The 72089-nt window shown below is 39.4% G+C and overlaps 1 long non-coding RNA gene across 2 annotated transcripts; it reads right to left on the bottom strand.

Moving 5' to 3' along the window:
* Window positions 1-15585: 15585 nt before the first annotated feature.
* Window positions 15586-45590, bottom strand: LOC142166559 (uncharacterized). Of its 2 annotated transcripts, XR_012696970.1 has the most exons (6): window positions 44939-45590; window positions 26725-26834; window positions 24834-24903; window positions 23842-23903; window positions 16839-16908; window positions 15586-15860 (listed from the first exon to the last, which is right to left on the bottom strand). It is a non-coding gene; the product is annotated as an uncharacterized LOC142166559 (long non-coding RNA). The 2 variants fall into 2 exon arrangements; XR_012696971.1 differs by lacking the exons at window positions 16839-16908; window positions 23842-23903.
* Window positions 45591-72089: the final 26499 nt, after the last annotated feature.

Raw genomic sequence — 72089 nt, 5'->3', positions numbered from 1 at the left:
ATTGATAATCATCATATTAATACTCATTTAATGCATGCATAACTGATTCAAATTTGTGGGGTGTTACATTATCTCCCCCTTGGGATCATTCGTCGTCGAATGATTGTCCTGGTTGTATCTTTGGTGAATTCCGGATCTTAAATGGGTCTGGGAACATGAACTTTCATTGACACTTGCATACTAAACTAAATGAATACAAGATTACTGAACTAATGAGGTACTAGACAAATGGCTACTAAACTGACTAAATACTGAAATACATGGAGATTGTAATTTAAGGTCTGAATGAGAAGGTTAGATACCTTTGACATTTATCCAAAATACCTACCAACTAACAGAGCATAATACTAGCTTCATCGGGCATAATAATATGCATAACATGATACATATACATGAACACTTGTCTGTTATGGATACGTGAATTCTAAAGTAACGTGGATATATGAATACTGAACTGGCACAAATAAGTGAGTGCTGAACTGGCGTGAATATCTGATCACTGAAATGACATCAATATTTGAGTATTAAGCTGGCATGAATATCTGAGTACTTGGACTAACATGAGTATCTGAGTACTGAACTGACTTGAATGTTCTAATCATGAGATCTGAATACTGGAAACACAAATGTCGTGACATGAGATTTGAATACTAGAAACTTGAATGTTATTACATGATACGTGAAATACGGGTGTACAACCACCAATTCTGGTAAAAACTCTAACTCGCTACTTGCCCGATCCTTCATAGGATCCTATATGACCCGATATATCTGGGATTGAGCTTTCCTTTCTTCCCTAATCTTATAACACCTTTCATAGGCAAGACTTTCTGAAACACTGAATCATCAACTTGAAACTCTAAGTCTCTATGTTGCACATCCGAATACGACTTTTGGTAACTCTGAGCCGTCTACGAATTCTCTTGAATCAACTTGATTTTCTTCATAGACTGATTGACCAAATCTGGTCCCAACAATTTCCACTTCTCCAACCTCGAACCAACTAATTGGTAATCTACTCCTTCGCCCATAAAAATTATGCTTTCAAAATGAGCGAGATAATCCTATTATAAGGTCCATATTTACCATCTCCACTAAAGAATATGTGTATTCTGAGATAAACACTTGGTTTCCTACTGCTCGACTTTCACTTGCTGGCAATTCATATACTTAGGCACAAATTTTGTGATGTTCTTTTTCATGTCGTTCCACCAATAAGTCTCCTTGAGATTATGATACATATTTTGGGAACCTGGGTGGATAGAATACCTGTAGTTGTGGGCTTCTGACATAATCCGCTCTCTAATCCCGTCTACATCTGGAACGCATAGTCTGTCTCTGTATCAAGTACCATCATCTCCCCCTTTTTCAAAAGCCATCGTCTTATGCATGTGAATCACCTCTTTCAGCTACACTAAGTAGGGATCATCAAACCATTTCTCCTTCACGTCGGCTTCTAAGGAGGAACAAGTCTTGTTCTGCACAACAACTCTGCTATCTTTGGTGTCCAAAAGTCGAACTCTTACCTTGGCTAAGAAGTGGACTTCTTTCAACATAGTTCTCTTGTCTACCTTTTTCAGGAGCTATACTTCCCACTTGATTTTCCTTTTTAAGCACTTCATGAAAACACTTACAGTATTGTTGTGAGCTAAGTCACTAACCACTACTCGGAATATTAGTGTCTCGTGCAATGGCACTGCCCTCGTAATACATATCCGTGCATGATTTTATAGCTTATCTATGATCACTTTATCATCAATAACTAAGCTCGGTGGTCATTATACTCACTTTGTGTTTCTTACACATGCTAGACATATTCCTTGTGGTAATTATACAATTTTCCCTCATTACCGAACTAATTTTCTTTTTCATATCCATGCTAACTATTCGGGTTTCAAATCTCTAACTGGACTTATTGAAAATTTTTGATTCACCCCTTAGACCAAAGGTCTTATACTTGCGGATCCTTCTTTTTGTGTTGGGATCCAAATAACCTTCCATATTTTCTGCAATTCTTTCCACTCTACGTCAATGACGACTCATTACTTCTGAGCTAGGAAAACTAAATTATTCACATAACGAAAAGCTAATGTATTCACACCTATCATACACAATCTTAATAATTTAACTCTGCTCACACTGTCAATCTTGGGGAAACCCCTTTTCTATAATACTTAAAGGGTATTCTTCTATAGTTTGCTCTCTCACTGCTAGCTGATATTTTTTCCACTTCCACTGTACTTCGGGTTTAACCTAAACTCTTTGGGTTCTAACATGTGTTTGGTGTTTCAAACTATTACCCACTCACTAGAGATAACCTGGTTAAGTGAATCAAATCTTACCTCTACTAGCTCTGCTAAAATTGCTAATTCACTATATTTACTCAAAACTTATTTACTATTCTTTTACTAACCACCTGCTAGCATCATATTTTCTTGCTCTACTTTGAATAACTAAGTGAAGCATAAGGTTTATCCTAACTTTCCTCATAATCTGACCATATTCTTTTGTCGTACACTATCATTCTTTTTGAACTATGCATATGGATCACACTTAGGAAAATTTCATCTGTCTTAAACAAAATTGGAATATCTAACCCCAAACTTTCTATACACTTCAAATTCATTAAAGACTATAAACCTCCAGCCTAACACATAGTCACATCATGTGAAGGGGAACTGTCATATATATCTGATAAATCACTTTATGCACCATCCAGTGAGTCTTGGGTCTTAATCCTTAAAACATGCGAAGATTTTGCTATAATCACTGTTACTTACATTTTCTTTGAGAACCCATATGCATCACTGCATACTCGCAAGTCACATGGAATTTTGATACACTGAAAATTGGATATTTGGTAAACATATAACTGAATACTGGCGAACTAAATAACCATAAACTTGCTAACTGAAAGACTGTATAACTAGTAACTGAGGTAAACTGATAACCATAAGACATAATAACTGCTTTTGTACTTTCTGATAAGGTTATGCTCTAATTTGTACTATTATCCATTGCATCCAAATTTTAACATCCTCTAAAGTCTCATATTTACCAACCTGTACTCCATAATTATACCCCAATGGACAATTATCTTCTCTAGGACCTTACGTTTCTCCTGAGCATCGCTTGGGAATCCAATACGTTTGGAATTCGATAGGAAGAGAAGGTTAACTATTGCTCTAAGCTTCATGGCACGATCTAGAGTAGAAAGAAATCAGACAATCCTGGATGTCTTGGTAGTTAACCATTTATATGAGTGGTCGGCACACACATATAAAGGAAACTCCACTGGACACGACTTCATAGACTCCCTAGGATACTTGAACATAGGGCTCTGATACCAAGCTTTGTAACGCCCCGAACCTGGGCCTGGACGTAACACGGCACTCGATGCCTAACTACATATGACCGAGCGAACTAACTGGCTGGCTGAATCAACATGTGGTATCATAACATACTGAATGCGGAAGATAAACTAACACATGTTGATATACTGAAAGTCTGGATGATATAAATCAAAGTGCGGAAATACTAATACAATTCTGAAACATATTTGTAGCCAACATGGCTTAACATGAAAAGTCTGAGACTCTGTCAAACTGTTACTCTAGTCTATGAAGCCTCTAATGAAGTACTGAAAACACTGACTATCTAAAAAAATACTGAAGACTGTAAGGTAATGATAATTCCCCAAAAGAACTGGGATCACCAAATAGCTGGTACGAGAATCCTAGCGCTTGGAATCATCAACCTGTAATTCATTGCCTGCATTGTGAGATGCAGGACCCGGGAAAAAGGGACGTCAGTACATTTGAATTGCATTGGTAAGTAAAGCAACTGAAACAAAGAATTATAAATGCTAAAACTGAAACTGAAATGATAATTGATAACTGAACTGATAATTCGTAATTGAACTGATAACTGATAACTGATAACTAAACTGATAACTAGTAATTGAACTGATAACTGAACGGTAGCTAATAATTGAACTGAAAAGAAGTATGGATATGAATACTCCCTCTTCTGAATGATGAACAACCTGTTTATCTGAATATTAAACTACAGCCTCGGGCCCAAGTATACGTATACATAACTGCAACCTCAGGTCCAAAATGCATAAAGCATAAACTGCGGCTTCAGGCCCAAAGATGCATAAAGCATAAACTGCGGCCTCAGGCCCAAATACAAGTGTTCAACATTCAGGGATTTAAAATCAGGAATTGAGAATCATACTGCAATATATGATAGTGAAATAATGAATCACATTGAGTTACATAATACTGGAATATTGGATCACGTTGAGTCACATAATACTGGAATACTGAATAGGACTAGACTAAGACATGTATTCTTGAACTGATTATGAACACTGAAACTTCAACTGTTTATGGCATACTGAGTAATCTATACTAAGACTGGGGGCATCAAACCCAAGTCTATATTGAATACGCACAGAGCTCACAACATTCAGAATGAAAGTCATGAACGAGTTATGAAGCTAGAGAATAGAAGTTCTACAACTATTCAAGGAACTGAGCTTAACTATATTTCTAAGGCAATTAGTAACGTCATAAAAGGAACGTAGTGTAGGGAGAATCATTAACATTCCCAAACATAGAGAGTTAGCCTCACATACCTTAATTTCACCACTTATTGATACTATAATGATCCACAATACTAAGAACCTTCAATCTACAATAGCAACATCCAATGGAACCCAATATTAGTAACAAATTCCATAACTTAAGTCATTTAGGTATATTATCAAACACTTGGTGAGTATGAAGCTTCGTAATCCCTATTAATGGTGTTCCTACACCCAATAACCCATTCTATTGCTCTTGGATAAATTCTAAAGTCTCAAATGGTTATTATCAATATTATTCTTTATCACCCATAAGGTAAACAACACCCTTAACCAATAGAGTTCCATTAAATAAACATCTTTCACTCTCTATAATAGTTGGGTAATTAAATTGGGAACTTATGATTTTCAATCACCATACCAAGAGTTCCAATACTTATTCATACTCATATTCTCTTAATAAATCCATATATGTAAGTCTAAGGGTGTAGGATTACCTTTTTGGAAGAATCATGCAAAACGGTCCTTTGAGTTCTTGAAGAAATCCCTTGAAGATCTAAGTATTTTATGTGTAGATTTCTCAATACTAGTGTATAAATGATGAAATTCACACCAAGATAATGGAGATTACATACCTTGACGATGGGAGGGGTTGGAGGTCTTGAGAGGGTGGAGGAAGACCCTAAAATTCGTCCAAATAAAGTGGGGAAAATTACCCCCGAAGTCTTTATATCAAAATAGGGTCGGGTTGACAAAAAAACGCAGATTTGCACAGCCGCGGCGCATGGGGCGGCGTGGTAATGCAAAATGTGTTTAGAAACGAAATTTGGAGGTGCTCTGTTAATTTACACAGCCGCGCCGCATGGGGCGGCGCGGTAGTGTAAAATTCTGCGTTGTTTTGGTAATTTGGTCATAACTTCTGGTAGGAGTGTCCAAATGACGAACGGTTTGAAGCGTTAGAAACTAGACTCAAATATATTTCATTTGATAGGTTTTGTATCACATAAAACCTTATATAAATGTAAATATTCTCGTGCAAAGTTTGGTCTTGTGCGTACTCATTTGGAATTTTTGTCTATCATGTAATTTTCCAACTTGGCTTAGACTTAGATCTCTCCTTGGACCTTAAATCACCTATGATATCCTCGTACACTTATTATCAAATCCAATTGATAATCATCATATTAATACTCATTTAATGCATGCATAACTGATTCAAATTTGTGGGGTGTTACATTATCTCCCCCTTGGGATCATTCGTCGTCGAATGATTGTCCTGGTTGTATCTTTGGTGAATTCCGGATCTTAAATGGGTCTGGGAACATGAACTTTCATTGACACTTGCATACTAAACTAAATGAATACAAGATTACTGAACTAATGAGGTACTAGACAAATGGCTACTAAACTGACTAAATACTGAAATACATGGAGATTGTAATTTAAGGTCTGAATGAGAAGGTTAGATACCTTTGACATTTATCCAAAATACCTACCAACTAACAGAGCATAATACTAGCTTCATCGGGCATAATAATATGCATAACATGATACATATACATGAACACTTGTCTGTTATGGATACGTGAATTCTAAAGTAACGTGGATATATGAATACTGAACTGGCACAAATAAGTGAGTGCTGAACTGGCGTGAATATCTGATCACTGAACTGACATCAATATTTGAGTATTAAGCTGGCATGAATATCTGAGTACTTGGACTAACATGAGTATCTGAGTACTGAACTGACTTGAATGTTCTAATCATGAGATCTGAATACTGGAAACACAAATGTCGTGACATGAGATTTGAATACTAGAAACTTGAATGTTATTACATGATACGTGAAATACGGGTGTACAACCACCAATTCTGGTAAAAACTCTAACTCGCTACTTGCCCGATCCTTCATAGGATCCTATATGACCCGATATATCTGGGATTGAGCTTTCCTTTCTTCCCTAATCTTATAACACCTTTCATAGGCAAGACTTTCTGAAACACTGAATCATCAACTTGAAACTCTAAGTCTCTATGTTGCACATCTGAATACGACTTTTGGTAACTCTGAGCCGTCTACGAATTCTCTTGAATCAACTTGATTTTCTTCATAGACTGATTGACCAAATCTGGTCCCAACAATTTCCACTTCTCCAACCTCGAACCAACTAATTGGTAATCTACTCCTTCGCCCATAAAAATTATGCTTTCAAAATGAGCGAGATAATCCTATTATAAGGTCCATATTTACCATCTCCACTAAAGAATATGTGTATTCTGAGATAAACACTTGGTTTCCTACTGCTCGACTTTCACTTGCTGGCAATTCATATACTTAGGCACAAATTTTGTGATGTTCTTTTTCATGTCGTTCCACCAATAAGTCTCCTTGAGATTATGATACATATTTTGGGAACCTGGGTGGATAGAATACCTGTAGTTGTGGGCTTCTGACATAATCCGCTCTCTAATCCCGTCTACATCTGGAACGCATAGTCTGTCTCTGTATCAAGTACCATCATCTCCCCCTTTTTCAAAAGCCATCGTCTTATGCATGTGAATCACCTCTTTCAGCTACACTAAGTAGGGATCATCAAACCATTTCTCCTTCACGTCGGCTTCTAAGGAGGAACAGGTCTTGTTTTGCACAACAACTCTGCTATCTTTGGTGTCCAAAAGTCGAACTCTTACCTTGGCTAAGAAGTGGACTTCTTTCAACATAGTTCTCTTGTCTACCTTTTTCAGGAGCTATACTTCCCACTTGATTTTCCTTTTTAAGCACTTCATGAAAACACTTACAGTATTGTTGTAAGCTAAGTCACTGACCACTACTCGGAATATTAGTGTCTCGTGCAATGGCACTGCCCTCGTAATACATATCCAGGCATGATTTTATAGGTTATCTATGATCACTTTATCAATACTCCCTCTTCTGAATGATGAACAACCTGTTTATCTGAATATTAAACTATGGCCTCGGGCCCAAGTATACGTATACATAACTGCGACCTCAGGTCCAAAATGCATAAAGCATAAACTGCGGCTTCAGGCCCAAAGATGCATAAAGCATAAACTGCGGCCTCAGGCCCAAATACAAGTGTTCAACATTCAGGGATTTAAAATCAGGAACTGAGAATCATACTGCAATATATGATAGTGAAATATTGAATCACATTGAGTTACATAATACTGGAATACTGGATCACGCTGAGTCACATAATACTAGAATACTAAATAGGACTAGACTGAGACATGTATTCTTGAACTGATTATGAACACTGAAACTTCAACTGTTTATGGCATACTGAGTAATCTATACTAAGACTGGGGGCATCAAACCCAAGTCTATATTGAATACGCACTGAGCTCACAATGTTCAGAATGAAAGTCATGAACGAGTTATGAAGCTAGAGAATAGAAGTTCTATAACTATTCAAGGAACTGGGCGTAACTATATTTCTAAGGCAATTAGTAACGTCATAAAAGAAACGTAGTGTAGGGAGAATCATTAACATTCCCAAACATAGAGAGTTAGTCTCACATACCTTAATTTCGCCACTTATTGATACTACAATGATCCACAATACTAAGAACTTTCAATCTACAATAGCAACATCCAATGGAACCCAATATTAGTAACAAATTCCATAACTTAAGTCATTTAGGCATATTATCAAACACTTGGTGAGTATAAAGCTTCGTAATCCCTATTAATGGTGTTCCTACACCCAATAACCCATTCTCTTGTTCTTGGATAAATTCTAAAGTCTCAAATGGTTATAATCAATATTATTCTTTATCACCCATAAGGTAAACAACACCCTTAACCAATAGAGTTCCATTAAATAAACATCTTTCACTCTCTATAATAGTTGGGTAATTAAATTGGGAACTTATGATTTCCAATCACCATACCAAGAGTTCCAATACTTATTCATACTCATATTCCCTTAATAAATCCATATATGTAAGTCTAAGGGTGTAGGATTACCTTTTTGGAAGAATCTTGCAAAACCCTCCTTTGAGTTCTTGAAGAAATCCCTTGAAGATCTAAGTATTTTTTGTGTAGATTTCATCAATACTAGTGTATAAATGATGAAATTCACACCAAGATAATGGAGATTATTTACCTTGACGATGGGAGGGGTTGGAGGTCTTGAGAGGGTGGAGGAAGACCCTAAAATTCGTCCAAATAAAGTGGGGAAAATAACCCCCGAAGGCTTTATATCAAAATAGGGTCGGGTTGACAAAAAAAACGCAGATTTGCACAGTCGCGGCACATGGGGCGATGCATGGGGTGGCGTGGTAATGCAAAATGTGTTTAGAAACGAAATTTGGAGGTGCTCTGTTAATTTACACAGCCGCGCCGCATGGGGCGGCGCGGTAGTGTAAAATTTTGCGTTGTTTTGGTAATTTGGTAATAACATCTGGTAGGAGTGTCCAAATGACGAACGGTTTGAAACGTTAGAAACTAGACTCAAAGATATTTCATTTGATAGGTTGTGTATCACATAAAACCTTATATAAATGTAAATATGCTCGTGCAAAGTTTGGTCTTGTGCGTACTCATTTGGAATTTTAGTCTATCATGTAATTTTCCAACTTGGCTTAGACTTAGATCTCTCCTTGGACCCCAAATCACCTATGATATTCCTCGTACACTTATTATCACATCCAATTGATAATCATCATATTAATACTCATTTAATGCATCCAAAACTGATTCAAATTTGCGGGGTGTTACATCCATGTCAATTCTTGTTTCGCTCGTGCCAATGCTTGTATTTTACTTCACGTAGTCGTGCCTTAGTTATTGAAAGCCTTTGCCATCATCCCGCATTGCTTGCCTTAGCTTAGTCCACACTTGGCATTTCCACAACCCAAAGTGTCTGTGCCCCTGACATTGGTGTGCATGCTATGCCATGCCGCTCCAACTTTGCTCACACTGCTTTGACAAGCCTTTGCCAAGCATCTCTTGCCTCTTTCAAGACCTTGGACAATACTTTCCCATAACAGCTCACACAGTAATGTCTTGCCCTTTGTCCACATGATCGTTTTTCCCGCACATAGGCCAATGGCAAGGCCATCACGTCCAATCTTTGCCACAGTCGCGCCACGCTCGATGTCAAAGAGTCAGGCCCCTAACAGTTAGTATAATACATATGAGAGTTATTTTGAGGCTTTGGGGGGTCAAACGAGTGTTTTTTAAAACTAGGGAGTTGAAAAGAATAAAAATGCCAGACTTGGATTGCGGCAAATTCCAACTTTAGAGAAGTAAATCTCTTAATCTAGGAAGAATTTCATCAAGACTAGCGAAAGAATGTTTAGTTGTTGCATACATATGATCACAAAACTTGGGAATAATTAAAAAAACTTTTGGCACTTTTTTATTTTACTTAACTAAAGAAAAGATGATCACAAAAAGAAACAGAAACATACATCAAAAAATAAATGTTTTTGTTTATAATTAAACTTTTTATTAATAACCAGATAGAAATACAAAATTGCAGCTTTATTGACACAACAAGCTGCCCCATAACAAAAACACTACAGGCTAATTCACAGTACACATCTTAAAATAATGAAAGCTCACCTCATAGAGATGGTCTACTTCATTAACTTAGACATGAGATTGAGATTACAAGAAACCTCACCACCTATCAGCACAAAAGACTAATAAACTAAAATAAAAGAGATTGGATTAGACTCCTAATTCTTCCGGAAGCTCTAGCAATACATACGCAAGTAATTCTTTGCCAATTAATTTCCTCCACTCGGTTGCTGCTTTTCTCTACCCATATAGCATGAGTCACCTCTGTGTAAATCATTTTGAACATCTGGGCTATCTGTGTTTTTCCTTTAGCATTCTTCAATATAAAAAAAATTATAACCTTTCAAAAGGTCAAACTTAAATTTTGGAGATATCTAGTTTATGAGTGTTCTCTATTAACTTTAAATTTATAGCTTAGGGGTACATTTCTCATTTTTCAGTCGCATTATGGGGTGATCTATACGCAGTCATGATAATACTTTCTATGAATTACGATATCACCTCTAACACACTATCTAACTCTTAATATTAGTTACAATCAGTATTTTATAAATTAAAAAATTAACAATCTATCGTAGATAGAAACTAAGAGTCCACCAAACAATATAAAAAATCAGGTTCTCTATATATTCCCACAGTAAATGAGCAGAAAGTAAATGACACGATATTTATGAAAAAACCCCTTGTACAAGGGATTAAAATCACAACTTACCCGAGTAGGATTTCAACTCCACTAAACTAAGCAATTTCAAATTACAACCTATTGCAATTTAGGAATTAAACTCTTAATCTCTCATCCCTTGCAATAACTTTATTGCAAGCTCTTTTCAATAACTCTATTATAAAGCAACAAACCCTGACTAACTCTAGTCAAGAAATTAAACCAAACGATAGATGAAATCTCTCTTACAAAGACACTTCTTGAAAGTAGTGTAGGATTACAAGTGAAGAACAAAATGACAAAGACTCAACAAACCTAAGGACTTAAGATATCTTCAATATCGGGATATGATCCTTGAGGTTGTAGCAGCTTTGTTCTTGAGAGAGCCTTGAAGGCAATGACAGCGAGACTTGAGAGAATATGATTTTAAAATTTTCAAGTTTTAGGTCAAACCTTGTATCATGTTCTCTCTCTCTTATATGATTTGGAATTACAAGAAATTATATATATCTCTTTTTTATTAATGTTATTGTAGATTTTATGAACTCTGGGCATCATCATTGCGTTCATCCTCATGCTAATGGGGTACTAAATTCGTAGCTTTTTTATTTTTATTTCTTATACTTATATTACTATTCTATTTTAATCACAACACCTATGGATAATTTTTTTAAAAGCTTTTTAACTGTTTTTTCCGCGAATGATTCACGTAATAGAAATTAGTTGTAATTACACATAGCCACAGTAAATGAACAGATTCAAGAGGAATATTCAATAATTGAAGTCCTTAAAAACTCAACAATATTGGAAGTACCTGTTCAAATGGTCTTAGTTTCGACTGAAGGTACAGTAATAAACTATGTCAAAATTGGTGTTGACAAAAGTAGAAACTAAAGCAAACAGGGAGAAGAATACAATAGGAGATTATATGCGTGTATGCATGTGTGTTTGGTTTTATTTTCTTTTTATTTATAAATTCTTCTAAACCAAACAATAGTACTTTCAAATTAGAAAATAGAGTTTCTAAACCCAAATTATTCGTATAAAATTGGAATTGGAAGCATCCAAACTTTATATTATATTTTCATAACATAATAACAAAACTTAGATGTTCTTTAATACCAGATCTTTATCTCTACGTATAAATAAAACTTAATTATGATAGATGAGATATCTTTCAATTCTATGTATGCTTGCTTGATGTGTCGTTGAAGGACGGTTTGTTTTCAACATAGTTTTTTTTCCTACAATGTCCTTTCTTTCCACCAATTAAAAATCAAAGATTAGATTCAAAATATACCATCAACGTTTAATTAGCATAAATTATGTATGTCCTAATAATATCTCTTGAAATTATTTAAATTTAATTAATATGTGGAGATAAAATCAATAATTGGAGAGTGGCATCTTCTTTTGACATGGTTGGTTTACTCTTTCTTTTTCTTGTTCGAAATCTTTAAAGAAACCTCCAACAATAACAATAACGAAGATTTCTTGCTAGAAGAAACCAAAAGGCGATGTATTTTCGATGTTTTATTTTTTTTCTCGTTCAAACGTCTTTCTTTATATATATTTCTCGTGGGCAAACGGAAAACTTTAGGTGATTTCAACTATCAAGTGAAAGTCATAAAATTACTACTATCATATTATCTGATGTGTAATTATGTCTTTGAGAAACAATAAGATTCAAACACAAAATATAGTAGATTATATAAGTTTTGCTAAAAACCATCTTTTGTTAAAACTAAGAAGATAAAAATACTGTTCTACAAATAATTAAACAACCTTTAGACTTACAAAAGGAATTAAAACAACCTAGCTAATCAAAATATGTGACCAAAATAACATTACCTCCGGAGAGACTCATATCCTGGGCGTGCAGCAATATAATGACTGATAATTATAGAATGCAATTGAAAGCAATGTAATCAAGATTTGGATTTGGAGGGAGTATATTCTACTTATAATTATATATAACTAAAGCAAGACTACATGCTAGCATGGTTTATTATCCATTGAGATATACACATGGAATAATTTTTTGATAGAGAATTCATGTGATTAAGGAAATTAATTACCTTTAAAAAGTTTAGTGTGTACAGCAATGGCACTTCAGATAAATACATGTAACTAAAACTTGATGAAAGAAACGAAAGTAATCTCATAAAGAAGAACATTAAAACAATATATCAGTTAAAACTATGCCAACATTAAACTGGTCAAAGAAATTATTTTTGAAGATGAGCATAGTTGTCCCAGAATAAGAGGATTAATACTAATAATAATAAGAAACAGATTACACGTGCTTTCAGTACCAGTTCTATATCCACGATAATACACAATAATATGGAGGTTGATTACACGTGCTTTCGGTATTACCTATAAGCTTAATTAATTCTTTGATGAACTTTAATTTGTACGACAGATATTCACATAAAGCTTATCCATGTCCCTAGCTTCAGTTGTATAATCAACAAAGCCCTTCATGTATTGGTAATTGATAAGAAATGGTTCAATATGTTCGTATCCTTGTAAAATTGGTATGGATTTGAACCCAAAATCCGAAGGACATAAAGTTAGAACTTGATTGGGACTAGATCAATCCCATGCAAATTCGTATTAGTGTTACAAAACTGATGAGCAAGTGAATGCATCAGTATTATCGATTCTCTTATGAATAGATGTGCTTTTCTAATTTCAAGAGGATTGTTTTTGTTAAGGCACAAAAATCCAGAGGCGATATTTATTTAGAACTCTATTTAAAGTGCTTTTTTTTTACCAAAATAACCTATATTAAGTTAATATTTTAGGGCTATTTTGGTCACTTAACTTTGTATTCATGCTTTCATATTATTATTATTATTATTATTATGAGAGAGAGCATATGAGAAGAGATAAAGATATTTCATCTTATAGTTTGGCCTCTAGCAAGCGGCAGCTTTGCTGCTGCACTGCTGCCAATCGGTATAATGCAGCAGATTTTCTCGCTGTAGATTTGACTATACGACGACCAAGGAAACTGGTCACATTCGGTCCCTATCTGGTTCCTCGAGAACGTTTGACCAGCATCAAAACATGAAGTAACATATCATATCAAGGCCAAAGAAACTGATCACAATTGGTTCTTATCTGGTTCCTCAAGATTATTCGACAAATCATTAAAACACGAAATAATATAACTTATTAATTTCCACCTTTTGATGATGATAAACCCAAAATTAATCTTCCCTCTGAGAACTAGATTCCCTACATGTTCCTCCTACGGATCAAATCAATAATCCACATAATAACAACAATGCAACGTTCCCTCGTGAAACAGACCAATAGACAAATCTTTCACGCATAACCCAGCCTACCCTTTAACCATTAATTCAAATTTATTCTACCCCCTAACCCCTTGGAACTTCCCCCTTTTGGGATCATTGAAAAGATTAACAGAAGAAGCACAAACAAAAAGAAGTTAACCAATATTAACTCATGCCATTTGGGCAACACATCATAACAGTGACAAGAACAACACGTGAATAATATTGCACAAAATAGAGTGATTTCCCAAAGTAGAGTGATTATAATAAAAGCACAGCAGCTTCAACAATACAGAGTATGACAATTTAAACAGCCAAAGTACCAATATCATCAAACACAAGGATCAAAAGAAGAAGGAATTTGAGGGGATTTGGAAGGGCTGAAAGATATGAATCACTAGACAGAAAGAAAATTAAGGCTAAGGCCTTGATGAGATTTTCCATTCATTCATTCACAGCCCTCTAATCAATGATCATCTGCTTTCTTGGGTCCTCCACCTATTTCCTCAATCTTTTATTCTCAGTCTTCAACTGAGCATTCTCTTCTTCTAAGGGACCACTAAGACTTGGTTCTCTACCTTTCTAGGCGAGCTGAACCATCATTTAGAATACCAAGAATCTCACCAACCTTCTCCTCATAAAAAACAAACTGAGTCCCATTCATATACAATATCGGATTATCATCATCAGTAACAGATAAATATTCATAGAAGTTTCTCACTTCTTCTTCATAAACTTTGAGAATTGGAGGAGCAAAGAGGTGATTCCATTTTTGGAACTCAACAATGTCACGAAGTTCCTCCATCTTTTAGCAATGTTTTAGTCAAACACTCTGCCCAACAATACTTTTTGAGACTTCAGAGTCTCCTTCCTCTCCAACTCCGATAACTCAACCTTTTGCTTCTTTAAGGAACTAGGTTCCTCACTCACACTACCCTTTGTTTTCCTGAGCGATGGGGTCTCCCTCTTCTCCTTCGCAATGTATCCACCCTTATCAGTTTTTGCATCTTTCTTAGCCGACTTTCTTTTCTTCATTTTGCTCTTCTTTGAATTCTTTCCCACAAGTGGAGATTTCTCCACTTCATTCTCCTCATCCTCCATTTTATCATCAATCAACCTACTTTTCACTAATCCTTTTTACTAGATCGGAGGTTCTTTTAAATATAAAGCTCAAAAAAGGTTATCATCAGAATCAACATCCTAAGAAGGACTTGAAGGACTAAGTCCCTCATTCAGTTCCCTCTTTTTCAATACATTCACCAATTTCCCCTGAGTTCCTTCACTACTTCCTCCAACCTTCAAGGATTCTAGGAATACAGCAACAATTTCAGCCTCACTGTCACGACCCCGGTTCGCCCTCCATGAACCATCGTGACGGCACCTAGTCTATACGACTAGGTAAGCCTAATTTTCGGAAGAAAACTAAAACTTGCGGAAGTAAATAATTTAAAACAGAAATAAAGAAGTAACAGTGTATAGATGTGATGCTCGGCATACATCATGTTTAACTCTCAATACCAAACATAAATCCAAGACCCGGAAACCCATGAATCACAAGCTAAGAAAAGAAATACTACATAGTACTAACTCGGGAATTTCTAGTAAAGAACAAAAAAGTACAGAAGGGCTAAATACTAAAGACAGGAATAGAAAGGGACTCATTGGTCTGCGGATGCGGCAGATGTACCTCGGAGTCTCTAAGTAGTCGCCTTCCTCAACGATAATAGACCTGATCAGCGGTACCTGGATCTATACATGAAAAACATGAGCAGAAGGGGCATGAGTACACCATAGTATTACTCAGTAAGTGCCAAGCCTAACCTCGGTTGGGTAGTGACAAGGAAGGTCAGGGCCCTACTGAGGTGAAATACAATATGAGGGTTAACAATGTGGAATAAAATAACATAAATAAGTAAAATAGCAAGAAATAACATAGAATTGATAGAACAACAGCAACTAGAACAGAGACAAAACAAGCCACGGAAAGAAATACAGCTCAACACAGAGATAACAACTGGGGCACCTTCCAGGATACCGTCCTGTAGTACCAATTACAATTGTCCAGTGGATCTCCCGGGATACCGTCCCGTAGTCCATCATATATATGTCCGAAGGATCTCCCGGGATCCCGTCCCGTAGTCCAACTATCAATGCGCGGGGATCTACCGGAATCCCGATCCGTAGTCCCAAATGTAAATACCCAGTACTGGGGGAATCTACCAGGTGCATTCCCGTAGTTTCATATAACTGTGCAGGGGGATCTACCGGGAATCTAACCCGTAGTCCTAAAGTAAATATCTAGGTGGATCTACTGGGAGTCTAACCTATAGTCCCAAAGTAAACAGACTTGGGGGAGCTACCGGAATCCCACATCCGTAGTCCCAAAATAAATACACAGCAACAGCAGGAAGATATCGAGAGCAAAATTTCATATTAAGGCAACAAGTGATTCTAGCCTAGCATGTTGTACAGAATTCAAGTAACGCAGGTTGAATTAAATAAATCAAATTAAGTCACTTAGACATGCTTTCCTAACCTAACAACAGGCTTAATAGTGTAAGAAATAGAAACAGGAAAGGAAACATATTAGTAATTACTTAAGAAAACCGGATTTCCAACAATTAGCACAAGTATGCACTCGTCACTTTACGTACAAGGTATTTAAATTACCAAATATACCAATCCTATGGGGAAGGTCCTCCACACAAAGTTAGACAAGCCATTTACCTCGAACCGGCTCAAAATCAACCCAACACCACGTGTTTGCCACGAATACTCGACTCCAAATGGGCCAAATCTATTCAATTCAATTGCATAATGTAAATAATACTTCAAGTAACTGATTTTACAAATAAATTCTAAGCTAATACGCGAAATTATGTAAAATGACCAAAATGCCCCTCGGGCCCACATCTCGAAATTGGGTAAAATTTACATATTTAGAATCCTCATACCCTCACGAGTCTAACCATACTAAAATTATCCAATTCTGATACCATTTGGTCCTTCAAATCACCATTTTATATTTTTGAAAGATTTCACAAGTTTTCTTCCCAAATTCCATCCCAAATCACGAATTAAATGATGGATTCATGTACTCTAGCCAAATCTGAGTTAGAATCACTTACCCCGATGAATTTCTTGAAAACCCTTCAAAAAATTGCCAAAATCTGAGCTCTCTATGTCAAAATATGAAATAAAAACCTAAAACCTCGTATTTATAGGGCACCCCCCGGATTTCTACCTCTGCGGACCATACAAAAATGATCGTGGTTCGCACAAAAACGACTGCGGCCGCACAAGTTTTGACTGCAGTGACAGACGTTAGTATTTTGGCCATAACGTTAGCTACAGATGTCCAAATTGTGATTTCTTTACATTTCGGGAAACTAGACACGAAGGGCTACAACTTTTGTTTTTGGATCATCCCAAAATTCTTTGTAGATCAAAAGATAAGAGCTTCCGAAGTAGGACCGGTGAAAATATTCTCACCGCGGACCGCACAGCCCCCACCACGGACGCAATAGACTTTGTGCGGACCGCACTGGTGGGTTCTGAGGCTTGCACCTCTTCTGGACCTACAACAGCTACGATTTTCGGCCTAAAACATCCGGAAACCTACCCGGAAGTCACCCGAGCCCCTGGGACTTCAAATCAATTGTACCAACACATCCCATGACATCGTTCAAACTTGTTCAAAACTTCGGAACGCTCACAACAACATCAAATCACAAATTTAACACAGGATTCAAGCCGAAGAACTCCAAGAACTCTTAAATTATGCTTTCGATCAAAAAGTCTATCAAATCCCGTCCGAATGACCTGAAATTTTGCAAGCACATCACATTCAACACAACGGAGCTACTCCAATTTTCGGAATTCCATTCCGAACTTTAGGTCAAAATCTCACTACCGGACTGGAAACTTCAAAAATTCGACTCTCGCTATTTCAAGCATAAATTAGCTACGGACCTCCAAAACACAATCCGATCACGCCCCTAAGCCCGAAATCACCCAACGGAGCTTACAGAACCGTCAGATTTCCATTCTAAGGTCGTCTTCACACTGTTCCGACTACGGTCAACTTTCCACCACTTAATCTCTCATTTAGGGACTAAGTGTCCCAAAACTCCCCGAAACTCAAAACCAAACATCCCAGCAAATCACATTAGCAGAAATAAACTTGGGAAAATTAGTTAATAGGGGATTGGGGCGTTAATTCTTAAGACGACCGGCTGGGTCGTCACATCTTCCTACACTTAAACATTCGTTCGTCCTCGAACAAGCATAGAGACATACCTGAAGTAATGAAAAGATGAGGGTAATGGCTGCGCATATCCTGCTCGGTCTCCCAAGTCGCCTCCTCGACCGGCTGGCCTCGCCACTGAACCTTTACCGAAGCAATGTTCTTTGACCTCAGCTTTCTAATCTGCCTGTCCAATATTTCCACTGGCTCCTTAACATAAGATAGATCCTTATCCATTTGGACTGAACTGAAATTCAACACGTGTGACAGATCATCGTGATACCTCCGGACCATCTAAACATGAAATACCGGATGAACTCCTGCCAAGCTGGGAGGTAAGGCCAGCTCATAAGCAACCTCCCCAACACGCCTCAATATCTCAAAAGGGTCAATAAACCTCGGACTCAACTTCCCTTTCTTCCCGAACCTCATAACGCCTTTCATAAGCAAAACCCAAAGCAGAACCCACTCTCCAACCATATAGGAAACATCACGAACCTTTCGGTCCACGTAACTCTTCTGTTTGGACTGGGCTGTGCGGAGTCTATCCTGAATCACCTTAACTTTCTCCAAAGCATCTTGAACTAGGTTTGTGCCCAACAACCTGGCCTCACCCGGCTCAGACCAACCCACCGGGGATCTACACCGCCTCCCATATAAAGCCTCATACGGTACCATCTGAATGCTGGACTGATAGCTGTTGTTGTAGGCAAACTCCGCCAATGGCAAAACTGATCCCAAGACCCTCCAAACTCAATCACACACGCACGGAGCATATCCTCAAGAATTTGAATAGTGTGCTCGGACTGTCCTTCTGTTTGAGGGTGAAATGTTGTACTCAACTCTACTCGAGTACCTAACTCATGTTGAACGACTTTCCGGAACCATGATGTGAACTGGGTACCTCTATCTGAAATGATGGAAACCGGAATACCATGCAGACGAACAATCTCCCGGATATAGATCTCTGCCAGCCACTCCGAGGAATAAGTAGTACACACAGGAATGAAATGAGCGGACTTGGTCAGCCGATCCATAATCACCCAAATAGCATCAAACTTCCTCAACGTCTGTGGGAGCACAACTACAAAGTCCATGGTGATCCGCTCCCACTTCCACTCCGAAATCTCTATCTGCTGAAGCAACCCACCCGGTCTCTAGTGCTCATACTTCACCTGCTGACAGTTGAGACACCGAGCTACGAATCCAACTATATCCTTCTTCATCCGCCTCTACCAATAGTGCTGTCTCAAATCCTGATACATCTTCGCGACACCCGGATGAATGGAATACCGCGAGCTATGGGCCTCCTCTAGAATCAACTCTCGAAGCCCATCGACATTGGGTACACAAATCCGAACTCGCATCCTCATTACCCCATCATCACCAATAGTTACATCCCTAGCATCACCGTGCTGAACCTTGTCCTTGAGGACAGGCAAATGAGGGTCATCATACCGCCGCTCCCTGATACGATCAAATAAGGAAGACCGAGAAACCACGCAAGCTAGAACCCGACTAGGCCCCGAAAGATCCAATCTCACAAACTGGCTGGCTAAGGCCTGAACATCCATCGCTATAGGCCTCTACGATGCTAGTAAATAAGCCAAACTCCCCAAACTCTCTGCTCGGTGACTCAAACCATCGGCCACCACATTGGCCTCGCCCGGGTGATACAAAATAGTGATATAATAGTCCTTTAGCAACTCCAACCACCTCCTTTGGCGCAAATTTAGATCCTTTTGCTTGAACAAATGTTGTAGGCTCCTATGGTCAGTATAAATCTCACAGGGAACCCCGTATAAATAATGGTGCCAAATCTTCAAGGCGTGAACAATGGCAGCTAATTTAGGTCATGAACAGGGCAGTTCTTCTCATGTATCTTCAACTATATGGATGCATAGGCAATCACCCTACCGTCCTGCATCAACACCGCTCTGAGGCCAACCCTCGAGGCATCACAATAGACCGTATAAGACCCCGAACCTGTAGGCAGTATCAAAATTGGGGTTGTGGTCAAAGCTGTCTTGAGCTTCTGAAAGCTCGCCTCACACTCCTCTGTCCACTGAAACGGAGCACCTTTTTGGGTCAACCTGGTCAAAAGGGCTGCAATCGATGAAAACCCCTCTACAAAATGACGGTAGTAGCTAGCCAAACCAAGGAAACTGCGGATCTCGGTAGCTGAGGATGGTCTAGGCAAACTCTACACGACCTCTATCTTCTTTGGATCTGCCTGAATACCCTCACTCGATACCACGTGGCCTGAGAATGCCACTGAATCCAACCAAAACTCACACTTCGAGAATTTAGCATATAACTTCTTCTCTCTCAGAGTCTGGAGCACAGTCTTCAAGTGCTGCTCATGATCTTCCCGACTCTGGGAATACACCAGAATATCATCAATAAAGATAATGACGAATGAGTCAAGATACGGCCGAAACACACTGTGCATCAAATGCATAAAGGCTGCTTGGGCATTGGTCAGCCCAAATAACATAACAAGGAACTCGTAATGGCCATAACGAGTCTTGAAAGCAGTCTTCGGGATATCTAGCTCCCGAATCTTCAACCAATGGTAACCTGAGCGCAAATCAATCTTAGAAAACACATGTGCGCCTTGAAGCTGGTCAAACAGATCATCAATACGAGGCAAAGGATAACGGTTGTTCACTGTAACCTTGTTCAACTGGCGATAAACAATATACATATGCATGGAACCATCCTTTTTCTTCATAAACAAGATAGGAGCACCCCAAAGTGATACACTGAGCCGAATAAAACCCTTATCAAGCAATTCTTTTAACTCCTTCAACTCAGGAGGAGCCATACGATACGGAGGGATAGAAATGGGTTGAGTGCCCGGCAACAGATCAATGCCAAAATCAATATCTCTATCAGGCGGCATGCCTAGAAGATCAGCTGGAAACACATCGGGATAATCCCGTATTACTGGAACTGAGCCAACTGAAGGGTATCAATACTGACATCTCTCACATAAGCTAAATATGCGTCACACCCATTCTCATCCATACGCTGAGCTTTAAGAAAAGAAATAACTCTACTGGTGGCGTAATCTAAGGTACCTCTCCACTCAACACGTGGTACACCTGGCATAGCCAACATCACGGTTTTGGCGTGACAATCAAGAATAGCATAATGGGGCGACAACCAGTCCATGCCCAAGATAATATCATAATCGACCATGCTGAGTAATAATAAATCGACTCTGGTCTCAAAACCACTAAGAGCAACCAAACACGACTGATAAACGCGGTTCACAATAAGGGAATCTCCCACAGGAGTAGAAACATAAACAGGGGAACTCAAAGAATCTTGAGGTAAACCCAAATGCAGAGCAAAATAAAAAGACACATAAGAGTAAGTAGAGCCTGGATCGAATAGAATCGATGCATCTCTGTGGCAAACCAATATAATACTTGTGATGACAGAATCAGAGGCAACAGCCTTGGTACGGGCAGGAAGGGCATAATATCTGGCCTGGCCTCCCCCTCTAGGGCGACATCTACCTCCTCGACCTCCACCTCTAGCTGGCTGAGCGTGTGGGGTAGCAACTGGAGCTATAACCATAGCCTGGGAACTCTGAGGGGCACGCTGTGGCTGAGAAGTCTGTGGAGGTGCACCCCTCCCAAGTCTGGGGCAATTTCTCACCATATGACGTGTGTCGCCATACTCAAAAAAAGCTCTAGGAGGACGTGGTGGCTATGACTAGCTCGGGCCAGGTCTGCTGGACTGACCTCTGAAAGTACCCTGCGCAGGAGGCGCGCTAGAAACCGGAGGTGCATAATAAAACTCCTGAGGCCTAAGAGGAGCTGGAGCACTACTGGCTACTGGAAGAGCTGAATGAACAGGGCGACTCATATAACCCCTACCATGACGACTTGCAGCTGAGGTACGGGCACCAGGATAATGGCCCGACTCTCGAGACCTCTTGGACTCCCTCTCCTCTCTCTCCCTAGCATGTATACCCTCAATCCTCCTAGCGATGCTCACCACCTACTGAATAGAAATATCCATCTCTAACTCACGAGCCATGCTAGACCTGATGTTGGGAATAAGGTCCTTAATAAATCGGCAAACTCTCTTGCGAATAGTAGAAACCAAGGCTGGTGCATGCCTAGCCAAACTGGTGTAACAGACAGCATACTCTGTAACAGTCATAGCACCCTAGCGCAAATGCTCAAACTCTGCACACCATGCATCCTTGAGGCTCTTAGGAACATACTCCCTCAGGAACAGATCTAAAAACTGATTCCAAATCAGTGAAGCAGTCTCATCTGGACTGTCTAGCTTATAGGTGCGCCACCACTCATAGGCGGCTCCTCAAAGCTGGAAGGTAGTGAAAGAAACCCCGCTCGATCCTGAGATACCCATGGTACGAAGAATGTGGTAACACTCATCAAGGAATCTCAGAGCATCCTCCGATGCTAGACCACTGAATACAGGAGGCTTGTACTTCTTGAATCTCTCAAGCCTCAACTACTCATCCTCGGAAGCAGCTGCCCTGTCCTCGGGCTGAGCTGGCACTACAGGCGGTACAAGAATAATCTCAGGGACCTGCTCAACATGCACTCGCTGCTCAGAAGTGGGGGCAGTGGGAGTCTGTGCTCCTCCCCAGGCCTGAGATGTAGCTACAGCAAGGGGAAGCAACCCTGCTTGAGCCAAAGTGGTGTACATGCTCATGAACTGTGCCAAAGTCTCCTAAAGAGCTGGAGTGGTAGTAGCGGTAGGCGTGTCAGGTGCCTGGACTCCGACTAGATCTGCTGGTGGTACCTCGGCGGTAGCTCGTGCAGGTGCTCTGGCTGAACCATGTGCACGTCCTCGGCCTCTACCCCAGCCCCGGCTCCGGCCTTTGGCGGCTGCAGTAGGGGGCGCGGGTGCTTGATCATCTTGGGTAGCACGTGTCCTTACTATTTGTAAGAGAATAGAAGACATAAGTTTAGAATGGTGATGTCAGAATATTGCACGATAAGGAAATCAAATGAAGTGGAAATTTTCCTAACAGTTACATAGCCTCTCGTAGATCTAGAACAGACGTCTCTGTACCGATCAACGAGACTCTAATAAACCGGCTTGCGATCCATGACTCCTATGAACCTAGAGCTCTGATACCAACTTGTCACGACCCCGATTCTCCCTCCATGAACCATCATGACGACACCTAGTCTCTATGACTAGGTAACCCTAATTTGCGGAAGAAAACTAAAACTTGCGGAAGTAAACAATTTAAAATAGAAATAAAGCAGAAACAGTGTATAAATGTGTCGCTCGGCATACACCATGTTTAACTCTCAATACCAAACATAAATCCAAGATAGAAAACTCATGAATCACAAGCTAAGAAAAGAAATACTACATAGCTCTAACTCCGGAATTTCTAGTAAAGAACAGAAAAGTATAGAAGGGCTAAATACTAAAGGCAGGAATAGAAAGGGACTCCTTGGTTTGCGGATGCGGCAGATATACCTCGGAGTCTCTAAGTAGTCGCCTTCCTCAACGATAGTAGACCTGATCAACGGTACCTGGATCTACACATGAAAAACATGCGCGAAAGGGGCATGAGTACACCACAACAGTACTCAGTAAGTGCCAAGTCTAACCTCGGTTGGGTAGTGATGAGGAAGGTCAGGGCCCTACTGAGTTGAAATACAATATCAGGGTTAACAGTATGGAATAAAACCATATAAATAAGTGCAACAGTAAGAAATAACATATAATTGATAGAACAACAACAACTAAATCAAAGACAAAACAAGCCACGGAAAGAAATACAGCTCAACACAGAGATAACAACCGGGGCGCCTTCCAGGAAACCGTCCTGTGGTCCCAATTACAACTGTCCAGTGGATCTCCCGGGATATCGTCCCGTAGTCCAACTATCAATGCGCGAGGATATACCGGAATTCCGATCCGTAGTCCCAAATGTAAATGCCCAGTACTGGGGGAATCTACCGGGTGCATTCCTGTAGTTCCATATAATTGTGTAGGCGGATCTACCGGGAATCTAACCCATAGTCCCAATGTAAATATGTAGGGGGATCTACCGAGAATTTAACCCGTTGTCCCAAAGTAAACAGACAAGGGAGAGCTACCGGAATCCCACATCCGAAGTCCCAAAATAAATACACAGCAACAGCAGGAAGATATCTAGAGCAAAATTTCATATTAAGGCAACAAGTGATTCTAGCCTAGCATGCTGCACAGAATTCAAGTAAGCAGGTTGAATCAAATAAAGCAAATTAAGTCACTTAGACATGCTTTCCTAAGCTAACAATAGGCTTAATAGTGCAAGAAATAGAAACAGGAAAGGAAACATACTAGTAATTACTTAAGAAAACCGGATTTCCAACAATTAGCACAAGTACACACTCGTCACCTTACATACAAGGCAATTTAATTACCAAATATACCAATCCTAAGGGGAAGGTCCCCCACACAAGGTTAGACAAGCCACTTACCTCGAACCGGCTCAAAATCAACCCAACACCACGTCTTTGCCATGAGTACTCGACTCCAAATGCCCCAAATCTATTCAATTCAATTGCATAATGTAAATAACACTTCAAGTAACTGATTCTACAATTAAATTCTAAGCTAATACGCGAAATTATGTAAAATGACCAAAATGCCCCTCGGGCCCATGTCTCAAAATCGGGTAAAATTTACATATTCAGAATCCTCATATTCTCACGAGTCTAAGCATACCGAAATTATCTAATTTCGATACCATTTGGTCTTTCAAATCATCATTTTACATTTTTGAAAGATTTCACAAGTTTTCTTCCCAAATTCCATCCCAAATCACGAATTAAATGATGAATTAAATGATGGATTCATGTACTCTAGCCAAATCTGAGTTAGAATCACTTACCCCGATGAATTTCTTGAAAAACCTTCAAAATATTGCCGAATTCTGAGCTCTCTAGGTCAAAATATGAAATAAAAACCTAAAACCTCATATTTATAGGGCACCCACCCCGGATTTCTACCTCTGTGGACCGTACAAAAACGACCGCGGTCCGCACAAAACAAGTGCGGTCCGCAGAGGTTTTGACTGCAGTGACAGATGTTAGTATTTTGGCCATAACTTCTGCTATAGATGTCCAAATTATGATTTCTTTATATTTCTGGAAACTAGACACGAAGGGCTACAACTTTCATTTTGAATCATCCCAAAATCCCTTTTAGATCAAAATATATGAGCTTCCGAAGTAGGACTAGTGAAATTTTTCTCACCGCGGACCGCACTGCATTTTGTGCGGCCGCACAGCCCCCACCACAGATGCACTGGACTTTGTGCGGACTGCATTGGTGGGTTCCGAGACCTGCAACTCTTCTGGACCTGCAACAGCTATGATTTTCAGCCTTAAACATCCTGGAACCTACCCAGAACTCACCCGAGTCCCCGAGACTTCAAACCAATTGTACCAACATATCCCATGACATCGTTCAAACTTGTTCAAAACTTCGGAATGCTCACAACAACATCAAATCACAAATTTAACATAGGATTCAAGCCAAAGAACTCCAAGAACTCTTAACTTATGCTTTCGATCAAAAAGTCCATCAAATCTCCTCCGAATGACCTGAAATTTTGCAGGCAAGTCACATTCAACACTACGGAGCTACTTCAATTTTCGGAATTCCATTCCGACCCTTAGGTAAAAATCTCTCTATCGGGATGGAAACTTCAAAAATTTGGCTCTCGCTATTTCAAGCCTAAATTAGCTACGGACCTCCAAAGCACAATCCGATCACGCCCCTAAGCGGTCAATTTTCCAACACTTAAGCTCTCATTTAGGGACTAAGTGTCCCAAAACTCCCCGAAACTCAAAATCGAACATCCCGACAAATCACATTAGCAGAAATAAACTTGGGGAAAGCTGTTAATAGGGGATCGGGGCGTTAATTCTTAAGACAACCGGCCTGGTCGTCACACTCACTCTCTAGAATATTATATCTACCCCGTTCTCCTTCAGTTAGTCTCATTAAAATCTACCGAAGACTTCATGGGGTTTTGATTCAAATGGAGTTGGGATTTTGGAAGGTGATAGAGTTGGATTCACTTCTGGCATATTTGGAGATGGGATTTTTGTTGAGACATGGTTGATTTTGGTTTAGAAGGTACGATAAAGAGGTGTTTTAGGGGGGAGAGAAAGAGAGAGAAAAGCTTTCTAGTTTTCTGAGTTTGAGTGAAGAAAGAGACAAAAAAAGGAACTGATTATGATTGGGTGTTAGAAAAAGAATTGGTTTTGGGGCAATAGTTTGGTTCAGAAGAGGGGAAAATAAATTAATGACATAGAACTCAAGCAGTTTAAAAGCTATATAAGTATTAAAGAGACTACTAACCTGAGTCAGTGGAACCAGATTCCTTGACAGTTTTTGAAAATTTGAGAAGAACTCCTAGAAGTGCAATGCCACTCATACTTGTTTTGTCCTAAAATGCCATGCGTGTATACCTATAACAATAAAGAATTGAGTTAGATGCTTCCAAAAAATACTTTTTAGTATTGTACCTTTCCTTCTTAACATATCCAATTATTGAGGGAACTTGTGGAAAGGCAACTAGTTGAGCAAAATCAAGCCCAACTCCAGATGATTTCTTTCGAAGTGTTCCCTAATCAACTCTTTGGTGAAGATGTCTACTACCTGGTCCTTCGTCTTGGTGAAATTCATACAAATTAGACCCTTTTAACATTATCCCTCAAGAAATGATGTCTCATATCAATATGCTTCGCCCTTTTATATTGCACCGGGTTTTTGGCCATGTTAAGAGCACTCGTATTGTCACAATATAAGGGCACACAATCTGTGAATACAATAAAATCCTCAAGCTATTGTTGATCCATCTGTGAGCACAACAAGAGGCAGCAACGCCCCGAGCGGGACACTATCAAAACGCCTTGAGGCTCATGTGTGAGGCTTAGTTCTCTGAGGATTACGCCCCCAAGCGCCTGACGGTGCGCCCTAAACACGCCTAACGCTCAACATTCAGGACTCGTCCAACAGTTCCTATGCAAATCATGTGTTTAATTCACTAATTTGCATTGTTAACTCTCAAAATTCTTTAACAAATGAATGGTTAAAATTCTTTTTATCCATAAAAATATGAAAATTGCTAATAACTCAAATAACAAAACATATTATTGCATACTTACTAATTGAGAACATCGTGAGGGTGAATATCATCTGAATATTTTTTCTAAAAATAGATATCCAAAATTTATATCTTTACTTGATAGATCTTCATGTCTTGGTTCTATACCTCTCAAAATTATCATACATTTTCTATTTTACTATTTAAAATAATTTTATATTTACTCATGAAGGAATAAATTTTACATTACAATATTAAAAAATTAATTGTGTATATACTTTTAATGAGGTAAAATATGCAGTTTGATAATATTTTTTAAGAAATTAAAATTTTTAATTGTTTGAAAGTTAGGAGGTTGGAATTAATTTATATTTCATAGTAACTTTAACAAGATTATATTATTATACTTGTAAAACATGCTAAATATTTTATTTATATGAATTTCTTTAATTATTTTTAGTTTTCTCGAACTTTTAATGCATCTTTTATATTTATTGTGTTATAATTTTATATTTACTTATGACAGAATAATAATTTAAATTACAATATTGAAAAATTTATTGTGTATTTACTTTTAAAGAAGTAAAATGTGCAGTTTGATCATATTTTTAATAAATTATAATTTTTAATTATTTAAAAGTTAAGAGGTTGGAGTTAAGTTATATTTCATAGTAACTTTAACAGTATTGTATTATTTATAATTGTAAAACATGTTAAATATTTTATTTTATATGAGTTTCTTTAATTATTTTTAGTTTTTTTGAACTTTTAATGCATCTTTATATTTTATTGTGTTATAATGCTATATTATTAATTCATAAATTTAAAAAATTAAAGATCTGTGGGGCTTATGCCCCATGTCTCGAGATTTTCGCCTCGCCCTGTATTAAATAAAATGCTCTGCCTCACGCTCTCGCCTTTTAAAACATTAGCAACCACATACTCAGCTTCATCAGTAGAAAGAGCCACAGAGTTTTGTTTCTTTGTACCCCATGAGATCAAGCATGACTCTAGAAAATGTGTCATTCTGTATGTACTCTTTCTATCCACCAGATATCCAGCATAATCAACATGAATATATCCAACCAAGTCAAAATTATCTCCTGAAGGATAGAAAAGGACTAGGTCCTGTGTTTCCTTGAGGTACCTCAAAATTCTTTTTGCAATCTTCAAATGAGATTCTTTTGGGATTGATTGGAACCTAGCACACAATCCAACACTAAAGACAATATCAGGCCTGTTAGCAGTCAAGAACAAAAGACTCAATGATACCCATATACATAGTTTCATTGACAGGAGAACAAGGTTCGTTCATGTCTAATCGAGTAGCAATGGCAAAAGGTGTATCAATTATCTTAGAGTTCTCCATCTCAAATTGTTTTAGCAACTCTTTAATGTACTTCTGTTGACTAATCATAGTGCCTTTTGAGGTTTGCTTTACTTGCAACCCAAGGAAGAAATTTAGCTCACCCATCATAAACATCTTGAATACATTATATAAGTCAAAACAAGCCAAATCAACCCATACCCATAACCCACAATAATCACATGATATACCACATAACTAAGATACTCATGGCAATAGTTTCTAACCACAATAGCTGCTCAATGACAAGCCCGGTACCGGCAACAAACCCCATATCAAATAAAACCATATTCTAAACCTTCGTACACTGCCAATGATGGAGGAAACACGCATAAACTCATAACCACTCATCAGATCAACAAGTCATGGAGCTTTCTTTCCTAACAAGAACCATAGCCAAAAATCTAAGCCGGCTAGTGATATTATCATTCCAACATACCTTAATCAAATCCGATAACACTCATTCCAAGTCAAATAACCTCACCCCATTCAATACAAACTACTCTACCAACATGGCATACCGTTCCTATTTAGATCTACATACTATGTAATTCGTGCACCAAACAAGTAACAACTCGGACATGCACAAATGATGGAAAGAAAATCAAATAAGAAAACCGTCTTGCGGCTCAACAGATACCACCACAAAGCACAATACTATGAATCCATCTCACAAAGGAGAAAAAAAACACATGAAATGAGCACAAAGGATCATATTCCAACAAAACCCCATTGTGATGCATGACCCGGTCCAAACACTGGTCCATATAGAATACCTCGAGGCACGAGTCTCATAATCAATAATCATATGCGTAATATTCTACAAGCATGAAAGGCGCATGACCCTAGCCATCGAGAAGCGGATATCACTATATATATACAACAAATAAGAAGACCATAACCAAGGCACAATCAACCATTCAAAACCCCAGGAGCTATCTCGCTCGAATTTCACCATAAACCCCAAACAGTACCGCATCATGTGTGCAAATAGTCAACAGTCTCACAACTCACCATAGCGTAGAAGAGTAACACATGAAATACATCAGAACACGAATAAGATCAACTCTAATTGATGACACCACCAATAATACTAGTTGTGTTGGGTAAATAAATCTGATCCGATGTAGAATATACATTCTCAATAGGCCTACCAGTGGCCTCCAATCAATTCTGATCCTTCTAAAATAGGTAGATAGCCTCGGAAAAGACCACAATAACAATCTATAGCATATACCATCAGTCTCCAACCTCTTAACATACCTTCACCGTCTGCAACCATGGAATAAGCTGCCTCTGAGAATCTTCTTAGTCTTCAGATCCTTAGAATACCATAATCTCCATATCTAATCCCTACTACACTACTCAAATGACTAACACATTCATCATACACGACCAGTCCACGAGAAATGCTTCCATAATTCCTTCATGCCACATAGCAAAATCTGAACGTCATCAATTGATCAACCAGGCGATTACCGTAATACTAGTCAGGCATCCGCAAGTAGAAACATAGTGCGCCTTCTAACGTGCGCACCCTCTTTAGGTGGTATCAAATAATGCTAACATCTTTCTAGGCATCTGAAATGGTCCTGTTATCTAGAAGTCGTGTCCCCATACAGGAGAAAAGATCAAAACACGCAACATGTTCCTTATACCAGCAACACACATCTGGCTCAAGCAGTGGTCGACACTATCAAGAACTCTTCGAAACCTATTGTTGATACCTAATTTTTAATACATATATATACTTTCAAAATAGCACATATGCAGGTATGAGCATGCATAAGCATTTTTATAATTTTTCTATAATTTTAAAAGCTCCAAATCAATTTATTTCTTCTCTTTTTATTTATAAAATATCCAATAATTATCCTCCAAATTACTTTCGTAATTATTTAGTCATCTAAATTATTTATTTATGCCAACATAGTGTTTAATTATTTTTAGTGCATTTTTTGTAATTATATTTATGTTTTTAGGCTAAATTGCACATCTTTGAAATAATAGCCCATACTAATGTATAATTATATTATTGATGCATAAAATGGTCTTTTATATTTTAAAATATTAAATAACTTTTTTAAATCATTTTAGTTCACAAATATATTTTTTGGAACTCATTTATTATTTTTATAAATTATGTAGTTATTAAAAGTGGCTATTTAAAATCTGGCCTATTTTTTATTTCAATCTCATCCCTATTTCAACCCAATACCAGCCCAATTTCAACCCAATACCAGCCCAATTTCAATTTAAATTTACCCAGCCCAAATCTAATACTCGATTGGGCCCCAAAACCCTTTCAATCTCGGCTGTTGATCATAGAGATCAACGTCCATAAACAACCCTTACCCAAAATAAACCAAATGACCCCCCCCCCCAAACCCTTTCATTTTTCACCATCCGCCACCCTGAAATCCCTCCCCTCTCTTAAATGCTCTCAAACCTAACCCTAATCGGACCTCACCATCAGTCATCTATGGCTATCTATGGTGGTTTCTCACCACTCCCAGGCCTCTATTAGCCTCTCTCACGTTGGTATTGGAATCTCCAAGGCCCTCAAGGTACCAAGGTTAGTTGGCTTGCATCTATGGCTCTTTTCTCGCCTGTTTTAGGCTGTTCCAGTATGATTCCGAGTTCGATCGTCCTATATCGACTATGATTTATGGGTTTCAAAGCATGTTTCTTCACCTCTATGTTGGTCTCCTCGAAAACCCTAATTTCTTTCTACTGAGCCTCTTAGATCTGTACAAATCTGAGATGATTTAGACTTGTTTCATATGAGTTTTACAATAATCTTGTGATTCTTTACAAGAATCATATGATTTTCGAGTGATTCTTCATCTTTCTCTAAACTAGGGTTTCTGAGATTTCTTTTTCAAAACAGTTGGTAATTTTTTGAGTGTTTGATCTTCTACTTCTTATGTGTTTGACTGATTTTGTAAGTTTGCTATACCTTAACTCGCTTATACTGAAAACCCTAATTTTCTGACATTTCTTTGTTTAGCTTCTGAGTACTGGTGTACTGATTGTGTTCTTGCCTTGGTTCTTGTGATTTCACTTAAGCCATTTGAATGTCTTGTGGTTTTCTTGTCCTAATATGCCTTTACTGAATTTCTTAGTTCAACCTTTCACTGATTCTATATGTTTGTGTTCATCTTGACTATTCATCTTGAATCAGTGTCGATTTAACTATTTGTTGTGTTAAAATTATGTATTGAATCCTGACTATTCATTTCTTGCCTTATTTTATCCGCTAAACTTGTTGACTCTTTCATGATTTTCTCTTTGATTGAACCCTTGATTATTCTGAAGTCCTTATTTTCTGGTTTGATTTGAACACCTTTCCTTAACAAAACTTTTGATTCTTACCTCCATACTCGGTTTAGTTGAACTGCTTGCCTTAACTAATTTTTTCCTTGCCTTATTTTTTATTTTGCTGATTCTTACTGATTGTTTCCTTAATTAAAACCCCTGTGCATCCGCCCCTAATTACCTACTCTGTACTCGATTTCCTTCCTTAAGTATTTGTCATGTTGTTACCTTTGATTGACGTTCCCTTGATTTAAGGATAGACTTACTTATTTTACTTGTGATTGATTGTATGATTTCTCTAATTGCTACCTAATTGATATCTTACTATTTTTCAAAGCTTTTGATTACTATATAAACTCCCTCATATTCTCACTTCTGACAATGAACATTAGTTCACAAAAAAGCACACTTACACTCTAAAGCTCTCTTTTCTCCTCTGTTGTTTGTGACTGGTGTAGCCGGATGAAAGCCAAGGCTAGATATTAGAACTACATCTGCTTTATATTCTGCACTCTTTTCTTCAACTGGTATGTCTCTAGTTAAATTTTGAAATCCAAACCCTATGTGTTTCATTCTTGTACTAGCTCATCAGCTATGAATTCAACTTGTATTCCTTCTTACTTATTTGCCAAGCATGTCTAAACTCTGTCATGTTCAATGTATGATTAGCATATCTACACTTCACCTAGTTATTTGATACTTAACTAGTCTGTTTGTGAATATCTATTCAATCCCCTAATTATGTGATCCTGTTGGCTATTTGATGTATGTGATTGACCCTGCATGTATGTTTAATCCTGTTCAAGGCATGTCAGGTTTTCTGTATTACTACTGTGATTTGTGTCTCAACTATTTACTGTCCATGACTAGCCTGCTAAGTATCTAAGACCCTAAGTGTTATATGCAGTTTGTTGACTATATGTTTCCTCTATACCCTATCCATGTACCCCCAATGCGACTCTTATGTGCCCCAATCCCTTTATCCGCATGTGAGATCTGTTTGTTGAGTGTTTCTGAATCTGGATGCTTTATGACCAATTGATTATCTGCTGTTTTTTAAAAGGGTTTTGGTACTCTTCTCAAACTGTCTTTTACCACCAAACTATTTCCTGTTTCAGAAAACCTTTTCACTCTTAAAGTCATCTCTATATTATTTTCAAAACCCTTTTCAAAACTATGACAAGCACTCTCACTTTACTCTTAGAATACTAGGTTCTGCCCCTCTGACATGTATAATACCTTGAGATCCTTGAGATCTCTCTAAACTCTGGCATGTCAGAGCTAGCCTTTCCATAATGCACCTAAATCAGTTATCATTTGAGAAAAGGTCTAGGTGTGAGCACTGCCCGGGATCCTTGAGGTCCTTAGGGAACTCTGACACACCTAGACATGAAATTAGCTCTGAAACTTTGGCATTTGAGGCTATTGGAGGCTTGAAAATCATTTGGGCCTACTGCAGGCTTCCTATAGATTAATTTTTATAATTTTTATTTCAATTCATTGTTCTATAATAATTATTGTAAACAAATAGTGGGGAGATTAGTAAAAAAGGGAGGGTAGTATATATTGTGGGTAAAATTGGGTAGATACCATGCCTATAGGGTCCATGTTGATTCAAATGTGTTTGTTATGTTTGCTTTACTTCCACACAATTAGGAACCATGTCTATAGGATCTAAATGGCTTTAATAATAGAGATCATGCCTATAGGGTTAAAATCAGCTCTATAGAAATCATGCCTATAGGGGTTTCACTTTGATTAAATGAATGTTGTTTGTTTTACCTTGCTTAATTAGAAGTCATGCCTATAAGACTTAAAATAGTTTAGTCAGTTCAATTCGTGTTTATATATTCTGTATTGGTTTAGTTAATTAATTTGTCTGCTTCTTTAATAAGTTTTCAAACATTGCCTTAAATTAATATTGCTAGAAAGCATGTCTACAGGATCTCAAGTTGTCCGTTTAAATATTGTTCACTGTTTTATTACTGTTATAGGTGAGCCTATAGGGCGATTAAAATCTTGCAACTATAAAACTGTGCTTTGTTATTTGAGACTGCTCACATTCAACAGGTCTAAAATCAGTAGGCAAGCTGAATAGGTCTTTGATACTTTGTCTTAATTCAATGCTGTATAATCTCTGCTCACCTAGATATCATGCTCTAGGGTTTTTCTCTTAAATATTTGAAACTGTTGTTTGAGACGTGCACTTGTTATGTTTGTGGAGGTAAATGCGAGCCTGTATTTTTTCTCTTTAAATGCAGTCCTAATTATTTTTGATTGTCGCCTAGACTTTTATCCTTTAAAACCTTAGAAAGTTCTAGAACTACCTAAATTAGAGGTCCTAAATGCCTCTAGGGACACAAGGAAGGGATGGGTAGTGCACGCATAAGATACCTTTCAAGGTTATTAGAACGCTTTAGGCTATGACCAAGGGCAGGAAATTGGGTAGTAAGGATATGATGACTACGCGCTAATGTCACGTGTAGCCCCTCATTGAGGAGTAATTACCGGATATTGTGTGAGGTGATCCTGTAGGCTAACCAACCTAGGACCCCTCTTTCCCAATTTCCGTTGTTTAAATAAATTTACTTTCCTTTATATATGTGCAACTTGTTCAAACCTTTTCTTTTATTTCATTACTTGAATCATACGTGTGCTTAGAATGTCAAAACATACCTTTACTTGCAAGTACGTGTTAAAACTGTTTGTGTGTTAAAATGACTAATTCATAAGTATAAGTTCGGCCAGGACCCATCATTGTGGACAGAGAGGGGCTCCTAACACCTTCCCCTCACGGTTATTTCGAGCCCTTACCCTAAAACTATGGTAATGCAAACTAGTCTAAGAGTTAATTTCTCTAGGTGCCCTAACGCACCATAATCCGTTAGGTGGCGACTCTTCAAATACCCAAATTCCAAAAGGAAATGAGTTATTACCCCCATGAACGTCGAAACCCTGACTTTCTACGCGGAGGAAAAAAGGGGGCGCGACAGCATGGCGACTCTGCTGGGGATACCTTTAGGCTCTTACCATGACGAACTTATCTTTTGTGAATTAGTCCAAGCATGATCCATCCCACGTACCCTTTTCCCTTATTTGAATTTAACTGTTTATTTTTAAAAAAAAAAAGGCATTTATGATTTTTTTATTTCTGAAACTGACTTATCTCCTTATTTTCTTTTTCTGTAACTGTCTTTCAATTATTTAAATACTGCGTTTATTATTCTTACGTGCAAATACTTGACTACATGCTATTTATTGCTACATAAATCATGCTCCACATCATATTCCACTCGTGCGTATTAAATCCTATAGCAACGCTTGATGAGTGGTTGCGCTTTTTCTATTTATTACCCTTGAATTCGGAAAGGCTTATTTGCGGTAAAATTAGTCGATCAGCGGTGCAGTCGATGGTTCCGTGTCTTTCCCCCTCAAGTTGTCTGCTTGAGGGTACCAGTCTAGACCCTTATAGTAACCTTACTCAGATTGAAATTATTCATGCATCATTGTCAAACCTAGTCGGATTAATATGTTGTCCACATAATAATCATTTAAGACGAGCCTTATCCAAAAGTCCATCGGGGTTTCCATAATCCCAATGGACACAACCACGTTCTGTACATTAATTTGGAGAACTAAATGCCAATATGCTAATCATGAATGTATAAATATTCGAGTCTGGTGGGGGGAAAGGCCTAACGTTTTCCGTTTTGCAGAAAATGAGGCACGAGATCCCCAGATTCAGTATGGTTAGCAACATTCCACCATTGATGCTAGATTGGTGGGAGGACCTTTCCTCAAGTGACAAAAAACATGTAAGAAAGTACTGGGGCAACTTGCCTTCTCTACTAGACATTCAGCCAAACAACAGGTTGATCGAGGCTACCACTTTATTCTGGGATAGTGAAAGGGTTGTGTTCCGTTTCGGCGACATAGATATGACTCCACTCCTAGAGGAAATTGGGGGACTTGCGAGATTGACTTGGGATAGCCCTAGGTTGTTGGTACCGGAGAACCGTACGAGTAAGGGGTTCCTAAAGATGATGGGGTTGAAGAAAAATGCTGACCTGGGATTCTTGGAGAAGTCCTGCATACCCTTCGATAATTGTACGAGAGATGGCCATGTAAAGTCCTATTGTACCTTCCATGACAAGTTTTCTATCACTTCTCTGGGCCACATCCATCACAGAGTGTTCGTGTTCATTGTGTGTTTCTTGGGCCTGATAGTGTTCCCAATGAAAAGGGAAAGAATCCATACTAGGTTGGCCATGGTCACCAAGACTTTGATGGAGGGGATCAATGGACAAACATACACTATATTCCCCATGATCATAACCGACATCTACAGGACTCTAGAGCGCTGTCAAAGAGGGGTCAAGCATTTTGAGGGTTGTAACATGTTGTTGCAGTTGTGGTTATTAGAACATCTTCAAAAAGGTCACTACCACCAAGAATTTCTGCGAAGGGCTTGGAACAACCATATTGCCTTCCATCACCCCAAGTGGATGACTTACATTCCAGACAGGTTTGCTCAGCCGGAAAGCGCCAAAGAGTAGGTAGAGTTCTTCGACAATCTGACTGAGGAACAGGTACAATGGATGTTTGAATGGTTCCCAACAGATGAATTCATCATCAGATCCAGGGACTCTCCACACTTGGTACTGATTAGGTTGAGAGGGATATACCCTTATGTCCCTATCCGAGTCATGAGGCAAGCAGGCAGGAAATAGGTTGTACCCAGGATTGCCAAAAATAGCCATTTCAAAGCAAACTTTCAGGATGATGATGTCCCTTACAAGTGCCAAGCTCAGCACATGTGGCACTACAAGATCATTATGGAAAAGAATACCATTGAGCCAGGCAAGTATCATGCGGGGTGTGAACCTCTCTACCCAGCATGGTTAGAGGACAATCTGAAGGGGATAGTGATGCCAGGAACTGGTCAAGGGAATAGGATCATAGACGAAGAAGCTGAGGCTCAAGTCAAATACAACAGGCTATACAAGAGGGTCCATGACTCTTAGAATGAGCACCGGGAAATACACGAGAAAAACATGAGATTAATCGATGAGTGGAAAGAGATGGCTATCACTTCCAACAGAAAGTTGGAATATCTGGAGCGAGGATTAGTGGAGCTGGAGGGTAAAGTCATAAAAAGGATTGAGTATTGCCAGAATGCTGAAGGAAGTGAAGGAGGACATCGGGCCAGAGCCTACCTACTGTTGGGTCTACGCGAGCTAGGGAACCTGTATGATGGACTCAAGAAGATCGAATCTGAGGAAGGTCCTTCTGGGACTAAGTAGGCTAGATTTCTTTGCTTTCCTAAAATATAATAACACCAAGTGCTAGTAGTGACTTGCTTTTTTATTGTCTTAGTGTCATTTTGGGATTCGTCTATTTTTACATTATAAAATGAAGTATTTACCGGCGTCCAAAGTTCTTCAAATCTACTTGTCGCTAGAACTACCTCGGGCACAACGAGGCTCACAAATTAGGACATGAATTTATATTCCCGTAATATGTGTTTAAATACTGCAAACATTTCAGAATCCTCACTAACTTGTCTACCTTTTTGTTTTTTTCTTTATTCTTTATTCCCATCCCCTAAGGTTGGTTCGCTCATACTAGCACCATCAGCATATCACACCATATCTAGAGGCCCTCCACATCCTCCTCCTCCAAGCAATACAAAAGGCAAAGGAAAAGCAAAAATGGATGACCTAAATGGTATCCGAAAGGAGAGTGCTAAGAACGCAGAAGCTTCAGATGGTTGGAGTACCTCGACACCGAATGATCTAGTCTTGAGGTTGGAATACAAGATATTAGAGCTACAAGGAGAGCTTGAGCAGGTCCGCAACTTGGCAAACTTGTCACTCACCCTAAATGTCCCCTACATCAACCAACAAAACACAAAGAACCCAGCACCTCCCCAAAACACACCAAACCAACATCCGCAAAACCCTCATGCACAACATCAATATGCAACCCCACCCTAAAATCTCAATCCCCTACCAATACTAACTCCGCCACAACACCACTATCAACCAATTCATTACCTACCAACCGCCACTTATCACACTCCCTAAAATACACCACAACCTATTCCCGATCCTTAAAACTCTACTAATGACCACCACTACAGCCAGGCACCGGGCACTCACCAAAACAACCCTATATACGTGGAAATCGTGCCACTCTATCCAACCAATCTCCTATACCCCGGAATCCTCCGAGAAGGACCTGCTCATTAAAAACATGGTTGAAGAACTCAAGAAGTTGACGAGTCAAGTTCAGGGTGTCAAAGGAGGCAAAGGAATATAAGGGTTGAACTAGGAAGACCTATGCATACGGCCAGATGTAGAACTATCAGAGGGGTACAAACCTCCCAAGTTCGAGATGTTTGATGGTACAGGTGATCCCAGGGTTCATTTGAGGACCTATTGTGACAAGCTTGTCGGGGTCAGAAAGGATGAAAAGATCTGAATGAAACTCTTTATAAGGAGTCTTATTGGAGATGCTCTGTCCTGGTATATCAGCCAGGATCCCAAGAAGTGGTCCAATCGGGTGAGTATGGCATCCGATTTCATGGACCGATTCAGGTTCAATACAGAGAATGCACCAGATGTTTTCTACATCCATAATCTTAAGAAGAAACCCACCTAAATGTTCCGCGAGTATGCTACTCGTTAGAGGTCGGAAGCGGCCAAGGTTAGGCCATCTTTTGACGAGGATTAGATGAACAAATTCTTCGTCAGAGCACAGGATCCGCAGTACTATGAAAGATTGATGGTTATTGAAAACCATAAGTTCTCCGATATCATCAAGCTTGGGGAAAGAATTGAAGAAGGCATCAAGAGCAGGTTGGTGACGAATTTTGAGGCACTACAAGCCATAAATAAGGCATTACAATCGGATGGCATATCAAAAAAAGAGACGTTGGGGTAGTAATGGTGGCTCAAGGCCCAAAATCTCCACTTACCTATCAAACACATCCACCCACATATCAAATACCTCCGCCCACATACCAAGCATTACTGCCTGCATATCAGCCTTTATCTCCCAGATATTCCCAACCAGCCATCGTCCATCACACCTATAATTCCCAACCATCCCATTTCCAATCACCTCTAACTCGCCAAAACTTTCCAAGACCAAGACCCAATTTCGACCGCAAGCCACCTAGACAATACACCACCATTGCTGAACCCATCGACCGACTGTATGAAAGGTTGAAAATCGCTGGTTATGTCACCCATATTCTTGTTATGGCATTAGAGAATCCATCCCAATGGGTCAATCCGAATAAAACTTGTGTGTACCATTCCGGTATGAAGGGGCACACCACTGATAAGTGCCGAACATTGAAGGATAAGATCTAGACGGTAATTAACAACAAGGTCATACAGGCAAATGAAGCCGCACCTAATGTCCACAGTAACCCCCTCCCTAATCATAGAGGTGGTGGGGTACATGTGATAGAGACGAACAATGAATGGGACCCTAAGGGGTCGATTGGGCTTATTTGAGAAGTCAGTGACTTTAAAGTTGCAGTCACACTTACTCCTTTTGTGGTACAGACTGAGTTACCAATCGAGGTTGAGGTAGCTGCACCGGTTCCATTTGAGGTAGAGGTAGCTGTACCGGTTCCATTTGAGGTAGAGGTAGCTCCACCTGCAGCCACCCCCGCTACATTTGAAGTAGATGTGGTCACACCTTTTACGGTGAAAGTATCAACTACACCTCCTTTCGACTCAAAAGCAATACCTTGAGAATACGTTGCCAAAGCTCGGCGAAAGGGAAAGGCAAAAATGGAGGAATCCGATACTGCGCAAGGAATGACTAGGACTGGAAGAGTCTATACACCTGAACATTTGGGAGGACCAAGTAAGGATGCCACTACCAGGCAGCATATCATTAAAATAGAGCCATATGACCTGTGGAGGAAAGTACAAGCAAAGGAGTATTCCGTCATTGACCATCTAAACAAAACCCCAACTCAGATATCTATCCTGTCACTATTGCAAAATTCAGAGGCGCATAAGAACGCTTTAATGAAAGTGCTGAGTGAAGCTTATGTACCCAATAACATCACCGGCGGAGAGATGGACAATATGGTAGGGCAAGTACTGGAAAGTCATAAGATCATCTTCCACGAAGATGAGCTACCACCTGAAGGGTTGAATCACAACCGAGCATTGCATATTACAGTGCAATTTGAAAACAAATTCATTGCCAGGGTTTTGGTTGACGAAGGTTCAAGCCTCAATATTTGTCTGTTAGACACTCTAAAAAGGTTGGACAAAGGTTTTCATGAAATACGGGTAGGAAGCATGAACGTGAAAACTTTCGATGGGTCTCAAAGAGTCACGATTGGGGAAAATAACATGTGCTTGCAGATGGGGCCAACTTGTTTCGACGTCGAGTTTTAGGTGCTCGACATACCGGCCTCATACAATCTTTTGTTAGGCCGACCATGGATCCATGCCGCTTGGGTCGTGGCTTCCACACTACATCAAGCCGTGAAGTTCGAATGGAATCGCCAAGAGGTGATCATTGACGGAGATGGGAGTAACCCCATTTACACTAGTCAAACCATCCCGGCTATTGGACATAAAAGAAGGCTAGGAGGGGAAACCTATCATCACATTGAGCGTGTCAATGCCATCGAGAAAGATAAATAGTGGAGTAGTAAAATAGAAAGCATATTGGAATGGTCTGGGTATGAGCCCGGCAAAGGGCTGGAGAAGAATCTCCAGCGTATCACTAAGCCAATACGGCTGAAGGGTCATGGTACTACCTTTGGGCTTGGATATCAGTACACATGGCAAGAATACAATGATTGGTCGCCTCCATGGCGTGGACTGTATTACCTTCTCGAGCAACCAGTTCCACGTTTAGATCAAGCTTTTCATCAAGCTGATACAATATGGGGAACTACAGAAGAGGAAGCATTAGCTGGGTTAAAGAATCTATTCTTAGAGGATGAATACATGGACTGCAGTGCCATAATTTAGGAAGAGGAGGAATAAGGCCTCACTATTCAGATTATGAAGAAGGGAGTTGTTCTCAGGAATTGGACTACCACACTGTCCCGGGCCCGCAGTCCCTGGGTAGCTTGGAAGATTTTATTTCTATAGCCATTCTAGGCATTTAAGATTTTCAGTAATTTTGATTTAAAGACTTCCTTATTTCAAAATAAATGCTCGATTCATCGAGCCGCACTTGTCTGGATGTTGTTTAATTTTAATCAAATGCATTTGCTCTTTATTATTCATTATTGTTTTCTACATTTTTTTCTTTCTACAGCGTTATTATTACTTTTCCTGATGAACCAATGACTGTGACATGTAATGAGGTAACACAACATGAGAATAGTGATTCAGATGAAGAAGATGAGATACCCGAGGAAGTTGTCAGGGAAGTTGAAAACTTTAAGAATAAGACCAAGTCCAATCTGGACGAAACCGAAGTAGTAAATTTGGGGGACACCGAAACCGTCAAGGAGACTCGCATCAGCATTCACTTGTCACTAGCAGAAAAGGGAGAGTACATCCGTTTCCTAAAAGAATATGAGGACATTTTCGCATGGTCATATGATGACATGACCGGTTTGAGTACGTCCATAGTGGCTCATAAGTTGTCTACTAATCCTATGTGTCCACCAGTGAAACAGAAACTTAGAAAGTTCAAACCAGACATATGCCTGAAAATCAAGGAGGAAGTTACTAAGCAGATCAAAGCCAAAGTTCTTAGAGTGGTCGAGTATCCAACTTGGTTAGCTAACATTGTGTCAGTTCCGAAGAAGAATGGGAAAGTTAGAGTATGTGTTGACTATCGAGATTTAAATAGAGCAAGTCCCAAGGACGACTTTCCACTGCCAAACATACACATCCTGATCGATAACTGCGCAAAGCATGAACTCCAATATTTTGTAGATTGCTTCGCGGGTTATCACCAGATCTGGATAGATGAAGAAGACGCGGAGAAAACAACTTTTATTATACCATGGGGGTTATACCGCTACAAGATGATGCCATTTGGTCTCAAGAATGTCGGGGCTACCTATATGAGAGCCATGACAACCATCTTTCACGATATGATACACAAGGAAATAGAGGTGTATGTGGACGACGTAATTATCAAATCTAAGAGAGCCACAGATCACATAGCAGACTTGAGAAAGTTCTTTGACAGGCTAAGGAGGTACAACTTAAAACTAAACCTCGCAAAGTGTGCATTCGGGGTTCCTGGAGGAAAGCTACTGGGATTCATTGTCAGTCGTCGAGGGATTGAGCTGGATTCGTCTAAAGTCAAAGTTATTCAGGAGTTACCGCCACCTAGGAGCAAAAAGGACATAATGAGATTCTTAGGATGTCTCAATTATATCAGTCTCTTCATAGCACAGTCCACAGTCATATATGAACCTATCTTCAAGATGCTGAGGAAAGATGTCGAGACAAGTTGGACTGAGGATTGTTAGAAAGCTTTTGACAGGATCAAGGAGTACCTGTCCACACCACCAGCTCTGGTCCCGCCGAAACCAGAATGACCTTTGCTACTCTATCTATCTTTATTGGATGGAGCCTTTGGATGTGTTCTGGGACAACATGACGAGACAGGAAGAAAGGAGCAAGCCATATATTACTTGAGTAAGAAGTTCACAACTTACGAAGCACGATACTCTCTGCTGGAACGCACTTGCTGTGCTTTGACCTGGACAGCACAGAAATTGAGGCATTACTTATATGCCTATACTACATACCTCATATCCAGGATGGACCCTTTGAAGTACATATTTCAAAAACCAAGTCAACTAGGAAGTTAGCTAAGTGGAAGATACTGTTGAGTGAATTCGATATCATCTACGTAACTCAAAAGGCGGTCAAAGGACAAGTATTGACAGATCACCTTGCTGAAAATCCGGTGGGAGGAGAATATGAACCCTTGAAAATATATTTTCCTGATGAAGAAGTATCATTCGTAGGAGAAGACATTACCGAAGCATACGACGGTTGGAGGATGCTCTTTGACGGAGCTACAAATTTCAAAGGAGTGGGCATTGGAGCAGTTTTGGTATCAGAAACGGGTCAACATTATCCAGTATCTGCTAAACTCAGATTTCTCTGCACCAACAACATGGCAAAATATGAAGCCTGCATACTAGGGCTCAATATGGAAATCGACATGAACATTCATGAGCTGCTGGTAATTGGTGATTCAGATTTGCTTGTACACCAGGTACAAGGAGAGTGGGCTACTAAGAATTCCAAGATATTGCCATATCTGCACCATGTGCAGGAATTGGGAAAGAGGTTCACAAAGATGGAATTCCGACATGTGCCCAGAGTTCAAAATGAGTTTGCCGATACCTTGGCCACTTTGTCATCTATGATACAACACCCATATAAGAATTACATCGATCCTATCCCGGTGAGAATTCATAATCAACCGGCATATTGTGCCCATGTTGAAGAACAAACAGATGGAAAGCCTTGGTTTCACGACATCAAGGAATATTTGTCAAAGGGAGAATATTCTTAGCATGCAAACCACACTCAAAAACGCACACTACGGAGATTGTCCAATTACTTCTTCCATAGCGAAGGAAATCTGTACAGAAGAACTCCTGATTTGGGATTGCTAAGATGTGTCGACGCAAAAGAAGCTTCTAAATTGCTTGAGGACGTACATGTTGGGACCTATGGTCCGCACATGAATGGTTTTGTCTTGGCTAAGAAGATACTTAGGGCCGGTTGTCACACCTCCTTTTCACTACCCCCAGAAGGGCGAGTATAAGGGAGTTTTTCCAATTAAAGTGACATAAATCGATATGGGATTATTTATTTATTTTTCAGTGTCGATTTGGAATAGTTTATGGTGTCCCAAGTCACCGATTTATTTTAAATCCCAACTCGAGAAAATTTGACTCCATTTAAAGTCTGCGAAACCAGAAGACCGAGTAAGGAATTCTGTTAACCCGGGAGAAGGTGTGAGGCATTCCCGAGTTCCGTGGTTCTAGCACGGTCGCTTAAACTATTAATAATTGGCCTAATTAAATGATTAATTACACATTTTAAACCTACGTGCATTTTTAACTTTCTAACCGCTTTAATGTTTTTAGGAAAATTCAAGATCGTTCTACACTTATTTGTTTTTGAAAACACATCGTAAACCACGCTACATGAAATGCACCCGTGGTTCACGGCATGTTTATTTTATTTAACATTATTGGAAACGGGTCACATGAAATGCACACCCAGATTTATAACATGCTTATTTGGTTATTATTATTCAAAATTATGGTAGGGTCACATGATATGCACACCCGAATTGAGATCTACGTATCATGACTCTGCTACGGGAACCGTACCCGTTGTCACGATGATTTATTTAATCGCGCTTAAAGCAACTAGCGCATTTAAATTATTTTTCTAATCTTTGAGATTATTGTGATGCCATATTTATGGACAAGATATTATTGGGGAGCAAATAGGCTAGCTGATATGATCTATTACTTGGCCAGATTCCTTATGGTTCAAGACCCACCTTATGGCCCATTCTTATTTCTTACCAAAAAAGAAATAATTCCAATTTTTCCATCTACACAATTAAAAGCATTTATTCAAGACCCAAGACTACGCACATCACAATCGAAATAAAAACTAATTAAAGCAATTTAATTAAAAACTAAGCCACTCAAACAACGTAGAAACAAAATCAACCAACACGCGCACCGAGCTATCGTAACACAATAAAATGAGAATAAAAATTTAGAAATGGACCTTTTATTGGTGAACAAAGCTGAAAATTGCAAGTCAATCGGGCTAAACAAAGAGACAATCCTTGAATTGAAACGCCAAATTGTGAACCAGAACTCAAATTGACACCAGCATGCGTAGAAGAGGATGACGAAGAGAATCTCAAACTCAATCCAACTGAGATTTATTAACAAAATTCAAAATCTTGCATGCTCTCTGGAAAGAAGTTGCACTCCTTTTTTCAAATGAGTCAACCATGTAAGGAAACTTAGGTTGAATTCCTGTTGCTTTTCGCAACCACCTATTCCCTAGAAGAACTTTATCGACAACATGTAGAATTGATTTCTTCTCTTTCTTTTTCCAAGAATGATGATAGGAAGAAAAAGTATACAGCAAATGTCAACAAAGACAATAAATGGAGACGTCTACTTTGTATCCACGAATGAGGTGCATTCCACGTTATTCTTCAATAGGATGATTTTTTTTGGTCTCTCGGGAAAACGACGCTGCTCTCTTTAGTGTATAGGTCTAGCGTCTGATTTTTTTGTTGTCCTTTTCGGCTGCTAGGTTTTAGGAATCTTCAGCCTTTTTTGGTTCTTTGGAAATGGGAATGAAGCCGATGAAAAGTAAAGGGGATCGGGTCCGATATTTTTGCCAATAACGGCGGATGCCTCTCTCTTTTTTGTGTTTTTTAGCTGATTGTAGAGTGTCTAGGTCTAGGCTTTTTGTAGGATTTTTTACATTAAGGGGTATGGGCCTAAGAATTATGGGCTTGGGAATTATAGGCTAGATCCGAAAATTAGGCCTAAAATGGGTCGTTAAAGCCCAAATTTTATTCTTTCCCTACGAACGAGACTAAAAATACGATCTTATTTAGTAATTAGTCCTACTTAAGTAAAATAACTGTTAAAATAAGACAGGCCATTAAAACAAAACTATTTTTGGTATTTTTCAAGATTAAAAATGACTACAAAACATTAATGAACCTATTTATTTTTGTAATTTTTATTTTCTTGTAATAAAATAAAGTAAAATAGTCAAAATTAGTTAAAATAGCAATATTAGGCCTAAATTAGATATTTACATACTAAAATATAAAAAATCTTGGGGAGGGTCAAAACTCACATGTCTACAGCTGCCCCTCTTTGACTGGAAACGCGAAAAGTTTTCAGACAAAGAACGACTAGATAGGTTTTTTGACCCGGCCCTTATTTAAAGAGACCAAAATCTAAAAGAAAGGAGAATGTGACCGAGACCTGACATCTGCGCTGCCTACATATCCTTGGCTATAAAGGAATCAGACCATGTGTAGTTTAGAAGTGAATTAGATGATGGAGTATGCCGAGGTGGAGAGCCGATTGAGGTGTCATCGAGGTTCCGGTCTGCGGTTCCTGTTATTATATCAAAAATGAAAAAGACTAACTAAGCTTATCAACTATGAGTTACAAAATTCCTATCTATAAGTCTTCTGAAGCTTGATCTTGAGTCTTGAATGGTTCTTCATACAGACTTTAGATTTGAACCTTAACGCTTGCTAGTTGCAGGTGTTAGTTCATTTTTTTTGAGCTTTTCGGATCAAAACCAGACATACCATGCTTGTGACTTCAGTCATGTCTTGAATAGCTCACGATTTTCATCAACTTCTGCCTTTGGATTCACTTCTTGCCTTTCTTTTTTTTTTATTCTGGATAGTGACTAACTTCCGCTGATCATCTCGGGCTGTTGACTCGCATTCTTGCCGCGAGTTTCTTTTGTTGCTAACTTGAATTGCATTTTGAAGTAAATTCCCTTATTCTCCAGGTAGCGCCTGATTGTCAACATTTAAATTGTATTCCTTTTTTCTCCAAGCGGGCACCTGATTACCAAAACTTGAATTGTCTTCCCTTTGTTACCTTAAACTGTTTTCCCTTGAAACGTGTGTTGTCTTCCTTTGAACATTGCTGCTTTCCCTTTGTTCTCCAGGTGGGTGCCTGATTACCAACATTTGAATTGCTTTCCCTTTGTTCTCTAGGAGGGTGCCTGATTACCAACATTTGCATTGTTTTTCCTCGAAACTTGAACTGCTTCCCTTTGTTCTCCAGGTGGACTCCTGATTACCAACACTTGAATTGTTTTCCCTTCGTTCTCCAGGTGGGCTCGTGATTACCAACACTTGAATTGATTTCCCTTTGTTCTCCAGGTGGGCTCCTGATTACCAACACTTGAATTGATTTTCCTTTGTTCTCCTGGTGGGATCCTGATTTCCATCAGTTGAAATGCTTTCCCTTTGTTCTCCAGGTGGGCTCCTGATTACCAACACTTGAATTGCTTTCCTTTTGTTCTTCAGGTGGGCTCCTGATTTCCAACACTTGAACTGCTCTCCCTTTGTTCTCCAGGTGGGCTCCTGATTTCCAACACTTAAATTTCTCTCCCTTTGTTCTCCAGGTGGGCTCCTGATTACCAATATTTGAATTGCTCTCCCTTTGTTCTCCGGGTGGGCTCCTGATTACCAACACTTGAATTGTTTTTCCCTTTGTTCTCTAGGTGGGCTCCTAATTACTGACACTTGAATTGCTTTCCCTTTGTTCTCTAGGTGGGCTCCTGATTACCAATGCTTGAATTGTTTTCCATTTGTTCTCCAGGTGGGCTCCTGATTTCCAACACATGAACTGCTTTCCCTTTGTTCTCCAGGTGGTCTCCTGATTTCCACCACATGAACTGCTTTCCCTTTGTTCTCCAGGTGGGCTCCTGATTTCCAACACTTGAATTGTCTTCCTTTCCTCTAAAACTTGAATTGATTTCCCTTTGTTTTCTAGGTGGGTGCCTGATTGCTGAACTCGACCCGCTTTACTTTGAAACTTGATTTGTTTTCCCTTGTTCTCCAGGTGGGCGCCTGATTGCTTGGGCCTGAACTGCTTTCCATTCTTGAAACTCGTGTTGTCTTCCTTTGTTCTCCAGGTGGGTGCCTGACTTCAACAAAACAAATAATACAAACGAAATTTTTCTACCACAGTTTGGTAGCTGGGCACATCTGTGAGTGTTAATTGAATTATGTTATTCAATATCTCCAAGAATTTAAAAGCTAGATCCTATTATCCAGGAGGGTCCTGAAAATTCCCAATTAAATATCATCTTAAGCATGGCAGTTTTAAAGCTAAATTATATTTCCTAAAAGTATGACTTCCGCTAAATCTTGTTATCTATGAAGGTCTTAAAACTACATCCCATTATCCATGAGGGTCCTAAAATTTAAAATCAAATCTCATCTTAAGGGTGAAAATTTCAGAGCTAAATTCAACTTCCTAACGGTGAAACTTATGCTAAATCTCAACATCTAAGGGAAGTCTAAGTCCCATTATTCAGGAGGGTCCTGAAAATTTCAAATTGAATCTCATCCTAAGAATGAAAACTTCAAAGCCAACTTATATTTCCTCAAGGCAGAGCCTATGGTAGATCTTGTTACTCATGAATGTTTTGAATTTTAACTAAGTCCCATTGTCCAGGAGGGTCCTGAGAACTTTAAATTAATCCCATTATCCAGGAGGGTCCTAAGAACTTTAAATTAATCCCATTATCCAGGAGGGTCTTGACAATTTTAAATTAAATCCCATTATCCAGGAGGATCCTGAAAAGCCAAGAATGAACTTACCTGAGCCATGCTTTCTTCCTGGAGGATCTCTAGAGAACGAACAAAATTCCTTGCCCCTGAACCATGCTTTTCCTCATGGAGGGTTCCTGTAGATCGAACAAATTTTTCTTTCCCCTTCTCAAACCGCCTTTGTGGTGACAAAATTTGAGCACGACACTTAAAAAATTGAAACTTCCAAGCTTTGATTTGGAAACAATTTTCATCCCAATTTCAAACAAAGAAAACTTGTGAGTTTATAAATATGGTGGTTGGTTTGTGGCCTTGACTTTGAGGGCGATTGCTCCTTCGCTTCCCATGATAACTTTGGTTTCAACTCAAAACCCTTGCTTGTTTATTGACTAACCACTTTCTCTGTCACTCTTATCACTGAAAATATCTTTGATCCGTTCAAACCCAACATTCTCTATCTGTTACATTTTGCTCATGAATTGACATTTACCGAAGCTTTGTATTTCACATGAATCCTAAAACACGTTGATTTTTACCAACTCATTGCGCTTGCTGTTCTTTCCTGACGTAGGCCACTGGCCTTGGCCTTGAGGTCTATTGCTCTTTCACTTTCCATGATAGCTTTGATTTCCACTTGCAGGACCTTGCTTGTTATTGGTTAACCACTTCCTCTATCAACCTTATCACAGAAAATACCTTTGATCCGTTCAAACCCAACACCCACTATCTATTGCATTGTTCATGGATTGACATATATCGACCCTTTGTATTTCACATGAATCTCAAAGCATATTGATAGTTACCAACTCAGTGCGCTTGTTGTTCTTTCCTGGCTTATGCCACTTTGATGTGCTAGCCAGATCCCATTTTGTGCAATTGGAAAGATGGTGGCAAATTTTGAAGTCATTTCTCACTTGTTCTGACTAAACAGACTAAGGAAGAGGAAGTAAACGAGACAAAAGGAACAAAGTAAAGGACAATGGAAAAAGATGATTCCTAACAAGAAAACTACAAAGTAAAAACTTATCAAATGTGGATACCAACTCTAATGACCATGATATGCACCTGCGGCCTAATTTGTCAAGCAAGTCGGATGTTCAACTCTTGTTATACCCCTAAACCATGAAACTGGGCTTCAATGCTCCGATTATTCAATTTGATTCACAATCCTTATTCGCCTTTTAGTGCCCGAAGGGTTTTCACCATCAAGCTTCTCTCATTTTGTTCTTTCTCCCAACTCACCATCGCCTTATGGTGCCTGTGAAGGTTTTCACCGATAAGACTCTCTCATTTTGTTCTTTTCTTTTTATTTCCTCTGATTTTGTAGATGACAAGGCATTGACCATAGTAAAAACATTATATGCTCCTGACATGGCTAACTCAGCACTCTCAAAAGATTATCTGGGAGGTCTTTTTGGACTGTAATGTTCCTTTTGAACATAGTTAGAAAGAAAAGATATCACAAAAGCTCAAAACAACTAAGATAACAAGGTTAATTTATTTACAACTTTTGGAATCCATTTTAAAACTTTGCCCCAATTCTGAAACAAAGGAATTTGACTCGTTTTTCTCTTTTTTTATGGAATTTCACACTCTCGACTTCGTGGGATTATGAAATATGTTATTTGGTATGACTGAACCGTAAGGCTGCCTACGTATCTTGTGGTGACAAGAATCAGGTCAAACGTAGTTCACAGAGATACGTTTTGTTGTTGCTATTTTTCTTTTTTTTTCCTTTTTTTCTTTTCCTCTTTTTTTCTTTTTTTTCCTTCTTTTTTCTTCTTTTTTTTTCTTTATCTCTATTTTTCTCTTCTTTTTTTTGTAATTTTCTTTTTGGAATGAACTTTCTAAAATAAACCTCTGGGAACATAAACTTTTTATATGACTCTAACTTGATTCCAAAAGAGGGGAGGTCAAAGAAATCAGTACAGGCTCAAAAGGGTATCAAATGGTATAAATATTTGGGTAGCTGAAAGAGGGCCTCCCAATCCCTGAAAATGCCAAGTGCAACACATGCAATTGAGGATGAAAATTGAAGATCATGCACAATATTTCTTTTACGGCTTCGACATTTATATCACTGATATGCCTTCCACTTTTCTTTAGCGCCTTGTCAAGTACAAAACCCTTGTTGGGTGATTCCCTCTTCACAATGGATATCCTCCGTCAATTCGGAGAAAACTTTCTTGACTTTATCTTGTAACTTGAGATGCACTTGAACTCAAAGTTTCTTGCTTCAAATTGTTGGGACGCACTCTCTTGTAACAAATTCTTGTCGTCCCATTAACTTTCCAAACTATCTACCCAGTTTCACACAGTTCGGGCTTCAAATGATCTCAAAATGTCCAAATCTGCACTTATTGCCCTCAAGCGTCTCTATCATCTTCAAAATTATTTCATTGCTTCATGATTAAACTAACTTTTAAGACTAGACCTAGAATTATGCGTGCATGTCATGTCACTAGGGCCAGCATGGAAAGAACTATAAAAAGGAGAAGAGAGCTGAACAAAAATGACTAGAAATAACAGAAAGCAGAAAATTGCATTAGACAGATGGTGAAAGGGTTTGAATAACAAAACAAGCAAAATAAATTGGGGTACAGCCCTGGAACAAACCTAGACAACACTAAATGAGTTACTACGACTAAAGGAACTAGGCAAAATAAAAATACAGAAGGGTTTGTGTCACAAGAAAATATCCGGATTACAACCCTGAAATAACCCGGACAACAGAAATGACAACAAAATGAACCACCAAGACTCCTCCCCGGCTAGCCAAGAAAGGAGCGTCTTTCCAATTACCAAGTTCGGCATCTTAGCTACTGAGTTCCACATCAATATTACCAAGACCATTACCAACTTCAATACTATTAACTTCAGCTAGCAAGTTCCCAAGGGAATTTGCATATCCCCTGTCATTGTCCTTGATCACAATTATCCTCTCTTGAATCATTCTTTCTATTTCCCTTTTCAAAGCACGACAATCTTTGATGATATGCCCTTGGACATTAGAATGGAACATGCACCGTACAGTAGGATCAAAACCTTTTGCATATGGGTCCAGAGTATAGCCGAGGAGAGGCTTAATCAGGCCAGAATATTTTAACTTTTCAAACAAGTTTGTATAGGATTCTCCAATGGGCGTGAAATTATCTTTTTGCCTTTATTTCCCTCCCTGCCTAAGTTTTCTAGGATTGTTGGATGCTTGAAAATGCTGTGAAGGCGCACGAGAATTTTGGGATACTGGTGCTCACCTTAAGGAGTGACCTAGTGGTTGGAAAGATGGCCAGATGTTGTTCGGAGGATAATACTGGGGTGGATCATGTGGAGCTCAGGGGTATTCATGGGGTCGGTATTGAGGCTGAAAGCATTTAGCAAGAATGCCCACTGGGTCGTGTCATTGGCGGGGCTCAATAACATCTTTTCTATCAATGAGAGGACTGTCCCGAGCAACTTGTTCGTTCTATTTGAACCAAAATTCCCTAAAACTTTCCTTGAGTTTCTTTTCCGTCTAAGATAGGGAGGAGTGGTCTGGCACAATGTCTATATTGTACTGAAAGTGTCGCACAAAATCTTGAGCCATGTCATCCCATGTATGCCACTTACCGACATTTATGGGTATGTCATTCCAAAGCTACCCCAGTCAAGCTCTCACTGAAATACGCCATCAGCAATTCATCTTTCCCGCCAACATTTCTCATTTCACTGCAATAACTCCTCAAATGGGCTACTGGATCTCCACGCCCATCATACAAATTAAACTTAGTCATCTTAAACCCTTTCAGCTTTCTGGATATCTCATCTTGCTCCACTATCTTAGCAGGCTTTGCAGTCTCACCGAGAGGGTCAAAATGAGGAGCGTAAGAGTATGGACCCGAGACCTTGAAAATTGGTTCTAGAGCATGGTATTGGGCATCGGGGATTTTGAACACAGTATTTCTAGAGGATCGAGGAAAGGTAGCGGGTGGATGAGCTACAAAAACATGAGTGGTCAAAGAAGCGGGATATGAGGTGGTTCTGGGGGGTGGAATGTGAAAAGGTTGTGGGGAGACATCCTGGACTTGTGACAGTGGCGGAATGGTGACAAGGCTTTCAGTGTAGTTAGTGGGAACTGATGGTGGAGGACGCCCACTAATCCAAGCTTGGTATATTTCGGTCATCTGTCCTTTCAACCTTAAGACCTCTTCTTTCAATTTAGATTCTGACTCAACCATCTCCTTAGACGGATCAGTAGCACCCGTGTTCAACTCTTTGCCAGCCATGGCTACTTTGCTCTCTGACCTTGTGTTGTATGGATGAGTTACTTAAAAACCACAAACCAACCACCCTTCTACTCAATGAAGATAATAAAAGGAACAAAATGGGGACATCCTGTTAGCATTAGGGCATTTAAAAGCTAAAATATCACATTGCGTACAATTCACCTAGCAATAATTAACGATTCTAGAATGACTTCGAGGGTCACAAGGTCACTGGCATCATCCCAATTTTGTTCATTTGAATCTTCTCTTTTCTTTTCTTTTCTAGCACTACTTGGTTTTTATTTCCTTTCTCCTCTTTTTTTTCTAATTATCACTCTTTCTTTCCTCTCATTTCTCACATCCCATAATTTCACCCTTTTTATTTCTTTTTCTTCTTCTTTTTCTTTTTCTTTTAATAAAATAAAAAAAATAATTCGATCGAACGTTATGTAGGTTGTGTACATATCATGACGCTGCATGAATCAGATCTTTGTGTCGTTCGCGAAGATCGGGAATAAAGTAAACAAACTAATGTTCTCTTCTTCTTTTTTTCTTTTTTTTACCTTAATGAATACTCTAATGAGAAAAGGGAAATAAAAGAAACAAATTTTTTTTTGTTTTGAATTTTCTAGACTTAATGTTCTATAACCTATTCTAAACTTGAGCATATTTTTTCTTTTTTTTTCTTTTTGAAACAAATACTCTATGGGTAATTAATAAGGAAAAACCCTACAAGAGAAAAATATTTTTTTGATTTTTTTTTAGAAAGAAAATCTAAAGAATAAGCCAAAAAAAATATTTTGAATTTTCATTTGATATCCCTGAAGAAAGATTGCGAAACGAGAAATGAACAAGATAAAAAATATTTTTGGATTTCAATTTGAATACCTAAGGGAGAAACTCTGCAAATAAACCAAAGATAAAGAATGTTGTTTTTCTTCTATGTACAATGTCCTAAAGTTCTAGTGAAAATAAAAAAAAATTAAATTTATTTTTCATTAATTTCGCAAAGAAGAACCTGAAAAGAAAATCTTTTTGGATTTTTGGGAATTAATATCTTAAAGAAAACTTTTAAAGAGGTACTAAAAGAAAATTCTCATTTTTTTTTGAATTTTTAGTCTTAATGTACTAAAGGAAATATAAAAGCAATTTTTTTTTGTGTTCTAGATATTAATTTCCTAAGTAAAACCACAAAATATTTTTTTTTAACTTCTAGAGTTAGTATTCTAAAGAAAACATCTAACAGAAATATAAAAACGCAAAATTTTTTGTTTTTTGATTTTTGATTTATTACACATCTTTTTTCAATACAAAATAGGAAATATATTAAAAACACTCGACATTACTGTACAAAATTAGAAGTTAAAAGACGACATAAAAAGAACAATAGACTCAAAGCATTAAAAAGAAAAGAAAAACTCCTTTTAATCCACTCCTGAATGTGCGATCCTGACTAGATGGTCCTGGGGCTCTGTCATGCTCAAACTCTGGTAAGTAGATCCACACCTGTATGAGAAAACCGAAACCAACACTATGTGAGACAATAACATTCCCTACTAGACACATGCAAGACATGGTTGTAACTATTTTTCTAAAATTAACCTATGTGGCTAAAAATGCAAGATTTGGCTAAGACCTCGCGAAGCCAAGAACCTAAAACTTACTAGGAAAACCGGACCCTATGTGGGATGCCTACGTATCACGCCCCGAAAGACGAGAATCAGGTATGCATAGTTCGGGCAGATTGAATACGGGCGAGAATTAAAAAAACAACTAATTTAGAGAAAACATATTTTTTCTCTTTTGTTTTGAAAAATGATGAAATATTTAAACTGTTTTTGGATTTTTTTTTCCCCTTTTTCTGATTTTTTTTTTTGAAAAAAAATAATGGGAGAGTGCAAATCTTTTTGGATTTTTTTCATTTTCATTTTTTTTTTGTCTTTTCTTGAAAAAGCGTGAAAGAAAATTATAACTGGGCCCTACTTGCTTTATTTTACACTTCACCCTATTTTTTTCTCATTTATCCTCAGCCATCATTGGTCCGCCAAATGACCCTTTTACCCTTGAAAATTGCAAAATATAACACATAAAATGCATCAGGGTGGTCTTTTATTTTTGGGGTACACCTGTCCTAGATGGACCCAACCCCTGTGTTGAGTCCCCAAAGTCAGATGTACGTGATGCAAACAAGCGTTCCTACTAGGGATCCGGTATGAGGCTATGTTATTCTAGGCATAAAAACCTGGGTTTATTTGTTCTAGACCTGGCTTACCCGAGCGGACAGCTCGAGCTGGGGGGCAGCGTACCGGGAAAACAGAAGCTTCACCGGCTTTGCAACTTGTCCGAACCTCATTCCAAAATTGGGATATGGCTCTAACAGAAAAGAAATCACACGAAGTGCATACTTCCCAGATGATTTAGAAGACTCAGAGAGAGGAGAGTTTTGTAACAATTTATATACAGTTCAAATAATATCAAGGCGGTAAAAAAGTGGCATTTAGCACATTAGGTTCAAACATATAAAAAATTAGATAATAAATAAAGCCAATTATAACAGATATTCTAAGCTCGAATTTTGAACCTTGAACCAGAAGTTCTGGGTTCTTATCCCCAACAGATTTGCCAGAGCTGTCACGCCTCCTTTTCACTACCCTCGGAAGGGCGGATATAAAGGAGTTTTTTCAATTAAAGTGACATAAATCGAAATGGGATTATTTATTTATTTTTCAGAATTGCCACTTGGAATAGTTTATGGTATCCCAAGTCACCGATTTATTTTAAATCCCAAATCGAAGAAATTTGACTCCATTTAAAGTCTGCAAAACCAGAAGACCGGGTAAGGAATTCTGTTAACTCGGGAAAAGGTGTGAGGCATTCCCGAGTTCCGTGGTTCTAGCACGGTCGCTTAAATTATCAATATTTGGCCTAATTAAATTATTAATTACACATTTTAAACCTACGTGCGTTTTTAACTTTCTAACCGCTTTAAAGTTTTTAAGAAAATTCAAGATCGTTCTACACTTGTTTATTTTTGAAAACACATTGTAAACCACGCTACATGAAATGAACCCACGGTTTACGACATGTTTATTTTATTTAACATTATTGGAAACGGGTCACATGAAATGCACACCCAAATTTATAACATGCGTATTTGGTTATTATTATTCATAATTATGGTAGGGTCACATGAAATGCACACCCGAATTGAGATCTACGTATCATGACTCTGCCACGGGAACCGTACCCGTTGTCACGATGATTTATTTAATTGCGCTTAAAGCAACTAGAGCATTTGAATTATTTTCCTAATCTTTGAGATTTTTGTGGTGCCACATTTATGGACAAGATATTATTGGGGAGCAAATAGGCTAGCTGATATGATCTATTACTTGGCCAGATTCCTTATGGTTCAAAACCTACCTTATGGCCCATTCTTATTTCTTACCAAGAAAGAAACTCCAATTTTTCCGTCTACTCAATTAAAAGCATTTATTCAAGAGTCAAGACTACGCACATCACAATCAAAATAAAAACTAATTAAAGCAATTTAATTAAAAACTAAGACGTGCCACTCAAATAACTTAGAAACAAAATCAACCAACACGTGCACGGAGCTATCGTAACACACTAAAATGAGAATAAAAATTTAGAAATAGACCTTTTATTGGTGAACAAAGCTGAAAATTGCAAGTCAATCGGGCTAAACAAAGCAACAATCCTTGAATTGAAACGCCAAATTGCGAACCGGAACCTCAAATTGACATCGGCATGCGAAAAAGAGGATGACAATGAGAATCTCAAACTCAATCCAACTGAGATTTATTAAAAAAAATCGAAATCTTGCATGCTCTCTGGAAAGAAGTTGCGCTCCTCTTTTCAAATGAGTCAACCATGTAAGGAAACTTAGGTTGAATTCCTGTTGCTTTTCGCAACCACCTTCTCTTTCTTTTCCCAAGAATGATAATAGGAAGAAAAAGTATACAGCAAATGTCAACAAAGACAATAGATGGAGACGTCTGCTTTGTATCCACGAATGAGGCATTACACGTTATTCTTCAATCGGCTGATTTTTTTTGTCTCTCAGGAAAACGGCGCTACTCTCTTTAGTGTATAGGTCTAGCGTCTGATTTTTTTGTTGTCCTTTTCGGCTGCTAGGTTTTATCAATCTTAAGCTTTTTTTGGTTCTTTGGAAAAGGGAATGAAGCCGACTAAAAGTAAAGGGGATCGGGTTCGATATTTTTGCCAAGAACGGCGAATACCTCTCTCTTTTTTGTGTTTTTTCGCTGATTGTAGAGTGTCTAGGTCTAGGCTTTTTGTATGGATTTTTAGGTTAAGGAATATGGGCCTAGGAATTATAGGCTTGGGAATTATATGCTAGATCCGAAAATTAGGCATAAAAATGGGTCGTTTAAGCCCAAATTTTATTTTTTCCCCACGAACGAGACTAAAAATACGATCTCATTTATTAATTAGTCCTACTTAAATAAAATAACTGTTAAAATAAGACTGACCATTAAAACAAAACTATTTTTGGTATTTTTCAAGATTAAAAATGACTACAAAACATTAATGAACCTATTTTTTTTGTAATTTTTATTTTCTTGTAATAAAATAAAGTAAAATTGTCAAAATTAGTTAAAATAGCGATATTAGGCCTAAATTAGATATTTACATGCGAAAATATAAAATATCTTGGGGAGGGTCAAAAATCACATGTCTACACCGGTTACTTTTGGATGACCATGGGGACGGATTGCATCCAGTATGACCGCAAATGCTTCCAATTCCAAGTACATGCTAATATGATAAAAGTGCCGCCAAACAAGCTCAATGCAACAAGCTCACCTTGGCCATTCGCTGAGTTTGTCACAGACTTTGTCAAAGGTCGTATCATTTGCCGGTTCGAAGTTCCTGAGTCCATCGTTACTGATACTGCTGCCAACCTCAACAGTGATCTGATGAAAGCCATGTATGAAACTTTCAAAATCAAACACAAGAATTCCACAGCCTACAAACCTCAGATGAATGGAGCCCTAGAAGCAGCCAACAAAAACATTAAGAAGATACTAAGGAAGATGGTAGAGAACCACCAACAATGGCATGAGAAGCTACCTTTTGCTTTGTTGGGATACCGCACTATAGTTCGCACATCAACCGGGAAACTCCCTACATGCTGGTTTATGGTACTGAAGCTGTCATTTCAGCCGAGGTAGAGATTCCTTCTTTAAGAATTATACAGGAAGTCAAACTCAGCGATGCAGAATGGATAAGAAGTTGCTATGAACAATTGGCCCTTATCGATGGAAAAAGGATGAATGCAGTATGTAATGGTCAGCTTTATCAGAATATAATGTCCGGATATTTCAACAAAAGGGTCAAACCAAGGCAACTTGCGCCAGGACAGCTGGTGCTGAAGTAGATCTTCCCACATCAAAATGAAGCCAAAGGAAAATTCTCTCCCAACTGGCAAGGTCCTTACATAGTTCACAGGGTGCTGACAGGAGGAGCACTCATACTTGCAGAGATGGATGGAGAAAGCTGGCCAAAACCAATCAATTCAGACGCAGTCAAGAGATACTATGCTTAGATTATTTACATTTTCTCATCGGATGTAATTGAACTACGTTTGACCTGATTCCCATTTAAGAGGGGATACGTAGGCAGCCTTATGGGTTCGGTCATATCATAATAAAATTTCCATTTCCCCCAAGATCAAAAACTGGGGCAGAATTTTGAGGAGGACCCTCAAAATTCCGGAGCAAGCCCAGCCAAGCCAACATATGTCAGACAATCAGAAATCGATTAAGAAACTGGGGTAGAATTTTGAGAAGGATTCTCAAAATTCCGGAGATGGTTTAATAAGGCTCATTGCCCGCAAATAATCGAAGGATCTTCTACCAAACTGGGCAAAATTTTGAGGAGGACCCTCAAAATCCTAACAGGAGAAAGCTGTAATGTCTCTGAAATGTGCTACAACCACTAGTTCATCTAAAAATCACTTGATATATCAATATGTTTCTAAAATGACTCTAGTTTTATCAATAATTACACATTTTTCGAAAAAGCTTTATTTCCGTAACAGTCAGGTGTTACCCAGGGAAACTCGAAAAGGCCTCCAGAACGGAGCAAAGCAAGGCCAGCAAACAGAAGCACGAACCAACCTCCCCTCACAAAACTTACAATTTTTCTTTGAACACAAGTACATTTGACATGGCTATAGCATTCGCAAACATGTATACACAAAGCAAATTCACTATCGATCCAGCCCTCAGACACCGAATATATCTCCAACTAAGAAATATACTACTCTTATTCGCTACTCGCTCTTTGCATGGGACTAAGCCTTGTCCCGCATATCTGCATGAGGCTAATCATTGCCTCCATATTTGCATAAGGCTAATCCCTGCCTCCATACTTGCATGAGGCTAATCCCTGCCTCCATACTTGCATGAGGCTAATCCCTGCCTCCATATTTGCATGAGGCTAATCCTTGCCTCCCCACTTGCATTAGGCTAATCCTTGCCTCCATACCTGTATGACGCTAATCCCTACTTCCCCACTTGCATAAGGCTAATTCTTGACTTCATACCTACATGAGGCTAATCTTTGCCTCCTTATGAGGCTAATCCCTGCCTCCATACTTACATGAGGCTAATCCCTGCCTCCATATTTGCATGAGGCTAATCCCTGCCTCCCCACTTGCATGAGGCTAATCCTTGACTCCATACCTGCATGAGGCTAATCATTGCCTCCCTATGAGGCTAATCCCTATTTCCATACTTACATGAGGCTAATCCCTGCCTCCATATTTGCATGAGGCAAATCCCTGCCTCCTTACGTGCATGAGGCTAATCCCTGCCTCCATATTTGCATGAGGCTAATCCCCTCCTTCATATTTTCATGGGGCTAATTCTTGCCTCCATATTTGCATGAGACTAATCCTTGCCTCCATACTGCATGAGGCTAATCCCTACCTCCATACCAGTATGAGGCTAATCCATGCCTCCATATCTGTATGAGGCTAATCCCTGCCTCCATACCGCATGAGGCTAATCCTTGTCTCCATATTGCATGAGGCTAATCCTTGCCTCCATATTTGTATGGGGTTAATCCTTGTCTCCATATTTGCATGAGGCTAATCCTTGCCTCCATATCTGCATGAGGCTAATCCCTGCCTCCACATTTGCATGAGACTAAGCATTGTCCCTCTTTGCATGAATATTGCTCTATTCTGGTACCATCTGTTTGTTTTTCGATCCGGCTAAGCTCTGCCCTCCATTTCACAAGACTATGCCTTGTCTTGTTAACATCATATTATCGCATATCATGGGATGAAATATTGTCAATCTATCCAAAGGTATCATAGTCTAAAAGGAATCATCCTCATAGCCGGAAGACAACATGCCATAGCCTGAGGATCCCTCAAATTTGCATATCATTATTCAAAGGCGTCATGGTTCGCAGGCACCATCTGTATGGCTCGAGAATACCATTTCATGGACTGCGAATCCTTAACTAAACAATTCATGGCCCAAGACATCATGGTCCACGGACGTCATCTTTAACCGTCCAAAGACAACCCTTATGGTCCAAAGGGAATCTGCATCATGTTTAAATTTTCGCACAAATACATGTCCGTAGCATCTTTTTACCTGCAGGTGACCAACAAGCAACCACTATCCTAGCAAGAGCGACCTCTCTCCAGTTCCTTCAACTATCTCAAACCTGGACCGTTCACCATAACCACTCTTGCATCCACTCCAAAATCTTGTGTCTGTTCTTGCAATGACTTCATTGGTATATTCCACCAATGAATCTAGAACTACACATGGCATGATTCCTATAAAACCAGGGATATGTAGGCAACTCAAGACCGAACTCCGGCCTCTGCCTTTCAAAACATCTCGTCCGGTCAAAATTGGCTATCATTTATTTACCCGAAAATTCTTTCATTCTTCCCAGGTAAAGAGGGGCACCTGTTGATACCCAATTTTTCCTCATATATTTTTAATACATATATATACTTTCAAAATAGCACATATGCAGTTATGAGCATGCATAAGCATTTTTACAATTTTTCTATAATTTTAAAAGCTCCAAAACAATTTATTTCTTCTCTTTTTATTTATAAAATATCCAATAATTATCCTCCAAATTACTTTTGTGATGATTTAGTCATCTAAATTCTTTATTTATGCCAATATAGTGTTTAAATATTTTTAGGCTAAATTGCACATTTTTGCAATAATAGCCCATACTAATGTATAATTACATTATTGATGCATAAAATGGTCTTTTATATTTTTAAAATGTTAAATAACTTTTTTAAATCATTTTAGTACACGAAAATATTTTTTAGAACTCATTTATTATTTTTATAAATTATGTAGTTATTAAAAGTGGCCATTTAAAATCTGGCCTATTTTTTATTTCAATTTCAGCCCTATTTCAACCCAATATCAGCCCCAAAACCCTTTCAATCTCGGTCGTTGATCATAGAGATCAACGGCCATAAACAACCCTTACCCAAAATAAACCAAACGCCCCCCTCCCCAAACCCTTTCATTTTCCACCATCCGCCGCCCTGAAATCCCTCCTCTCTCTCAAATGCTCTCAAACCTAACCCTAATTGGACCTCACCATCACTCATATATGGCTATCTATAGTGGTTTCTCACCACCCTCAGGCCTCTATTAGCCTCTCCCACGTTGGTATTGCCATCTCCGGGGCCCTCAAGGGACCAGGGTTAATTGGCTTGCATCTATGGCTCCTTTCTTGTCTGTTTCAGGCTGTTCCAGTATGATTCTGAGTAAGATCGTCCTATATCGACTATGATATATGGATTTCTAAGCATGTTTTTCACCTCTGTGTTGGTCTCCTCGAAAACCCTAATTTCTTTCTTCTGAACCTCTTAGATCTATATAGATCTGAGATGATTTAGACTTGTTTCATGTGAGTTTTACAATAATCTTTTGATTCTTTACAAGAATCGTATGATTTTCGAGTGATTCTTCATCTTTCCCTAAACTAGGGTTTCTGAGATTTCTTTTTCAAAACAATTGGTAATTTTTTGAGTGTTTGATCTTCTGCTTCTTATGTGTTTGACTGATTTTGTAAGTTTGCTACAACCTTAACTCGCTTGTACTGAAAACCCTAATTTTTTGACATTTCTTTGTTTGGCTTCTGAGTACTGGTGTACTGATTGTGTTCTTGCCATGGTTCTTGTGATTTCTCTTTAGCCATTTGAATGTCTCGTGGTTTTCTTGTCCTAATATGCCTTTACTGAATTTCTTAGTTCAACCTTTCACTGATTCTATATGTTTGTGTTCATCTTGACTATTCATCTTGAATCAGTGTCGATTTAACTATTTGTTGTGTTAAAATTATGTGTCGAATCCTGACTATTCATTTCTTACCTTATTTTATCCGCTAAACTTGCTTACTCTTTCATAATTTTCTCTTTCATTGAACCCTTGATTATTCTGAAGTCCTTATTTCCCGGTTTGATTTGAACACTTTTCCTTAACAAAACTTTTGATTTTTTACCTCCCTACTCGGTTTAATTGACTTGCTTGCCTTAATTAATTTTTTCCTTGCCTTATTTTTTATTTTGTTGATTCTTACTGATTGTTTCCTTAATTGAAACCCCGGTACATCCGCCCCTAATTACCTACAATGTACTCGATTTCCTTCCTTAAGTATCTGTCATGTTGTTACCCTTGATTGATGTTTCATTGATTTAAGGAAAGACTTACTGATTTTACATGTGATTGATTCTATGATTTCTCTAATTGCTACCTAATTGATCCCTTATCTATTTTGCTAAGCTTTTGATTACTATATAAACTCCCTCTTATTCTCACTTCTGACAACAAAAATTAGTTCACAAAAAGCACACTTACACTCTAAAGTTCTCTTTTCTCCTCTGTTGTTTGTGATATCCACTGGTATAGCCGGCTGAAAGCCAAGGCTAGATATTGGAACTACATCTGCTTTATATTCTGCACTCATTTCTTCAACTGGTGTGTCTCTAGTTAAATTTTGAAATCTAAACCCTATGTGTTTCATTCCTACACTAGTTCATCAGCTATGAATTCAATTTGTATTCCTGCTTACTTCTTTGCCTAGCATGTCTAAACTCTGTCTGTCATATTCAATGTATGATTAGCATATCTACACTTCACCTAGTTATTTGATACTTAACCAGTCTATTTGAGAATATTTGTTCAGTCCCCTAATTATGTGATCATGTTGGCTATTTGATGTATGTGATTGACCCCTACATGTATGTTTAATCCTGTTCAAGGCATGTCAGGTTTTCTGTATTACAATTGTGATTTATGTCTTAACTATTTATTGTCTATGACTAGCCTGCTAAGTATTTAATATCCTAAGTGTTATATGCAATTTGTTGACTATATGTTTCCTATATACCCTATCCATGTACCCCCAATGTGACTCTTATGTGCCCCAATCCTTTTATCCCCATATGAGATCTGTTTGTTGAGTGTTTCTGAATCTGGATGCTTTATGACCAATTGATTGTCTGCTATTTTTCAAAAGGGTTTTAGTACTCTTCTCAAACTGTCTTTTACCACCAAACTATTTCCTGTTTCAGAAAACCTTTTCACTCCTAAAGTCATCTCTGTATTATTTTCAAAACCCTTTTTCAAAACTATGACAAGCACTCTCACTTTACTTTTAGAATACTAGGTTCTGCCCCTCTGACATGTGTACTGCCTTGAGATCCTTGAGATATCTCTGAACTCTGGCATGCCGGAGCTGGCCTTTCCACACTGCACCTAAATCAATTATCATTTGAGAAAATGTGATGACCTGGCCAGTCGTTTTAAGAATTTATGCCCCGATACCCCATTAACTGCTTTCCCTAAGTTTATTTCTGCTATTTTGATTTGTCGGGATGTTCAGTTTTGAGTTTTGGAGAGTTTTGGGACATTTAGTCCTTAAATGAGAGCTTAATTGTTGGAAAGTTGATCATAGTCGGAACAGTGTAAAAACGGCCTCAGAATGGAAATCTGATGGTTCCGTTAGCTCCGTTGGGTGATTTTGGGCTTAGGGGCATGTTCGAATTGTGTTTTGGAGGTACATAGCTAATTTAGGCTTGAAATACCGAAAGGTCGAATTTTGAAGTTTTCTATTCGATAGTGAGATTTTGATCCGAAGGTCGGAATGGAATTCCGGAAGTTGGAGTAGCTCCGTAGTGTTGAATGTGATGTGTGTCAAAAATTTCAGGTCATTCGGACGAGGTTTGATAGACATTTTCATCGAAAGAGTATTTTTGGAGTTTTTGGAAGTCTTAGACTTGAATCCAATGGAAAATAGGTGTTTTGATATTGTTTTGAGCATTCTGAAGGTTGGAACAAGTTTGAATGAAGTTATGGATATGTTTTTAGGTTTGGTTGAGGCTCTGGGGGCCTCAGGATGATTTCAGTTGGTTGACGGAAATATTTTTGGAAATTTGAGTTGTAGCTTCAGCTGTTTTTCTATCATAACTGCACCTGCGAGTGTGGGACCATAGGTGCAGAGCCGTAGAAGCAGCAGATCAATCACAAAAGCAGAAACGGGGAAGTTCAACAGGGACCACAGAAGCGGTAGGATTTTCGCAGGAGCGGTACCGCATCTCCGGATGGGGAGTCGCAGATGCAGAAGATGGGTTTTAAGTGAGAAGTCGCAGATGCGACCAGTGTTTCACAAAAGCAGGACCGCAGATGCGGTAACAGCTGGGCAGAAATATGAAATTTTGAGGGTTTAGTTTCAAAAGTTGGAAATTCGATTTGGAAATCGGGAGAGGGCAATTTTGAGAAGAAATTGAGGAGGAGATCAGTGGGTAACAATTCTTTAATCCTTTCTAGTTACATTCCATCAATCTATAGTAAGTTTTACCATTTAATTTCGGATTGGAGATGAAAATTGGGTGAAAAGTTGGATGAAAGTTCTTAGACCTAAAATTCGACTTTTGATTGGGAATTTGTCCTTAGATTTGGATAATTTTGGTATGCATGAACTCGTGAGAGTATGAGTATTCTAAAAACTATAAATTTTAACCGATTCCGAGACATGGGCCCGTGGGGCATTTTGGTTATTTTACCTAATTTCACATATTAGCTTAGAATTTCTTTGTAGAATTAGTTACTTAAAGTGTTATTTACATTATGCAATTGAATTGAATAGATTTGGGCCATTTGGAGTCGAGTACTCGTGGCAAGCGCGTGGTTTTGGATTGATTATTGAGTTGGTTCGAGGTAAGTGGCTTGTCTAACCTTGTGGGGGGGACCTTCCCCTTAGGATTTGGTAATTGAAATACCTTGTACGTGAGGTGACGAGTGCGTACTTGTGTTAATTGTTGGAAATCCAGTTTTCATTAAGTAATTACTAGTATGTTTCCTTTCATGTTTGTATTACTTGCACCATTAAGCATATTGTTAGCTTAGGGCAGCATGTCTAAGTGACTTAATTGTTTTACTTGCTCAAACTGCCTTACCTGAATTCTGTGCAGCATACTAGGCTAGAATTACTTGTTTGCCTTAATATTAAATTTTCCATTTCTAAATATTTTCCTGTTGCTGCTGTGTATTTACATTGGGACTATGATGTGAGATTCCGGTAGCTCCCCCTTGTCTGTTTATTTTGGGACTACGGATGTGGGATTCCAGTAGATCCCCCTGCATAGTTATATGGAACTATGGGAATGCACTCGGTAGATTCCCCAGTACTGGGTATTTATATTTGGGACTACGGAACGGGATTTTGATAGATCCCCACGCACTATGAGTTGGACTACGGGACGGGATCCCTGGAGATTCATTGGATATGCATATTTGGGACTGCAGTACGGTATCCTGGGAGATCCCCGATTGTTGTTTTGATGTTGAACCGTATTTCTTTCTGTGTTTACCTTGTCTTTGTAATAGTTGTTGTTGCCCTTTCTATCTTGTGACACTTTTATTGTTGCACTTATTTATATTGTTTTGTTCTACACTGTTGAACCTTATACTTTATTTAACCTCAGTAGGGCCCTGACCTTCCTCATCACTACCCGATTGAGGTTAGGCTTGGCACTTACTGAGTACCGCCGTGGTGTACTCATGCCCCTTCTGCGCATGCTTTTCATGTGCAGATCCAGGTACTGCGAATCAGTCCTATCACCCTTGAGGCGAGGCGACTGCTCCAGCGACTTTGAGGTATATCTGCCACGTCCGCAAACCGAGGAGTCCCTTTCTATTCTAGCTTTTAAACATTTGCGCTTCTGTATTTCTTTTCCTTGTTAGATATTCTGGAGTGAGAGTACTGTGTAGTGATCCTTAGCTTATGATTCATTGGTTTCCAGGTCTTGAAAGTATGTATTAGTTGAGAGTTAAATATTGTGTATGCTAAGCGGCACTTTTAAACACTGTTTTATCACTCTTCATCTGTTTTTATTCCGCACTTTGGTTATCTTCCGCAATTTAGGCTTACCTAGTCGTAGAGGACTAGGTGCCACCACGATAGTTCGCGGAGGGCGAATCGGGGTTGTGACAAGTTGGTATAAGAGCTCTAGCTTCATAGGAGTCATGGATCACAAGCTGGTTTATTAGAGTCTCGCTGATCGGTACGGAGACATATGTACCTATCTACGATAGGCTATGTAACTGTTAGGAAAATTCCACTTTACTTTATTTCCTTGTCATGCGATATTTTGACATCACAATTCTAAACTTCTATCTTCTATTCTCTCACAGATTGTGAGGACACATGCTACCCAAGATGATCAAGCACTCGCGCCCCCTACTACACCCGTTAGAGGTCGGGGCCGAGGTAGAGGCCGTGGACGCACATGGGGTGCAGCCAGAGCACTTGCGCGAGCTGCCGCCGAGGTACCACCAGCCATTCCAGCCGGAGTCCAGGCACCTGACACGCCTACAGCTACTCCTACTCCAGCTCTTCAGGAGACTCTAGCATAGTTCATGAGCATGTAAACCACTCTAGCTCAAGCAGGGTTGCTTCCCCTTGTTGCAACTGTAGCTGCATCTCAGGCCGGGGGAGGAGCACATACTCCTACTGCCCGCACTCCTGAGCGGCGAGTCCATATTGAGCAGGTCCTTGAGATTATTCCTGTACCACCTACAGTGCCAGTTCACCCCGAGGGCAGGGAAGTGGCTTCCGAGGAGGAGCAACTGAGGCTTGAGAGGTTCAAGAGGTACAAGCCTCCTGTATTCAGCGGTCTAGCATCGGTGGATGATCTGGGATTTCTAGATGAGAGTTACCTCATTCTCCGTACCATGGGTATATCAGGATCGAGCGGGGTTTCCTTCACTACCTTCCAGCTTCGAGGAGCTGCCTATGAGTGGTGGCACACCTATGAGTTAGACAGTCCGGATGAGGCTGCTTCACTAACTTGGACTCAGTTTTCAGATCTGTTCCTGAGAGAGTATGTTCCTTAGAGCCTCAATATGGCGCGCAGAGTTTGAGCATTTGTGCTAGGGTGCTATGACTATCTCAGAGAATGCTGTTTGTTATACCAGTTTGGCTAGGCATGCACCAGCCTTGGTTTCTACTGTTCGCAAGAGGGTTCACTGGTTTATTGAGGGCCTTATTCTAGCATGGCTCGTGAGTTGGAGATGGATATTTCTTACCATCAGGTGGTGAGCATCGCTAGGAGGATTAAGGGTATGCATGCTAGGGAGAGAGAGGAGAGGGAAGCCAAGAGGACTCGAGAGTCGGGCCATTTCTCTAGTGCCCGTGCCCTAGCAGCAGGTCGCCATGATAGGGGTTATATGAGTCGCCTTGTTCATTTAGCTCTTCCAGCAGCCAGTGGTATTCCAGCTCCTTCTAAACCTCGAGAGCCTAATTACGCACCTCTGGTATCTAGTGTGCCTCCTGTACGGGGTGCTTTCAGAGGTCAGTCCAGCAGACCTAGCCTGGGCCAGTCATAACCACCACATCCTCCTAGAGCTTGTTTTGAATGTGGTGATACATGCCATATGGTGAGGGATTGCCCTAGACTTAGGAAGGGTGCACCTCCACAGACTTCTCAGCCACAGCGTGTACCGCAGAGTTCTCAGGCCATGGTTATAGCTCCAGTTGTTACCCCACCTGCTCAACCAGCTAGAGGTGGAGGTCGGGGAGGTAGAGGTCGCCCTAGAGGGGGAGGCTAGGCCATAGTACTTCCTGCTTATACCAAGGTTGTTGCCTCTGATTCTGTCATCACAGGTATTATATTGGTTTGTCACATCTATGCATCGGTTCTATTTGATCCAGGCTCCACTTACTCTTATGTGTCTTCTTATTTTGCTCCACATTTGGGTGTACCTCGGGATTCTTTGAGTTCCCCTATTTATCTTTCTACTCCTGTGGGAGATTCTCTTATTGTGGACCACATTTATCAGTCGTGTTTGGATGTTCTTAGTGGTTTTGAGACCAGAGCCGATTTATTGTTTCTCAGCATAGTAGATTTTGACATTATCTTAGGTATGGACTGGTTGTCGCCCCATTATGCTATCATTGATTGTCACGCCAAAACCGTGACGCTAGCCATGCCAGGTGTACCGCGTGCTGAGTAGAGGGGTACTTTAGATCACACTCCCAATAGAGTTATTTCTATTCTTAAAGCTAAGCGTATGGTTGTGAAGGGGTGTGACACATATTTGGCTTATGTGAGAGATATCAGTATTGATACCCCTTCAGTTGATTCATTTCCAGTAGTACGGGATTTTCCCGATGTATTTCCAGCTGATCTTCCGGGCATGCCGCCTGATAGAGATATTGATTTTGGCATTGATCTGTTCCTGGGCACTCAGCCTATTTCTATTCCTCCATATCATATGGCTCCTCCTAAGTTGAAGGAGTTGAAGGATCAGTTACAGGAATTGCTTGATAAGGGTTTTATTTGGACCAGTGTATCGCCTTGGGGTGCTCCTGTCTTATTTGTGAAGAAAAAGGATGGTTCTATGCGTATGTGTATTGATTATCGCCAGCTGAACAAGGTTACAGTGAAGAACCGTTATCCTCTGCCTCGTATTGATGATCTGTTTGACCAGCTTCAGGGTGCACGGGTGTTTTCTAAGATTGACTTGCGCTCAGGTTACCATCAGTTGAAGATTCAGGAGCCAGATATCTCGAAGACTTCTTTCAGGACTCGGTATGGTCATTACGAGTTCTTTGTCATGTCATTTGGGCTGACCAATGCCCCAGCAGCTTTTATGCACTTGATGCACAATGTGTTCAGGCTGTATCTTGACTTGTTCATCATTATCTTTATTGATGATATTCTGGTCTATTCCCGAAGTCGGGAAGATCATGAGCAGCACCTGAGGATCGTGCTTCATACTCTGAGAGAGAAGAAGTTATATGCTAAGTTCTCGAAATGTGAGTTTTGGTTGGATTCAGTGGCATTTTACGCCACGTGGTATCGAGTGAGGGTATTCAGGTGGATCCGAAGAAGGTAGAGGTCGTGCAGGGTTGGCCCAGACCATCATCAGCTACCGAGATATGCAGTTTCCTTGGCCTAGCAGGTTACTACCGTCGTTTTGTGGAGGGGTTTTCATCAATTGCAGCCCCTATGACCAGGTTGACCCAGAAGGGTGCTCCATTTCAGTTGACAGAGGAGTGTGAGGCGAGCTTTCAGAAGCTCAAGACAGCTTTGACTACAGCCCCGGTTTTGATATTGCCTACAGGTTCAGGGTCTTATACGGTCTATTATGATGCCTCGAGGATTAGCCTTGGAGCGGTGTTGATGCAGTACGGTAGGGTGATTGCCTAAGCGTCCAGACAGTTGAAGATACATGAGAAGAACTACCCTGTTCATGACCTTGAGTTAGTTGCCATTGTTCATGCCTTGAAGATCTGGTGCCATTATTTATACGATGTGCCTTGTGAGATTTATACTGACCAACGGAGCTTGCAACACTTATTCAAGCAAAAAGATCTAAATTTGCACCAAAGGAGGTGGTTAGAGTTGCTGAAGGACTATGACATCACTATTTTGTATCACCCGAGCAAGGCCAATGTAGTGGCCAATGCTTTGAGTCACCGAACAAAGAGTTTGGGGAGTTTGGCTTATTTACCAGCATCGGAGAGGCCTATGGCGATGGATGTTTGGGCCTTAGCCAGCCAGTTTGTGAGATTAGATCTTTCGGAGCCCAGGTGGGTTCTAGCTTGCGTGGTTTCTCAGTCTTCCTTATTTGATCGTATCAGGGAGTGTCAGTATGATGACCCTCATATGCTTGTCCTCAAGGACAAGGTTCAGCATGGTGATGCCAGAGATGTGACTATTGGTGATGACAGTGTATTGAGGATGCAGGGTCGGATTTTTGTACCCAATGTTGATGGACTTCGAGAATTGATTCTAGAAGAGGCCCATAGTTCACGGTATTCCATCCATCTCGGTTCCGTGAAGATGTATCAAGATTTGAGACAGTACTATTGGTGGAGGCGGATGAAGAAAGATATAGTGGGGTTTGTAGCTCGGTGCCTCAACTACCAGTATGAGCACCAGAGACCGGATGGGTTGCTTCAGTAGATAGAGATTCCGGAGTGGAAGTGGGAACGGAACACCATGGACTTTGTAGTTGGGGTCCCACGGACTTTGAGAAAGTTCGACGCTATATGGGTGATTGTGGATCGGCTGACCAAGTCTGCTCACTTTATTCTTGTGTGTACAATTTATTCTTCAGAACGGTTGGCGCAGATTTACATCCGGGAGATTGTTCGTCTACGTGGTATTCTAGTTTCCATAATTTTAGATAGAGGTACTTAGTTCACATCACGATTCTCGAGAGCCGTTCAGCATGAGTTGGGTACTCGGGTGGAGTTGAGTACAGCATTTCACCTTCAGACGGACGGACAATCCGAGCGCACTATTCAGATACTTGAGGATATGCTCTGTGCGTGTGTGATTGAGTTTGGAAGGTCTTGGGATCAGCTCTTGCCATTGGCTAAGTTTGCTTACAACAACAGCTATCAATCCAACATTCAGATAGCACCGTATGAGGCTTTATATGGTAGACGGTGTAGATCCCCGGTAGGTTGGTTTGAGCCAGGTGAGGCCAGATTATTGGGCACAGACTTGGTTCAGGATGCTTTGGAGAAGGTCAAGGTGATTCAGGATAGACTCTGTATAGACCAGTCCAGACAAAAGAGTTACGCAGATCGGAAGGTTCGTGATGTTTCCTATATGGTTGGAGAGCGGGTTCTGCTTCGGGTTTCACCTATGAAGGGTGTTATGAGATTTGGGAAGAAAGGGAAGTTGAGTCTGAGGTTTATTGTCCCTTTTGAGATATTGAGGCGTGTTGGGGAGGTTGCTTATGAGCTTGCCTTACCTCCTAGCTTGGCAGAAGTTCATCCGATATTTCATGTTTCGATGCTCTGGAGATATCATGGTGATCCGTTGCACATGTTGGATTTTAGTTCAGTCCAGTTGGACAAGGATCTATCTTATGTTGAAGAGACGGTGGCAATATTGGACAGGCAGGTTAGAAAGCTGAGGTCAAAGAATATTGCTGTAGTAAAGGTTCAGTGGTGGGGTTAGCTAGTCGAGGAGGCGACCTGGGAGACATAGCAGGATATGCGCAGTCGTTACCCTCATCTTTTCACTACTTCAGGTATATCTCTATGCTCGTTCGAGGATGAACAAATGTTTAAGTGTGGGAGGATGTGACGACCCGGCCGGTCATTTTAAGAATTTACGCCATGATCCCCCATTAACTGTTTTCCCTAATTTATTTCTCCTATTTTGATTTGTTGGGACGTTCAGTTTTAAGTTTCGGAAAGTTTTGGGACACTTAGTCCCTAAATGAGAGCTTAAGTGTTAGAAAATTGACCGTAGTCAGAACAGTGTGAAGACCGCCTTAGAATGGAAATCTGATGGTTCTGTTAGCTCTGTTGGGTGATTCGGGCTTAGGGGAGTGTTTTGATTGTGTTTTGGAGGTCCATAGCTAATATAGGCTTGAAATACCGAGAGGTCGAATTTGAAATTTTCGGTTCGATAGTGAGATTTTGATACGAGGGTCGGAACGGAATTCCGGAAGTTGGAGTAGCTCTGTACTGTTGAATGTGATGTGTGTGCAAAATTTTAGGTCATTCGGACAAGGTTTGATAGACTTTTTCATCGAAAGTGTATTTTTGGAGTTTTTGGAAGTCTTAGGCTTGAATCCGATGGAAAATAGGTGTTTTGATGTTGTTTTGAGCGTTCCGAAGGTTGGAACAAGTTTGAATGAAGTTATGGGATATGTTGGTAGATTTGGTTGAGGCTCCGGGGGCCTCGGGATGATTTCGGATGGTTGACGGAAAGATTTTTGGAAATTTGAGTTGCAACTTCAGCTGTTTTTCTATCATAACCACACCTACGAGTGTGGGA

The sequence above is a fragment of the Nicotiana tabacum genome, chromosome 11 (genome assembly GCF_000715075.1).
Source record: "Nicotiana tabacum cultivar K326 chromosome 11, ASM71507v2, whole genome shotgun sequence".
Classification (NCBI taxonomy): domain Eukaryota; kingdom Viridiplantae; phylum Streptophyta; class Magnoliopsida; order Solanales; family Solanaceae; genus Nicotiana; species Nicotiana tabacum.
Note: the sequence above shows the minus strand (reverse complement) of the source record. Positions and strands in the feature narration are given on the sequence as shown.